The sequence below is a fragment of the Euphorbia lathyris genome, chromosome 1 (genome assembly GCF_963576675.1).
Source record: "Euphorbia lathyris chromosome 1, ddEupLath1.1, whole genome shotgun sequence".
Lineage (NCBI taxonomy): Eukaryota > Viridiplantae > Streptophyta > Magnoliopsida > Malpighiales > Euphorbiaceae > Euphorbia > Euphorbia lathyris.
The window spans coordinates 81,283,852-81,355,940 of record NC_088910.1 but is presented as its reverse complement, the minus strand read 5'-3'; the positions used below and the strand labels follow the sequence as shown (position 1 = coordinate 81,355,940).

The following is a 72,089-nucleotide window of genomic DNA, read 5'->3' as shown; positions in this document are numbered from 1 at the left end:
AGGACTGACTATTGAATAGAATAAAATTCAATGACCTTGTAATGTATTATAAAAAAATACAAGAACTAAACATTGTATTAAGTAACAATGTAAAGACTAATAAATTATTTACCTTTATTTTTACATAGTACAATTCATATTTTAATTATATTTATATAATAAAATTATTTAGTTTTAAAAATAATATAACAATAAAAGTTCAATTAATCTCCGAGGCCTATCTGCCCGAATAATGCTTAGCATTTTTTACAATTTTGGTGATAATACTAAAAATGTTTTTTTTTTTATCGAAACCCTAATACTAAAAATATTAAAGACAAAAAAAAGTCATACTATTGGAAACCATAACAAAATTTATAAAGGTAAAAGCCAAAATTGATTTACTATTAAGAGTTATGGATCTGTCTGAAACTAGAACAATAAAAGTGTACTTAAGCTATAGCTAATTGAGTGGCAACAAAAACACATCTTTAAATTCGAAATTCATATCCCTCCTGGATTTCTATTCCAAGACAAATAGGTAGGATCACCAAGAGGCCTGCAAACATATTTAAACTCAGATGAAATGGAATGGAAGTATAGAACAAATTGATAATATTATTAGTCCAATATTGTTAACTTGAGGTTTGGATCGATTTAATTGGAAAAGTAGTATGGATATAGAAATATACCTTGGCTTGATGACATAAACAATTATGAAGCTTATTGCAAGGAACAAGCAGAATCCACCAACAGTAATATATGCTCGGCCCAAGAAATCATTTTTGCCTCCTATCCAACTTGTAGTTGACAGAACAAGCTTCTTTTTCCCTCCAAAACTATATGTATTGTAGTTATTTTCTATATTCACTGTAATTACATCATCTGCTTGAAGGTCTAGCTCTATCCTTCCATAAAGTTTTCTAAAGTTTGGCAATGCTGCTGTTCTCATCCAAATTATAAGATCTACTTGTTCACTCAGCTTTTTTCATGCAAAACCAATACTTCAATTTATCACAAATACAACTAAAGTGAATAATATAAACTCAATTTGGCCTTTCAACTTGGCTTGCAGGACACACTTATCCACAACTTGGCAGTTTTATTCAACTTAGTCCAAACGTAACACATATCAGCATATGGTTGCTTTGGTTTTAACACATGTTGGCACCTTCATTTTGGACATATTTGGCTAAAAATGCCAAGTTGAAACTCGAGCAAATTGATCCTACAAGCCAGTTGAAAGCTAAATTAACCCTTATATTCTATAGGAAGCATATTAGACAAAAATATTAGAACAAGAAACTTAAAAAAGAAAATGGGGATAATGGTTAAATTTGTCCCTAAAATTATTAGAGACCATCAATTTTACTCCAGTGCTACGACACCGCCCAACGTTGCCCGTTGGTAAAAAAACATTAGCTCATTTTTACCCTTTTTCAATGGATTACATCAGTAATATTCATTAGAATTTACTTAGAGAAAGGGTAAACTTGAGCTATAATTTCTATCATAGAATAAAATTAAACTAGAGTTCCTTTTATAGAGGCATCACAAGGCCATTTCGTATGATAGGATAAAACTGATCTTCACCAATAATCTTAGGTGCAAATTTAACCCTTATCCCAATGAAAATGAACGGATAAAGAGATAGAGAAGCATACAGGGATGGTTGAATTAAGTTTTCCACCTCCAATTAAGCCTCCATTTTGAAAATTTTTAGGATAAACATCAGAAGCAAATTTATAATCTTGGTCACTTTTCCATGCTATGTTTTTTTTATTGACTTGTAAATCCTGGTCCTTAACTGAAAATCCATATGTATCATTGAACAAACTCCATGCAACAAGTCCACAAGGAACAATTGGAGCATTACTTGATGTTACAGCTTCAGGTTTACAATGAGATGTATCAGTCTCGCTTGCTTTGCTCCTTAGTTGTTGGTCGCTACGACTTTTTACATATCTGAAAAACATATTTTACATGTCACTACATGATAATAATAGAATAGAAGTGTTTAGTTAGAATTGAAAAACAAATCATTATAACTATTTATTTTAGAAGCAAGATCGGTTAATTTCTACCAGCTACCAGTAATAGTAAATAGTAAACAGCTAGTAGATACGAACAATTGAATCAAATAATGCTAAAAAACATATGAGAAAGAGGTAGTAAACACTGCTCCTACTTACCGACGATGGTTCTGGTAGAAGTTATCTAGCTCATAATAGATAAAAATAGGACCTTTCATTAGTTTTGGAACCTGAAAAACAGCTTTCATCAATTTCTTTTTTTGTATAGTGAAAGAAAGACAAGAGTACATCAAGTTATAGGAAATTTGTCTAACTTTTAAAGTCTTGGTACAAGTCTTGTTGGTGTTACTGCTCTGAATGTATTGAAGAGCTTCATTTGTGTACTTAGGAGGAATGCAATCTTTGTCATAACGATCCACAATTTCCACTACCTAATTGTTGCCAAAATAACAAGTTACTTACAATAACAAAGGGCATAGATCATATAAGAAACTTGGAATTGACTGAAAAAGAAGTTAAGTTACATGTTGTGATGCAAACAAGGACACAAGACCAATAGGGATGAAGATTATGGCAACACAAACAAATGTTGTGATTACCTGAAACCAAAGCTGAATTATATAACAAATAAATAGAATAAGCACAATAAGAAAACTCATAAAATTTTGGTATAAGGGCCAATATTTACCCCCGAGGGTTATTGAAGAAGACCAATTTTATCCATATCCAGTGTTGCTCCCATGATAGAAATCTAGCCATTAAAGGGGTAAATTTGAGTTGGGATTTCTAACAGGGAAGCAACATTTCGCCGCTTTGTACAATGAAGATAAATTTTGATATGCCCCAGTAACCTTAGGGGTAAAATTCGCCCTTGTCCTGATAGTTTATAGGTGTTATACCCATCCTGGAGTAAGAATGGGTTTACATGCAGGAAGATCTTGCTGCGTGAACCTAGAATCTGCACCCAAGAAGAACAAAAATGATCAAATCCTTCATTCCAAAAGAATTTAAAGAAAAAAGGAGCTCAAAATATATAGAAGTTGTTTCGATTCTGGAAAAATAATATTAAATTCGGTAAGACCTACATTTCAACAGGTGAAACCATCAAATTCCAAGCCAAACAAGCAATGCACACAGCATATTTCAGAAAAAAAAGGTTTGTGATCCAGAAGATATGATACAAGGCATTAACATATAAAGGGCAAATGAATGATTAAAGATATAGGAAAATAGAATGCGAAAGACAAAGAGAACAAAATACATTTAGGTTTCTTAGAATTCTTTTTCGTAGGAGTGGCTTCATTGGCGTCACCACTGGAGTTTGTTTCTCCTACCATTTTTTTCACCACCGTCTATTCCGATGAAGGAAAGGAATATTTCTCTTTTTTAATTATTATTTTGATTTGATGTCAGTTATATTCCTTTTTTTCTTTTAGTTATTTATTGGCTTTTGCTTTTCAGTTATCTTGTGTTCTTTGGATGAAAATTTTATTTTGTTTTGGCTGACATGGCTGAGCATTCCGTCAATTTTCATAAATTTTCTCTAATTTACTAAATTTAAAATCTATTAATTATTAAAAAAATTAACTCTTCTCCTTATTTCCATGGTATCCCTTATTTCTCTCCTCCATGTTTACCAAAACCATACCGTTCTCTGTTGGTTTTTTTAGGCCCCTTCCAAACCACTTCCTCTGATCCAATCTCTGTAAAAACACATCTATCTTTGTTTTATTTTCGGGTAATTTAGCATCGGTGAGTTTTCTTTTCATCTTTTATTTTGCATCAATTAGATAAGCATGAATTTCTTATTTTTAGTAGTTGAATCTGATTAGGTTTGTCTTGATCCATGCTTGCACGCAACAATTTAAATTTACAACAACTATATCTAATTCTACACAAATCCTTATTAACTTAAAGTAAACTTCCCACCTTCTCTTTACTAATCCTTTTGCGCTACTTTTTGTGTTTTGCATTATTTACGGCGACTCTCAGTCTCTCACCGTGGGTCTTTGATGAATTTTCTTCACGGGGATGAAGATTTGCGTCTGCAACTGCTCTCTTTCTATACTAATCCATATCTCTGGTCAGATGGAATTCAATTATTGGGTTCAATCAGCTATTTCAAAAACGATTTTTTTATCTAGCCATTGAATACTGATTCTATTGATATTTCATCCAGCTGTGATATGTCCGTTCTCTATCAGAAAGTTAACTCTACCATCTAAGTGGTAATGTTTTTAAACCTTATGCTATTTTGTGTGTGAAGAGGATGAGCTCTCGATGCCACCTGTTGGAGAATGTTGGGACTTTGATGATGGAGGAGATCGATGGGTTCTGATGCAGAATCAGTGGAGGAAGAAAATGGAGCAGGTTTGCTACTTTTCTACTTTCTCTTTACTGTGAATGAGAAATTGCATGTTTTTCCTGAAAAATCTCAAATTATTATGAGGATATAAATCACAAGTTGCAAACATGAACTTTGATTTCCTATAAAGCAATCTTTATCGAGGCAATAGAAAGTATTAGTTATATTTGATTGAACTGGAACTGGACCCCAATTGCTAGAGCTGCTCATCCTGGTTTGATGATGAAGTTTGTTCATAGTGTTGTACATTCTACTATTTCTCTTCTAAAAAAATAAAGATGAATGTGGAATTCTTATGTGTTTTTGTACATCTACGTAACTTACGTATAAAGTTAATGTCACCAACTGTATAAAGTTAAAGTTAATGTACCTTCTTCCTTTTTCTTTTTGAGTTCCTCTGTTTTTGCTGCCCTACTGATTAGGGCTGCACAAAACTAACCGGAAAATCGAAAAATCGATTTCCAAAACCTAAATCAAACCGAAAAATAGGTTAACCGTAACCGATGGACTAGTTTACGATTTTTATTTCAAAAACCGATGGTTAACCGAAACCGAAAAATAAACCGATTATGTATTAATACACATAAAACTAGTATAAATATATGTAGAAATTTAATTATCAATCTATAAATATACATATTTATATTTAATTTTTAAGTTAAAAATATCAAAATAACTTAAAATTTATTTGTTTTGGCAATTTTTTTAATTAAATTTGAAGTTACATATTTTTATTTAATATTTAGATAATTATATATTTATTTTAAAATGAATAATTAAAGATGTAAAGCGATATTTGCTACGAAACGTTACTAATGGTTAACCGACCGAAATATAGGTTAACCGACCGAAGTTTATATTAACCGAAATATGGTTAACCGAATTAAATGGACTGATTAATGGTTTTTGTTAATGGGACTGGTTAACCGACCATGTGCACCCCTACTACTGATGAGTTTTCTTATTAATTTGCTTTTAAATTTGAGGTTTTTTCTTTATCTGCCTACGCGTCGGTTTTTCTTCAATTCTTTCGGTGGAGATAATACAAATGGATTGATTCCATTGTAAATTATTTACTCTTTCTTAGAAGAAGAAAAAAAACTTTTTCTGAATGTTAATTTGCATTCTATGGTCCGTTTACTGGTGCAGGATTACAAATTCACGGTTGGGTATCATGCATTGATAGGCTCTTAAAGAAGCCATTATGGATGTTGAGGAAAGTGAAGCATGCGGATGTAGATGAGGATTGTGGCAAAAACTTAGTGATGGTTGAAATGGATGTGATTGGTATAACTCGCCACAAGATTTGTTCAATAACAGACCCACGATCTTAATATAAAGTTAGTTTTTTTTGGATAAGGTACCAAAATAGGTCTAAGATTTTTGGAGAAGTACCAATTTAGGCTCAACGTTTACAACATAATAAAAAAAAGATTAAATTTAATTGTTTCATAAACGTTGAACCTAAATTGGCACTTCCTCAAAAACCTTAGACTTATTTTGGTACCTTATCCTTAAGGTTTTTTTTTTTTATTTACTTTTGGTCCTATTATCTCGATTATATTGAGACTGATTTTTCTTTTTTCTTTTTCAATTTGTGATTGCTTAGTGATAGATTATACAACTACAACCACTTTCTCTGTTATGTTTGGATTTTGTGTAAACTAATTCTTATCTCCTATTTTCTCGCCCTAATCGCATCCCCACTTTTCATCATTGTCTCTTCTTCTTCTTCCTTGCATGAGTTGAATTCTATGCTTATCTCATATTTTATTTGTTTTTCCTCTTTTCTACATTCAATTTCTATTCATTTCTTAGTTTGTTGGGTTCTATTTTTTATTGTGCAGGGTTTCTATGTTATACGTGTAAGATGAATATTTAATATATTTTTTTTGTAAGAAATGTATATTTAATATTTAAATTGTATTGAAATCTTTTACCTTATTTTCTTTTCTAATCTTTAATTCTTACTGTTGTTATTGCATTAATTATTATTTGTATAAAACATATATTAGTTGTATGTTACCTATGATTCAAAGAAAGTTATTGAAGAAAAACTTCTAATAGAATTGATAAAGTATTTTTTTTTATGATAATTCATAAATAGATTATTGATTTTTTTTCAAGCATTATAATTAAAATAAATCATTTTATTATTTATTTGAAATAAATATATTGAGAAATATATAAATATTACTTCGCTTAAATTAGAATGCTAATATAAGTTTTTTTATGCATTAATGTATAAAATTATTGGACATGCCGTGTGTTGCACGGCCCTATAACTAGTTTATAAATTCAAATTTTCAACAAGGGACACTAACAGTTAGTTCTATACGAATTAAGAATCAATCACAAACTTTTCAAAAAAAAAAATCAATCACAATCAAATTAAATTCGGTCTAAATTTTACACAAAAATAAAAAAAAAAAGAAAAAATTGAAAACAATTTGACAAATTTTTAAATATTGATTTTTTTTAGAAATTAAATATTGACATTTTTAAATATGGAAATGATTGTATTTAAATGGATAAGATGTAAAAATACCCCTAATGTTTACAACCAATAGCAATTTTGCCCTTATTGTCTAAAATGATGCAATTTTACCCCTAACGTTAGCAGCCAAGAGCAATTTTACCCATATAGGGTTATATTTATGATTAGGAATCACTAAGGGGTTAATTAGATATTAACCACAATTAACCTAAACCTAGTTAGGAAATGTATTTAAGGACCTGGTTAATATAATTAAAACCCTAGCCTCCTCTTCACTGAGAATTTTAGCCCCTATAATCCAGTGTTCTTGAGTTCTTCGTTTTCCAATCCTTGATTCTGGCTAGCACCTATTCTGTTTCTATACGGTTGGTGTACGAGCTATTTGGAGATTCTATTGACTTATGGAATTTTTCAGCTGTCTCTACAACATACTTAACCCGTAAGTTCCTAATCTTTGTTTTAGAATTGTTTTGAGGTTCAACCCATGGTAGTCTAACACGGTTCTATTTAGATTATAGAAAATTTTAACGGTAGCATTCCGCTGCGCTTCGTTGATTTTCGATGATTAATCCCGAACAGTGATATCAGAGCATAGGCTCATTAGACTGGATGTATTTGCCTCTAATAAATGTTTTAAGACTTTGATTAATTATATATATGTTTGTGTTTTGATGTTTTGATTTTCTGTTTTGAAAATAGTTATTAAGATAAAAAAATATATATGTTTTTCATTGGTTAAATTTTCAAGGCTGAACTGATTTTATTCGGGATGGGGACTGATTAGGTTTTAAAAGTTTTAAAAGGTTTAGTTTTACTCGGGATCAAATCTGCACCAAATTAAAAGTTTATAGACTGAAAATGTTTTGCACAAGTTTTTAATTAAAATTCATAGATTACAAATTATTTAGGTTGAATCGTTTTTTTAATACAATGAATTTTGATTGACATGTATTTTATTTATTTCGGTTATAATACATAGTTTTATTTTATACGATATTAAATAAAATAGTGTTAATTGTGAAATTAGTTCAATGGATCGTGGTACCGGACATTGAACGTGCTTAAATTTAGAATTGATGATGACCCAATTATCAATTCTATGGGAGCAGAATTGATAATTCTGCATAATTTGGTCTTTATAGGCCTTAGTTATTAATTGGTAAAATTAAAGCGGTTTCATCGAATTCGGTTTAACTAAAAGGTTAAGTATATATGGATTTGTCACGATCATGCATTTTATTTATTTGGTAACTCTGCAACAATGTGTTTTAATTGGGGAAATTTATATATAAATTCACTTTTAAAAAACGGTCTACAATTATATAGTAATGCTTTTGAATTATGTCAAACTAGTAAAATCAGTACTTTTAAAATATTTTAAGGATTAGAATTTATAAATTAGTTGTTTAGAATATATTTTCTAGTATTTATGATTTATAAATTGGGATCTAGATTTTTTAAATTATGGTGTAAAATCATAATATATAGAAAATAATAACATATTAAGAATTAAGTTTGGTGATATGATTTAGTTGTAATTTTGTATTTAATTATGATATTCATGTATTTGACCTTTTTAATTCATAGAATTCTATGGCCCAATTTGGAGTTCGATTGTAATTTAATTTCATTTGTTAAATATGGCTTGCGTGCAATTATTATTTTGTAAATTAGATTATGCTTTTTGTTTTAATTGAAATTGTAATCTGAAGCCCATGAAGGAACTCCAGATGAACCAATGCCTATGGTGGAAGCCCAGAAACAACCAGATAAGCCCAAAATGATTTAGATCATTTAGGTTGTATTAGTTGGTACATATGATTTCTATTGCTTTATTTACTTTCTGTAAGATATCCAGTTTAAGTAGTTATGCAATAAGATCACCAGATCATCTCACTAGGGGTGGCAACAGTGCGGGACAGAGATGATTATGCATTTACCACTCCGTCCCCAAATGTTTACGGGACGGTTTTGGGAACTCCCCATTAAATGATTCATGGATTTTTTCATCCCCATCCCCCTCCCCATACGGTTTTGGGGAATCCTCATGACCAATAAATGAATAATATTTATTTTTATATATACAAAAATTTAATTATAATACTTAAAAAAAATAACAAAAAATATTTAATATTGTATTAGTTACATTACAAAGTAACCAATCTGTAACCAGTTTGCTGGTTACAAATAATGTAACTAGCAGCAATTGTTGGTTATATTATTTTTTTTTTTTTGGGATCCCCGCGAGAATTTATACAGTAACAGTGTGGGGATCCCCACAGAGTGGATATAGCAATCTCCATCCCCATTTAGGTTTCGGGGAAAAAAGTTCCCCGTCCCCATCCCCATCCCCAATTTTTACGATTATTACCTATCCCCGTCGGTTCGAATATCCGCAGTTTTCGAATAATCCCCTGCCCATTTCCACCCTTACATCTCATGTCTTTACATGTTAATCCAATCACCTAATTTAATCTGGAAATTAAAATATTGAGTCGATTAAAAGTGCTATCCTAATTCACAACTCTTCCTCCCAAGCAATGATGCAATGTGCATCATGCCTTAGCTAAGTACATTGTAGTAATTGGTGGGCCGTCGAGTGTTAAGGCACTTTGGTGTGGTTAACGGTTAACATGTGAATGGAGGTGTGACTCCATGTGTGGTAGTCATTTCGCTCAGAGCAGACCCTTAAGCACGATGGGTTAAGTGCCAATACGCTCATCAAACCAAGAGTTCTCTAGGTAGAAGAATTGGATAGGTTGTCATACCAAATCTTTCAATGGTCAGTTGGCGAGCCCTAGCTCGGCCGGACATTGACAGGTTGTGGATCTTAGTATAAATATCCCAATCATATCATAAAAAATGAATTAGTAACAGATTAATAATTTGAGTATGTGGCTAAAGACCTTAATTCTAACTCTCTAATTTTTCATGTGTAGAATCAATTTTCAAATAATTCAAACAAAGTCTTAATGGCAACAACAAGTAATTCACTCAGACCATTCCTGGAAATGGAGAAGCTTTCAGGCACCAACTTCCTTGATTGGGCCAGGAACATGCTTATTGTTCTTAGGCACGAGGTAATGGAGTCTGCGCTGAATGCTCCACTTCCAAGAGCTCGTTCGATGGGTTGAGGCGCAACAAAGGAAGCTCTAGCACAGTACGAACATCACATCAAGGATGATAGAGAGGTGACCTGCATCATGCTTGGAACTATGATCACTATTGTGCAAAACTAGTTCATGGATATACGTGCTTATGAAATGATGGACTCCTTGAAGAGGATATTCTAGGATCAAGCATGTTAGGAACACTACCTAACAATTAAGGCATTAACGACCACAATAATGCAAGTTGGTACTTCTGTTAGCATGCATGTGATAAAGATGAAAGGCTACATTGATAGTTTATCGAGGTTGGGCACATCAGTCACTGAAGAGACACATGTGGACATCATTCTAGACTCACCCCTAGAGTCCTACAATAACTTCATTCTGAACTACAATATGTAGGGTCAGAATGGAACTATTATGGAGTTGCACGGCATGCTGAAGCAAGTTGAGCAGTCCATGAAAAGGACTCTGGAAGTGCTGCTGGTAAGTAAGGGCACCGGGGAAAAATGTGGCAAGAATGGGAACTCTAAGTTTAAGGCCAAAGCCCAAAAGCCAAAGCCTAAGGTGAAGAAGGCTTTCAAGCCACACCCCAACAACCTCTGCCATGAGTGTATGGAGAAAGGGCACTGGAAAAGTGCATGCCCAAAGCTAAGGGAGAAACATAAGGGCAAGATTGTAGCCTCGACTTCAGGTATTTATGTTATCAAAATAAACCTAGCTATTTTAATATCTTTGGTCTTAGATACTGGATGTGGATCTCACAGTTTTTCAAATATGTAGGGGCTTAGAAATAGAAGGTTGATGGGATCTGGCGAGGTAGGTCTTCGAGTCGGCAATGATGCTCACTTAGAGGCATTGGAGATCGGGGACTATGCATTGGAGATGCCTACTAGACTCGTGTTGGAGCTCAAGAATTGTTATTTTGTACTGCCATGCGCAAGAATATTATTTTGATATTTAAATTGGATAATTCTGGATTTTCATTTGATATTGGACATGAAATTCTTTCTGTTAGATATGGCAATATTGTGTATGAAAATGGTGTTCTTGAGAACAGGCTTTATATCCTTGATCTAAAGTGTGAAACACAAATTTACAACAGAAATACTAAAAGGATCAAACATAATGATTTGAATCCTACTTTCGTTTGGTACTATCATCTCGGGCACAAATGAGAAACGCATAGCTAGGCTTCACTCTAGTGGAGTGCTAGGGTCATTTGACTTAAAGTCATATGACATATGCGAATCTTGTTTACGTGGAAAGATGACAAAGGCACCTTTCAGTGAGACTGGTGAAAGGGCCACTGAGTTATTGGGGCTAATACATTCAGACGTATGTGGGCCAATGAGCTCAAGTGCTAGAACGGGTTATCTCTATTTCGTCACCTTCACAGATGACTATAGCCGATACAGTTATGTTTATCTGATGAAGCACAAGTCTGAAACCCTCCAAAGGTTTAAGGACTTTAAAAACGAAGTGGAAAACCAACTTGGCAAGAAAGATAAAATCACTCCGGTCAGATAGAGGGGGTGAGTACCTAAGCCAGGAGTTTGACGCATATTTGAGAGAATGTGGGATAGTATCCCAACTCACTCCTCCCAGAACTCCACAATGGAATGGAGTGTCCGAAAGGAGAAATAGAACCATGTTCGGCATAGTTCACTCAATAATGATTCAAGCATCTCTCTGAATCTCCTTCTGCTGATATACTTTAGAAATAGCTGCTTTCATTATAAATAATACACCTAGCAAGGCAGTTGAAAGTACGCCATATGAATTGTAGACCGGGTGAAAGCCCAATGTATCTTTCATGAAGATTTGGGGCTATCAGGCACACATCAAGAAATTGATGGGTGGCAAGCTAGAGTCCATATCTATAAAATGCCATTTTATGGGCTACCTTAAGGAAACTAAGGGTTATTACTTCTACAACCCGGTTGAGAATAAAATATTCGTAGCCAGAGGGTTTTTTTTTTGGAGAAGGAATTCCTTTCCAAAGAAGACAGTAGGAACAATTTTGAACTCGCAGAAGTTCAAAGCTCACAGACTCCTGCAGTTGAAGCTGGTGAGGCTACGAAAATCGAACCAAATCCATAAGAAATTGAGAAGGTTAATCCAATTGCGCAGGACCTTAGAAGGTCCAATAAGAGGCGCCAGTTACTTGAGAGGTATTGATGACTTGTAGAGAATTTCCGATTAGCTTTCGTCCCTGTGGGGGGCGTCGTTGGGTTCGACGGGGGGAAGCTTCGATGCCAAAGTTAGTATAAGGTATGAAAGAGTAAACTGAATTGACAAAGTAGGGTTTCTAAGATTGCGTGAATGTGTACCTTGATAGCTTGAGATGCCCGCTATATATAGTAGTGAAGTTGTAACCATTAGTAACTAGAAAGTCCCCATTAATGCTTCTTTAATGGCGGTTACAGGTTTCCTTTAAGTATGCCCGTTAGCTTATTAATAGCTTATTAATAGTCTTTATTGCGAGATCGGCTCAGCTGTTCCGCTGGCGGATTGAGAGGTTATGGCGATTCGCCACATAGGTTTGCCTGCGGATCCCTTGTGGTGAGGTCTTGGTGATCCGCTTGTCGAATCCCCTTGCTTGATATGCCGTAACTTTCCAGTATCAGGCGTTTAATACGTGGCCATTCCAGGCGAATATCTCCTTTGATCCTTTGGATAATATCCCAATGTTATCAGAAGCCCCCCTAAAGTTCCTTTAAAGTCCTTTAGGGCTTTTGAGCTTTTTTGCACGCCGTCATGATGACTTGCATTAATGGTCACTCTGTTCGATGCCAATCGATGGGTGACACGTGTCATGGGCGCGTCGCCCGAGGGGAGAGAAATCATCTTCTTCCTTCCTCTCCCTCTCTTTCCATTGCATTTGCATTCTTCCCCCATTTTCGTTGAGTTCTTTTGCTCAGAGCCTTTCCAGAATCCGAAATCTTTCAAAGCTTTTACTCCCATGTAAGTGAATTTTTGCTTTGATTGCTGAATGTTTAGGAGTTCTTCTTCATTTTCTGGGTCTACTTGTGAACTTTTTAATTTGACCACTTCTTCCGAAATCGTAGTTAGTTGGACTTCCTCCTCTTTGGAGAATTCTGATTCTTCCGAAGGTACTGTCAGTTGTGATTTAGCTGAGTTGCATAACTCGGCGTGTAATCGAGGTCGAACTCGTTCCGGTAGGATTCAGAACCGTCCCATCGCCGTTGCTTGTCTTGCTCCGGCGATAGCTTCTAGGTGGTTTTCGGGGATGGAGGCATCTTCTTCAGCCCCGTCTAGGAAAAAGGCGCCTCGTGCGGAGTCCACTTCCTCCCGTATGAGCGCCGCGGATCTAGCATGTCTGGCGGATCGTTTTCCTTGGATAAAGGAATATGAGACTATGTTGGCGGAAGCTCATCAGCGACCCGCCTGTCCGCCAACGGGGTATTTATCTGTATATAGTTGTCACGTAGAAAGAGGGTTCCGGCTTCCTCTTCCTAAGATGATGGCGGACATCTTAGCTTACTTTGACATCACTATCAGCCAGCTGCATCCAAATGGCTGGTTGGATGTAGCTCTGGATTGTTACTTGGCTTCAAATTTAGGGGTAGTTTGTAACCCTCGTGTCTTCCGAACTCTTCACAAATCGACGAAACGAAAACCCGAGTCTTTTTACACCTTTGCTAAGTTTGGAACCTATTCGCCGTTTAGTGGCAAGATGTCCAATGTCCATCTTTGGGATGAAAAGTTCTTTCTATGTAAAGATAAAGGAGGGCGAATCTCTAGGCTTTCCGTCGGTTTGGGGTGCCAGGCCCTTGCATATGGCTGGAGACATGCGAATATTGACAGACAGTGATGAGCAAGTGGCGAATGTCATGAAAAGTGTCAAGGCGGAGGCTTGGACATACGCCGATGCCTTGGACTTCATGATGAATGGCATCCCTTTGATCCGCCGGGAAGGGAACGAGATCACTTATGTGCAGTTTACACAACTTGAGGAAGGTAACCTTGTTTTTCCTTGAACCTTGATTATTTTATGGTTCTTTTGTCAGGGGTTTGTCTAAGGCCAGTCACGCTCTTGTAGAGATATGCAAGAAACAAAAGGAGGAGGCGGCTCGAAAGAAGGAGCAGGCAGCGGATCCCCAAAAGGGCGCAGGAAAGCGTCCCGCTGATACAATAGCTGATCTTCCTCTGTAGAAGAAGAAGAAGCCTGCAGTATCTGGCGGATGCCATGAGAGCCGCGATACCCACTGTGGAGAAGGAACAAGTAAGTTACTGTAGTGTTTCTTTTTCCCGTTTTGCGAATCTAAGTTTTGACCCTCCAATCTTTGTGTAGATGGCGAAGCCTGACCTGGGCGGTTATTGGTCCGCCAAATATGGTGATGAGGGATCCTTGAGGAATGAATCCGTCATCAATGACCTGGATGAAGCTCTTGGTCAATTGGGCGAGGTGCGAAGGAGTCAAAACCTGATCTCGGGATCTGCCCATGTTCAGTTGGGAAAAACTGAGCTTCTCACTGTAAGTTCCTTTTTGTATTTTTTGATGAAAGAATGATCTTCCTTTGAAGGGAGTTTTTGCTGTGGTTCTTTCGCTTAAATGGGCCTTTGTATTAATAGGTATACACCTGTATGCGTGCTATGGAAGCGGAGCTCCTTCAGGGAGTGGCGAATAAGGCCACTATTGAAAGGTTGGAGAAGGAGGTTGCCGCGGCCAAGGCGGACGCTGCGTCCGCCCTTGCCCTAAAGGATGAGGAGATCCTCAATTTGAAGAAGCAAATTGATACGGATGCGAAAGAACATGAAGCTGTTTTAGATGAAACGGAGATACTGGCTGGGGAGCGAGCTTACTACTATGGCGAGTGGATCATGGCGTACGTCCAACTGGTGTATCCCGAGATCAATTTTACAGATCCAGAGTTCGTGGTTCCTGACGTGGATGTGGTCCTCAAGTATCGTAAAATCCTGGAGGTCAAGGACTACATCCGTGATTACATTCGTAAGGTGATGAATGGATCTGTCGAGGAAAGCAAACCCCTTATTGATCTTGAGCCAGAGGTCCTCGATAAAGTGCCTCCGAAGGCGGATGACCAGAATGTGGAGCTAATAACCGATGGTACCACTCCTCAAGGAGAAGTTATTTCTGTAGAGAAGGAAGCCCCTTTGGAGGGCGCATCTAATGTAAACGATGCTAAGGAGGATTCTCCTGTTAATGTTTAGTTTTGTAAAACTAAGTACAATTTTTAATCCTTGCTATAACTTTATTTGTGTTTACTTTATGCTTTGTGCAAGTAAATTTATAGGCTTTAGGATTGGTTTGAAATAGGTGGCCAGCCATACTTCATTGTGTGAACCTTTGTGAAGGTTGAAAGCTGTTTTATTCCTTTAGAGGAAGTTAAGCTGCCTTAGGGGATCGATTTGCTTCCTATCTTTGAGGTGAATCGATCCGCCCTTAGGACTTATGAATCCTTCTTTGGGAAGGATGTAAGAGAGTGTAAAGATCTCGCGTACGAGAAATGTTTTAACTCTATCTCTAATGGTGATCATTTAAGGATTGATCCGCCCACGAGAGTGTTCTCCTATCTTTGAGGAGAAAAAGTAACTGTGTCATGATAGCAGTACTTTTTGTGTGGGAAGCGTTGGTTGCCCCCCTTCTTTTTTAGGCTGGAATATTTATATTGCTGCAAGAAAATACTTAAAAAAGAATATTGATAAGAGAACAATTGCCTTTTATTGATTGGTGATACACTTTATTACAGCAAGCGGGTCTTATATGTGAGCCTCATTAAAACCTTTAATAAGAAAAACCTCATGGGAAAAAAGCTTACTAAAGGAAAAAGAGTACTCAAGACCTTGTTTACATTCTATTTTCTGGCGAAATATTTGCGGAGATTTTGGACATTCCATGTTCGTGGCAGTGTATTTCCTTCCATGTCTTGAATTTTAAATGTGGCGAACCCAATTTTGTCTATAATTCTGTATGGACCTGTCCAGGTGAGTCCCAGCTTTCCTCTCCCTTCCTTGGATTGGATTTTGTCTGCTTTGCGGAGTACGAGGTCTCCCACATTTAAGTTTACAAGTTTGGCATTTTTGTCATGGTAAGCTGCGATCCGCTGCTTGTAAGCCGCCATGCGTACGTATGCCTTTTCTCGCCTTTCCTCCACTTGATCAAGACTTTCTTTCAACCTTTGGCTGTTTTCATCCTCACAATAGAATGCAACTCTGTCACTTGGGACCTGTATTTCAACTGGGATTACAGCTTCGACACCGTGACAAAGGGCGAACGACGTCTCGCCCGTGGCTGTTCTGGAGGTAGATGACATCCGCAGAGAGTCATTGTCTCCGCCCAAGAAGGACATAGGCGAATCTCGTCATCGAGATAGGGAGAAAGACAAGCACCAGGATTCATCCTCTAGAGGTCGGCGAAGGGGCTCTAAGAACAAATCGGCATTTGTGTCGTCATTTACGCCGCTCAATACCTCTAAAAGTGAAGTGCTCATGTGGATTGAGAATAGTCAGCACAAGCGGAGCATTTCATACCCCGAACCAAAAGGGGGGAGTACACCAACACTAGGAAAAATCCCAAAAATTATTGCAAATACCACAGGAAGAATGGCCATAACATGGACGCATACTGGGAGTTAGCCAGAGAGATAGAAAGGCTTATCGAAAGAGGAAAGTTGGACAGGTTCGTCCAAAATGATAGCAAGAAGGAAGATGGTGATAGATCCAGGGGTGATCAAAAGAAGAAGGCAAAAGGGACCATCAACGTCATAGCAGGCGGACCTGGCTACCAACCTGTGTTGAAAAAAGCAAAAACTACTGCACTGGATAGGGCATCACTTAATCGCCCTTTTGCAGATGTCGGCCCGAAGATCACTCCTCATGCGGACGCCTTGGTCATCACAATGATGGTGGAAGGCTGGGAGATGAAAAGAGTGATGATTGATACCGGAAGTTCATGCAATGTCATCACAAGAGGAGCATTCGCCAAGCTCATGGTCGACCCAATCCAAGTGGAAACCACCATAGTGGACATTCTGGGAGTTACAGAGGAAGCACCATTCTAGTGTTACAGAGGAAACCACCATCCAAACAAAGGGCCAGGTAATATTAGATTGCGAGTTAGCGGATGAAGATCAAATTTGGAAAGGAGATCTGGAGTTTTCCATCATAGATGGCCAGTTAGCTTACAATATCATCCTTGGGTGACCCTTTATCTCTGAAGCTGCAGCCCTTATCTCCATACGCCACTTAACTCTTTACATCCCCACGGCCAAGGGAGGTGTAATGATCAGAGGAAGCCAAAAAGTGGCTCAGGAGACGTATTCGGCATCGTTAATGATTCGCCCACAGTCTAAAGATGAGGACGAGGAAGAACTTGTCACAATGGCCTTGGGTGAAACGGAGATGTACCTCATGGCGGATGAAAAGCAGGTATGGATGGCTAAAGGGAGAAATTAAGAAAGCTATCACCAAGGTCCTCCGTGAGTCAGAAGATGTCTTTGCATGGAAAGATGAGATTCTCCCCGGGATTAGTCCAGATGTGATCACTCACAAACTCAACATCGACAAGGACGCGGTACCGGTGGTACAAAAATGGAGAAACCATGGCCTTGAGAGGCAGAAGGTGATAGAAGAAGAGATCACCAAGCTCAAACGGGCAGATGCCATCGAAGAGGTACTTTATACACAGTGGCTGGCGAATGTAGTTCTGGTCAAGAAAGCAGGCGGATCATACCGCATGTGTATTGACTTCACAGATCTCAACAAAGCTTGTCCCAAAGGCAACTACCCCCTGCTGTGTATTGATATCCTAGTAGATGGGACCGTGGGACATGCCATGTACTCCTTCACCGATGTGAAGTCGAGTTATCACCAGATCCCAATGGAGCCTTCGGATAGAATCAAAACTTCATTCGTGACTCACCAAGCCACCTATTGCTTCAAAGTCATGCCCTTTGGGCTTAAGAACGCAGGTGCAACCTATCAACGGATGATGAACAAAATATTCGACAAAAGCAAATGTGATAACTTTTCTGTCTATGTGGACGATATGATCATCAAAAGTACCACTGTAGAGAATTTCCGATTAGCTTCCATCCCTGTGGGGGGTGTCGTTGGGTTCGACGGGGGGAAGCTCCGATGCCAAAGTCAGTATAAGGTATGAAAGAGTAAACTGAATTGACAAAGTAGGGTTTCTAAGATTGCGTGAATGTGTACCTTGATAGCTTGAGATGCCAGCTATATATAGTAGTGAAGTTGTAACCATTAGTAACTAGAAAGTCCCCATTAATGCTTCTTTAATGGCGGTTATAGGTTTCCTTTAAGTATGCCCGTTAGCTTATTAATAGCTTATTAATAGTCTTTATTGCGGGATCGGCTCAGCTGTTCCGATGGCGGATTGAGAGGTTATGGCGATTCGCCACATAGGTTTGCCTGCGGATCCCTTGTGGTGAGGTCTTGGTGATCCACCTGTCGAATCCCCTTGCTTGATACGCCGTAACTTTCCAGTATCAGGCGTTTAATACGTGGCCGTTCCAGGCGAATATCTCCTTTGATCCTTTGGATAATATCCCAATGTTATCAGGTATGGATTCCTCGTCAGTGGCTAAGGTGATAAGTTGCAAGTGGTGCTTCAAGTTAAAACCTGACAACACTTTTAAGGGGTGACTGCTTGTGAAGGGTTACATGTAGATTCAATGAAATGATTATGATGAAACCTTCTCGCCAGTGGCAATGCTCAAATCCATAAGGATTGTTTTGGCCATAATGGAATGGTACGACTATGAGATATGGAAGATGGATGTCAAAACCGCTTTCTTGAATAGAAAGTTACTCTAGGATGTACACAACTAAAGGGTTTTGTCGACCCGAAATATCCCGACCGAGTATGCAAGCTTTAAAGATCCATTTATGGGTTAAAGCAAGCATCTCAATCTTGGAATCAAAGATTCAACAAAGCCATTAAAGAGTATGGATGCGTGTAGAATCTCGATGAGCCCTGCGTGTATATGAAAGTTAATGGCAGCGTATGAATGTTCCTAGTGTTGTATGTTAATGACATACTCCCTATTGGAGGCGATGTTACAACACTGCAATGTGTCAAGCAGTGGTTGAACAAGTGTTTTGCAATGAAGGACATAGGAGAAGCCAAAACAATACTCAGGATCAGAACTTACAGAGATAGATCCCGAAGACTTCTAGGCTTAAGTCAAGCCTCGTACATAGACAAAGTTCTTAAGCAGTTCAACATACATCAAGCAAAGAAAGGGTTCCTTCCTATGCCCCATGGGTTGTTACTAACTAAGAAGCAATGTCCTAAAACCAGAGAGGACAGAGAACATATGGAGAAGATTCTTTACGCTTCGGCTATAGGATCTATCATGCATTCGATGTTATGTACGAGACTAGATGTTGCGCATGCATTAACCATGACGAGTCGATTCCAGTTAGATCCCGGCGAGGAGCACTGGATGGTGGTTAAGGCAATCTCGAAGTACTTTAATCGAACAAAGGATGCATTCCTAGTGTTCGGGGGATAAGAGAAGATGACAATAACGAGCTACACCAATGCGAGTTTCCAGACTGATAAGGATGGATTCCAATTACAATCTTGATACGTCTTTCTCCTGAATGGTGGCGCTGTTAGTTGAAGATCATCTAAGCATCCAACTATTGTATATTCTACAATAAAAGCTAAGTACATTGCTGCAGGCAATGCTGCAAAGGAAGTTGTCTGAATCAAGAAGTTCATCACTGAGCTAGGAGTAGTACCCTCTATCCTAGGTCCAGTCGTGGTATTCTGTGACAAAAATAGGGCCATCGTACAAGCTAAGGAGCCTCGGTCACACCAATGATCCAAACACGTTCTTAGGAAATTTCACTACATTCGAGAAATCATAGCTAGAGGTGAAATAACATTAGAGAGAGTAGACATAGAGGACAATGTCGTCGATCCTTTGACCAAGGCGTTGCGACAGACAACATGACAGTCACACTAGATCTATAGGAATTAGGGCAATGCCTGCTTGGACCTAGGTCAGTGGCAGACTGTTGGCGTGCCCTAGTTCATAAGCATTGGTTCTAGAGTATGTATTAGACATTTTGTATATTGTTTGAATACATTTTATAAGTGTTATATGAATACAAACATTAATTCATATTGTTTATATCTTGTGCTATGAAATACGTATGAAGTATCCATTAATTGATAATCATAAACTGTCTGAGACTTGTTCTATTCATGAGAATGAATATAAATAAAGGTCCTTGCATCCATTATCTATGTAGTGGTGTAGGAAGCACCACTGCAACACTTGTACAGTCAGATATGGATACAGGTACGCATTGATGTAACTCAATATGGGACATGACCGATCCACTCTAGAAAGATTCATTGGATATGTCATTAATCATTCTAAGTGTAGAACTCTATTATCTCCAGACATGATTTCATTATAGTAAATGATGTGGAATCCCGTTCACTTTGATATACACCTAACAGGTCCGTAATAGGATGCCAAATATGGTTATGTTGGGTGAATCATTGAACACCTTGTTGCAGATAGATGAAGTGAAGGAATTACCACTCACCTGGCGGTAAGCTGATATCACCGACCACTTGATAAGTGAAAGTGAAGAAGTTTATGGCCATACCCTAATAAGTAGTTTACTTATCTGATTCATCAGTTCACTTTCAATCAAGAAATATAATAAATCGTACAGAGAATGACAACCACCATATCTCTGGTTTATAATATAGATATGCAATCGGTAAGAGATAATGAGAGATCATCTACTGGGTTTCATGTGTCTTCTAAAGATGGCTGAAATAATTCGTATCAGTTCGGGGCCATAATGATTTGCTAGAACCCATTTACAGTCATTGGGCTTTAGGTCTATGACTGGCTGAGGACGGGCCCTTAGGATCGTGCACACACAGCTGGTGGAATAGAACATAATCATAAATACATATACTGTATTTAATTGGAATGGAACAAGTTTATTAATCGTCAATTAATTAATAGAAGGGACTAATTGATTATTTGTTGAATAACAAGTTAAATCAATTTAGTATTTTTTGTTTAATTTCAATTTAGTATTTAATTTGGTTATGGTCAATTAATTGATTTTCCAAATGTAATTAATTAACTAGTTGATTAATTAGATTGCATAGGATAAATTATTAATTGAACCGTAATGCAATTTAATTCTTTTGGGCCTTAATAATAATCGTGGGCTAATTGAATTAAATATAACCTATAGGGTTATATTTATGATTAGAGATCACTAAGGGGCTAATTAGATATTAATCACACTTAACCTAAACCTACTTAGAAAAGGTATTTAATGTCCTAGTTAATAGAATTAAAACCCTAGTTTCCTCCAACACTGAGAATTTCAGCCCCTATTCTAGTGTTCTTGAGTTCTTCGTTTTCCAATCCTTGATTCTGGCTAGCACCTATTCTATTCCTATACAGTTGGTGCACGAGCTCTTTGGAGATTCTATCGACTTTTGGAATTCTTCAGCCGTCTCCAGAAGAGACTTAACCTGTAAGTTTCTAATCTTTGTTTTAGAATTGTTTTGAGGTTCAATCCATTGTTTTCTAACATGGTTCTATTTGGATTATTACTGTGAAAAATGTGAATACAAAAGACAACCGAATTAGTACATAGGAAGAGTGCAAACTAGTTAATAAGATAAAAAGGGGAGAAAAATCAACCCTTAGAACTAGCTAACAGGACTCAAAGCCGTCGCTTCGGATTCGGAGGTGGAACTCTTGAGCTTGGTGAACGAGGGTGGAACATAACTTCATCGAAGAAGCGGGAGGATTACAACAAGCTCTTAAGGTGGAAGAGTTTTATTACACAAAAACTGAATATAAACTAGAGAAAAATACAAAAATAAACCTTGTGGTTACATCTATTTTCGATTGACACTCTTGTGGTTTAAAAATTTAAAAATTTACAAACTGATACCTTGAGGTTCATTCCGTTAGCAAACACAAGCCAAATTGACTAACAGTGTTAAAAGTCAAAGGGAAAAGAGATACTTTTATCCTTATATTTATTTATTTTATAAATTAATCCCCTTATTATTTAATTATTACAAACAAACCCAAAAATAAAAAATAAAAAATAAAAATCAATTATACCATCCTCTCTATCTCTTTTTAATTTCTTTTTTTTTCTTTCTCCTTTCTCTCTCATCTTTGTTAATTTTTCTCTCTAAAATCAATTAAACATTTCATTGTTTCATCCTCTCTTTTTTTCATCGTGAAGAAGCAAAATCTCTCATTTTCTACCTTCTTCTCCAACTCATCCGCTCATATTACCGGAATGACCGTATTGGAGCGAATTTTGCACACATCATACTGAACCAGAGCTCTACAGAGCGGACAATTGGAGTGAGAATGAAACCACATGTCAATACATCAACCATATACAGCATGAAACGTATGATTACACGCCGGCAACACTCTCCCTATCTCACCGTCTTCGAATTTCGATAAGCACACGACATATTCCAGCACAGGCTCGTGAGTTTCCGAGTTGTAAAGTAATACATGAAGAGGCTTTAAAATGGACGGGTCAAGACCTTGGGATTTGGCAGCAGTAGCGACAACAACATTGGAAAGGGACAGTGAGAGGATATGGTGGTGAAGACGGTGGAGATTGAAAATCCAGCGAGCGTAAGCGTGGAAACAGAGGATGAGAAGTATTGCTATGAAAAGGATAATTCCAGAAAAAAGCATGATTTTGCCATTACTAGCGTAAGCATGAATTGGATTTTATTTTTCTTTCTAGTTTCTTATTGGAGAGTGATGAAAAGGAAAGAGGAAGGTTCCTTCTTTTATATGGGCTATGGTGTGCAAAATTTAACGAAAGATAAACAAAAAAGAACAAATGAACAATCGAAACACAGATTTACGTTGTTCACCAACGTTGTGTTGGCTAATCCACGAGCATAAGGAGAATAGTATTTTATTAGGATGCAGAAGAACTGAATACAAATTAGGTTTACATAATAGAGTATTTATAGTACTCAAAATAACCTATGAATGTTATGACTGTTTAATAGTGTATTAAAAAGTCTTTGAATGCTCAAGTGAGAGTTACGCTACTTAATGTCTTCTTAATACCCTCTTTAATTGTGTTAAAGGTAAGAAGTTACAAAGAAGACTTTCATCATCCATTAATCTTCTCTTTAACTGCATTAAAGCGAAACCCCCGTGTGTTATACCGATGATCAAGGCATTATGACAAATCTCCACCTTGACTTGAATCCTCCTAGCAAACATAACAGATGCACCAATAACAGTGCTAGATGAACAGTCTTCTCCCTCTGCCTCAAAGTTGTCCACTGGGCAACTAGTAATCTCTGATATTTAGCAAGTCCAAACAGTGTTGAAACTTGCTCTGTAGAACAGACTTGGTAAACATGTTAGCAGGATTGTCAGCAGTGTCTACCTTCTTCACCTTGACCCTCTTTTCGTTTCTCAGAAAATGATACCTCACATCTATATGCTTCGTCCTCTCATGATGAACCTGATCATTGGCTAAACAGATTGCACTCAAACTGTCACAATACACTATAGCCTGATCATGATGTAGACCAAGATCACTAACCAGTCCTTTAAGCCAAATCCCTCTTTAGCAGCTTTAGTTAGTGCCATATACTCTGCTTCCGTAGTAGACAAAGTCACTGTAGGCTGCAAAGTAGCTTTCCAACTGACAACTGAACCACCAAGAGTGAAAACATAACCAGTCATAGATCTTCTACTATCAACATCTCCAGCATAATCAGAGTCTGAAAAACCTATCACTAAACACTCAGTGTCACCTCCATAAATGAGACTAATATCAGATGTACCTTTTAGGTACCGAAAGATCCTCTTCAAAGCTTGGCAATGCTCCTTTCCAGGTTCACCCATAAACCTACTAACAACACTAGCAGACTGTGCAAGATCTTATTTAGTGCAGACCATTGCATACATCAAGCTTCCTACTGCACTAGCATAGGAAACTCGAGACATGTACTCCTTCTCTTCAGCAGACTTAGGTACAAAAGCAATAGACATATGTGCATTTGCAGCACTAGGAGTATCTATAGACTTTGCAGTAGACATGCCAAATCTTGACAAAATCTTCTGAATATATCCCTTCTGTGACAGAAAGAGCTTCCTTTTGCTTCTATCCTGATAGATCTTTATTCCTAGAATTTCTTGAGTTGCACCCAAATCTTTCATCTCAAACTCAGCATTGAGAAGATCCTTCAACTTTGAACGTCGTGCTTCTTCCTTGCAGTTATCAGCATGTATCTACATACAACACCAGATAGATAAAAGACCCATCTTCCAGCTTATTGTAATAGACACAATAATCATATGGGCTTCTGGTATAGCTTAGCTTTATCATGTAGCTGTCAAACCTCTTATACCACTGCCTAGGAGACTGCTTAAGTCCATACAAGGACTTCTTCAACTTGCAAACATAATTCTCCTTTCCAGGAACCTGGAAACCACCTGGTTGGGCCATGTATATCTCTTCCTCAAATCTCCATGCAGAAAAGCCATCTGACATCAAGTTGCTCAAGCTCCAAATCCTGATGTGTCACTATAGCTAGCAACACTCTAATAGAGGTGTGCCTGACTACTGGTGAGAATATCTTATTATAATCCACTCATTCTCTCTGATTGAAACCTTCAGCAACAGCTCTAGCTTTATACTTGAATCCCTCTGCAGGTGATATCCCTTCTTTTATCTTGAGAACCCACTTGCAAGTAATAATCTTTCTGCCTGGAGGTGGTATGACTAAATCCCATGTCTGATTCTTATGAAGAGTCTCCATCTCATCTCCCATAGCCGCAAGCTATTTCTCAGCGTCGATGCTTGAAACAACTTCTTGGTAAGTTGATGGTTCACGAGTATCCACCTCTCTAGCAACCTGTAGTGCATAACCCACCATGTCCTCAAACCCATACCTCTTAGGTGGCCCAACTCCAACCCTCATTGGTCGATCTTGGGCTATACTACGATGTGTAACTTCAGATGGTTAAGTATCTGACGGTGTAGATTCTGGTAGCTCAATTTCCGCTTCTAGCTCTTGATTCTCACTCTGTATAGCCTGAAGCTCCACCTGTTTACCAATGCTATCAGTTTCTGTTGCAAATGTAGGCTTCACAATGGTTCTAAGCACAAGATTTTCATCAAAGACCACGTTTCTGCTTAGAATAACCATTTTCTCTGATGGAGACCAGGCCTTGAAGCCTTTAACTCCATCTTCATAGCCCACGAATACTCCCTTCTTGGCTCTTGGCTCTAGCTTACCCTCATTGATGTGATAATAAACTGTGCACCCAAAAGCTTTCAGATTTGAGTAATCAGCAACCTTTCTTGACCATATGTCTGTAGGTGTCTTGAACTGTATGCATGTGTGTGGTCCGTGGTTAATCAAATAGCATGTTATGTTCACTACTTCAGCCTAGAATCTTCTATCTAACCCAACATTAGAGAGCATGCACCTCGCTCTCTCTAGTAGTGTATGGTTCATTCGCTCAGCTACGCCATTCTGTTATGGTGTATTCCTTACTGTGTGATGCCGAGCAATCCCCTCATCCTTACAGAACTGATCAAACTCGGACGAGAAGAATTCCAGACCATTATCAGTTCGCAACCTCTTTATCTTTTTTCTTGTTTGGTTTTCCACCAATGCTTTCCACTGCTTGAAATTCTTGAAGGCTTCATTTTTATGCTTCATCATGATGACCCAAGTCATCCTTGAATAATCATCAATCATGGACATAAAATACTTGTGACCTCCTAAAGACTCAACTTGAGATGGACCCCAACAATCAGAGTGAATATAATCAAATGTGCCTTTTGTTCTGTGAATAGACTTGGGAAACTTGTTGCGATGTAGTTTCCCAAAGACACAGTGTTCGTAAAACTCCAGATTCTTGACCTTATGACCACCAAGAAGATCATCCTTTGACAGAATTTGCATCCCTCTTTCACCCATATGACCAAGTCTCATGTGCCATAGTTTTGTCATATCTTCCTGGTGGACCTCTAACGATGCAACATCAGCTGAACCTGTAATAGTGGAACCTTGCAGGAAATACAAAGTACCATGCTTGAGACCTTTCAGTATCACATCACAACCTTTACAAACATGTAGAACTCCATCTCTTCCTGACCAACTGAGACCCTACTGTCTAGCAGCCTCAGGGATATCAGATTCTTTATCATCAACGGAACATGTCTGACTTCATTCAACGTGCAGAACTTACCATCATGTGTCCTTAACTTGATTGAGCCTATTCCAACTGCTTTGCAGATATGACTGTTAGCCATTGAAATATTACCTCCATCTACCTTCTTATAAGTTGAAAAACACTCTCTCTTTGGACAGATATGATAAGATGCTCCCAAATCAAGAACCCACACATCAGAGTGATGAGTGTGTCCATCAGCAACTAGAATAATGTCATCTTCAGAGTTGGTGTCACCATCTGCTACAGCAGCAGAACCTGGTTCACTTTCTGATTTAATCTTCTTCTTTAGACAATCAGTTTTCCAATGTCCTTTCTCTTTATAGTAGTTACAGGTGTTGTCTGGCTTGGGACCCTTTGAGAACGACTTCTTATACTTCTTCTTTCCACCGTTTCCCTTTCCCTTACTGTCGCTAGCAAACAGTCTAAATGCCTGATTATCTGTACCTGTATTGTTCGCCTTATGACGTAACTCCCTGCTATGAAGAGACGACCTAACTTCTTCCAGAGTCACAATATCTTTACCAACAATAAATGATTGAACAAAATTCTTATATGAAAGCGGTAAAGATACCAACAAAATTAAAGCAACATCTTCATCTTCAATGTTCACATCAATATTACGTAATTCTAATAATAATGTGTTCAATTGATCTAAATGATCCCTAAGTTGCATACCTTCATGCATTCGCAGGCCCAACAACTGTTGTTTTGGAAAAAGTTTGTTTGTTAGAGATTTCTTCATGTATAAACTCTCTAACTTCATCCACAGACCAGCAACAGTCTCTTCGTTTAAGATCTCAGTGATGACGTCATCTGCGAGGCACAACATAATTGTCGAATGTGCCTTTTCTTCCAAAATCGCAATTTCAGCAATGACATCCCCCATTGCCTTGTTCAACGGCATCTAGAGACCTTGTTGTTTCAACAAAGCCCGCATCTTGATCTTCCATAGACTAAAACTATTTCTCCCAGTAAACTTTTCGATTTTTACGTTCATAGCAAACATCTTGCTCTCTAGAAAACAGAACACCGATCTAAAACCAAAAGCTCTGATACTAGTTTGTTGTGCGAAATTTAATAAAAGATAAATAAAAGAACAAATAAACAATCGAAACACAGATTTACGTGGTTCACCAACGTTGTGTTGGCTAATCCATGGGCAGAAGGAGAATAGTATTTTATTAGGAGGCAGAAGAACTGGATACAAATTAGGTTTACATAATAGAGTATTTATAGTACTCAAAATAACCTATGAATGTTATGACTATTTAATTATGTATTAAAAGGTCTTTGAATGCTCAAGTGAGAGTTATGCTACTTAATTCCTTCTTAATACCCTCTTTAATTGTGTTAAAGTTAAGAAGTTACAAAGAAGACTTTCATCATCCATTAATCTTCTCTCTAATTGCATTAAAGTGAAACCCCCGTATGGTATACTGATTCAAGGCATTATGACAGGCTCACTTGATTTGGATTTTATTTTTCTTTCTAGTTTCTTAGAGAAGATGATAGAAAATGAGAGATTTTGCTCTGCTTCTTAAATTCAGGATGTCACTCTTCAGATTTTGGACTAAAGTCCAACAAACATCCAAGTTAACTGAATATTCAGTAAAGTCTTTCGTATGTAGAGCAACCTCCTCTTGTCTGAATTTTAAAAATGATTCATCCTTTATTGTAGATTGATTTGTGGTTTCGTCTGTATGAAGTGCTTCCAATGTCATTATTGATGGAACAAGTAGGTGGCCATGCTTTGTATGGGGAAGCAACGAAGAGAGGATGAAACAATCTTATCTTCAATTGATTTTAAAGAGAGAAAAATTAATAAAGATGAGAGAGAAGAGAGAGAAAAAAAAAAAAAAGAAATCAAAGTGAGATAGAGAAGATGGTGTAATTGATTTTTATTTTTTATTTTGGGGTTTGTTTGTGATAATTAGATAATAAGGGAGGTTAATTTGTAAAATAAATAAATATAAGGATAAAATTAACTCTTTTCCCTTTGACTTTTAACACCGTTAGTCAATTTGACATGTGTTTACTAACGAAATGAATCTTAAGGTACCCGTTTATAAATTTTTAAACCACAAGAGTGCGATCGAAAACAGATACAACCACAAAGTTTATTTTTGTACTTTTCCCTATAAACTAATTAAAACTCTATATAAACTGCATGGTAAACTATTCTAAAAAACTCTCTTCTCTATCTATCTTCCTTAAAGTTGGATTCTAAGCTAGTTTATATAGAGAAAATTACAAGCCATAATGGCAAAATTGAAATTACATAAAGTAAGAAGACTTTAAATGTTGAAAAAAGACTTTGAATTTGCATGTTGAAGGAAGACTTTGAATGCGTATAAAGGTTGTAAGAAGACTTTGAATTTGATGTAGAAGATGAGCCCCACACGAAATACGGAAGCACATGATTCTTGTAGAAAAATATGCATTTTTCTTAAATTCGGGTCTAGCATAATGTGTTGACCTTAGTGTTAGGCTTTTGTGTCTCTTTTCACCCTTTCACACATTGCTTGGCTTTTCATTTTACTATAATATCAAACATTAAAAGGCTCAAATTAGACATTTCAAAAGGGTTGAGTTTCATTTCCACACATATAAATTTTTATTCCAAAAATTACAACTTAATTAAATTCTAATAAAATTGTTAACATTATTGAAAAGATAAAAGAAATTAAAAATCTAGAAATATAGAATTAAAATAACTCAAATTAATCCTTTTAACTAAGAAGAAGTGAAATTGGATAAAAGTGAGTGAACGCGGGTGAAACTACGAACTAAGAAAAAGTGAAAGTGAGTGAAAGTGAACGAAATTAACTGAAAAAATAACGAAAACCAACTAACATTGACTCAAACTCACTAAACAATTTCAAAAAAAGTACTTTAACTAGAAATATAATGAAAAATGACTTAAATTAACCCAAATGACTCTAAAAATCGTACATAAAGATAGGGATAAAACGTCCATATCAATGCTCACATGCAATGGTTCGACAATACGCTTCAGTTCGGGAGGGGGGGACTACTTGATGAGGGATATATGCCATACCCAATCCAACTCAAACCCCTTTTCAACGGGACCTAGCCCGAAGCTTCACCTAAGACCAAAGCCTATAAGAAGACATCTCTCCCATCTACAAAAGGAGCCCCATCACCACCAATAAGAGGTCGACCCACTTTCTCTCTCTTACTTAATTGCTTTATCTCTCTTTCTATCTGATACTAACTTGAGCGTCGGAGTGTCTCCATAGATCGATCCCCGCACAAAGATGTCGTCCGAGCCCCCAGGTAAAGCTACTCCAACTCCACATTATCTTTTACGTAGTAATGATGCAATGCAATATTTAAAATTATGATAGAAGTTCATAAAGAAAAAAAGAATACTTATGATGGAAGGGTAATAATGATTTTGTCCACAAGGATCCAATTGACTTGTTTGAGCCTTTGTTTGAGAGAGGGTTAATGTAAATGAGAGTAATGTAAGGTTAAATATTAAGTTAACCTTATTTGTGAGTTGTTTTTTTGAAAGTAAATAGATGTTAATGGAGTTAAATGTTTACTTCCTCTAACCTCCAAATTAAGAGTTAATGGAAGTAACGTAAAGATTTTTAATTTTTTTTTTGTCTCTGCACGTTAAATTTAACTTTTATTCTCTTTCATATTTAAACTCATAAATAAAATTAAGCATTTAATCTCATTTACCTTCTGTAAACTACCAAACAAAATTAATTTTTAACTTTCGTTTTTATCACTTGAATCGCGTTTTTCATTATCCCCTTTTAACTCATGTTACCACCAAACTACAAACAAAGGCTAAATAAGTCACGATGCGATAATAATAGTACAGTATTTGAAAAATAGTATCCTCACTTGTAATACATTTTAAACTGTGGGAGAGTAGAGAATTCATCTATCAGCTCTGCTATCGTCGAAGAGTTTACTCCGACATCTATTCGCCGAGAAGTTAGGGTTTATTCGCGACTGTGATTTCGCTGCTCCTTTGCTGCGTTACACGAGATTTGGCTTGATCCTCAATTCTTACTCAGCTTCCGCCACCTCGTCAATTTTTCGCCTTGATTTGGATATGCAAGGGCAACACCATTAGAATCCAAAGGTAGAGGAATGGAGGCGCAAAAGTACGTCTGGCAAGGTGCAATTCCGTTGCAGATACATCTAGACGAGTCCGAAGTGACCACTCTTCCTCCGCCTCCACCAGCTTTCATCTTGGCCCCGCGGATAGGATACTTGCCTTTGCTTATTCCTCTTATAAAGCCTTACTTCGCTACTGCGCTTCCTCCAGGGGTCGACACTGTCTGGTTTGACTATAAAGGCTTGCCACTCAAATGGTAACTCCTGCATTTCTTTTTATCCATTTAAAATAGAATGAATTTTCATTTTCTTTTCTTTTTGGATTAAATTTGGTTGATTAACTGTTGGTTACAGGCACATACCCACAGGAGTTCTCTATGACGTTCTTTGCGCTGAACCGGAAAGGCCTTGGAATTTGACGGTATGCTTTCTTTATGTTTTCTGCTAGAGTTAGTAACATATTTCAGGCTGTAGGTTTTTGACTCTCGCAACTATTTGGGGTTGGTCATTTATCTGAGAATATGCTATTTAATTTTTGAAGCTTCATGCATGGAAGATAATTGTTGATAATTCCCATTCTAATTAGGATATTGAACATTCACCTTAAGATGGTAGTAATTTTTTGTTTTGAACGGAAATTAGAAGATTGTAAGTTGGAACTCTTTGGAAATTTCAAATATTGAAGATAGCATGCGGCATTAAAATACAAGAGTTAATTTATGCATTTATGAACCTCCAGAAGTAGAGAAGTAGAGAGTAGAACTTATTAGAAGTAGAATGGAGATCATACAAACTACCCATCTTCTTTTTGCTTTTGCATCTGTTGGATTTTGTCCATGAATAGCAGTGGACATTTGCAGTTAGAGAACTTGGTCACATGATATGCAGTATGGAAACAATGTAGATCATATGTTAATTAAGTCGGGGTGACATTTCTTAATGTGCAAAATATTTTTCATTATATTGTTCAGAAGTCCTTTGTGTCTCTTCAAGGAAGTGAGAAATAATCTATTGATTGACATGCTCTTATTATCTAGGCATATCTATCTCGTTACCTTTCCATTCATTCTGTAGCTTCTTTTGCTGAATTTAGGCTTTCATTCTTCTAAATGGAGAATCACTCAATATATTTGCAATAGAACATTAAGAGGACTGCATGCTTGATTTTTTTTTTAAATGGTTTTTAGATACTAACATAGCTAGGCCAGTTTTTCTTAACCTAAATGTAAGAGTACCTCCTGTGAAGATAGCTTATTTACTTATTGAACTCCATTACCTCACTGTTGAGAAGATTAGTTAAAAAGCTGTTTGAGAACCACTATAAATCGGAATCCATAAGTAATTTGGTGCATAATTTGAAGATGGGTCTGGAAACAATTTAGTCAGGTAAATCTACTGATTCTCCAGTGACATGCTTGTCTTTACTCCCTACCTCTCCTTAATTGATGCATATGGGGTCTTCAAAAGAATTACATATATTTAGTGTTGAAGTGATTGGCTCTTCTTTTCTGTTATTAAATAAGTTTTTCAATTTAGAGGTCAATAAATTTTATTTGCAGGTACACTTCAGAGGATATCCAAGTAACTTGTTGATCCCTTGTGAAGGTGAAGAGACTGTAAAATGGAGCTTTATCAATTCATTGAAAGAGGTTTGTGCATCTATCTTTGCATGTTTATCAATTGAAATTAGTGGATGGATGGCATAATGTTTGATGTAGCAGTATATTTGTTATCAACAAATGCAAGTTGCAATGCAGTAATGTTAACTTACGTATTTGGAGTTTACTTGTTATCCTGGCTGTTTTCTCTCCCTGAAAGATGTTAGTTTTTTTTTTGGTGCATATGGAAGTTCTAAACATGTCCATATGAAGTTATTAAGAATTCTCAGCATGAAATCCACAAAATATTGATGCACTCCCTGTCGTATTTACTGTATTTGGAGGAGATGCTGATCTTATTAGATGTTTAGCTGATTCATTCTTTTTCTGATATACTGTCTTCCATATTTACTTTTATTGCTTATTAACTGTTATCATTTCCAGTGAAGTTTATAGGATGATAACCCTATGCTAAATTGATTTCTTTGTGGCATTAACTTTTCCTACAGGCAGATTATATAGTTAATGGTAACTGCAAGAATGTCATGAACATGTCTCAATCTGATCAGGTGGAACTCTGGCACTCGGTGATGAATGGTATGCCGTTACTGTGATTTGCATTTGATACAAATTACTACTGTTCTTTCTGTTTCATATTTTTCGTTTGTGGTTTGAATTGACAACTGCATCCACTATCCAATAGAACAAGGACAGATATAATCTATTACTGCAATATAGATAATTTCTTTCCATGATTAAAACATCATCAAGTGGGAAGCTAAAAAATACTACCATTTTATGATTCCAATTAGAGTGAAAACATCATATTATAGAACTGAGGATGATAATGTCGATGTTAATATCTAATAACCTTTTTGGAACTTAGTATTATTGTCATGAGATGATTTAATTCAAGTTCAACAAGTGGAGAACTCCTTGCTCACTAGGCAGTCTATTCTCTCACATTTTCTGAACGTATATTATATGAGAAATCCTTTGAAGAATGACGCGAACCCACTAGAAATAGGAACAAAGCCTTGAAAACCCACAACAAGATTTGAATCCCCAAGAAGGCTTATTAACCAAGGTCAGACAGACAAGAACCGTTGCAAAACAAAGTTGTAAAGACCCAAATTCAGTCTCAAACAATCAAGAAATAAATCCGACTGTTCATTTGAAGTTCCCCAAAGAACATAAGAAAAGCTCTCGCAAAGAAATCCTCATAAGAAATTGATAAAATGTCATAAACTTAATACAAAAATTGGTTTTGGGTTTACATACCCAAGAAAACTAAACTGAACACTGACTTAATTGCCCAGGAAGAATAACGAGAGAACAAATAAAAAACATGCCGCAGCAAGACAAATCGCTCTCCGCAATTCTTGCCACGACTGGACGACTGGGGCCGGAGATAAGAATGAACATAAACATAGTGATATTATCAATTGAACTTTAGCCAATCAAATACACAAATAAGAATGGCCATGCTAGCTATTGAACACGACCCACTTTCAATTATAATTTCAAGATCATTGGCCCACTTCGTCATGCATTTGACACATTAATTCATGCATCGATTTTGTTGAAAAATTGAAAAATATCCATTCGATCCTGATGTAGTTTCATGTCCTCCATTTGGATCCATCCTTTCATTTTAAACTTGGCTTGTTTCTAGGATAACAAAGGGAATAAGTTTGGCATTGCAAGCCCATTCTCATCAATGAAGATATGAATTTATTGAGATTCATAGGTACAAGAACTGTTGTCATTAAGTGAAAATCAATCAAGTTCTAGGATTTCTGTTGTTATTATAGTCTTCAATCTATGTGTATTTAGTTTCAAACAGAGCTTTGAATAAATTTGTGTGGATGCATTTTGTAGAACAACTATTGGATATGAGTACAAAAGCTCAAACTTTTACACCTATTGGATATGATATGAATCAAAATTACCTATTGGATATGAATCAAAATTACCTGAAGGATTATGATGTGATTTTTATTTTACATTCTTCAACCATAAGCTGGTTTATTTGAATAATTGAATTCATGAGTGTGGTTGAGAAGTTATTTCACATGGATTTGGAGTTTTGGATTTTAGATTTTAATTTGAATCCAAAGATTAAGTTCTATCCACATTTGAGAACCTACATAACATTGTCTTCATAGTTGACTTGATGAAAACTCAAGTGCTATCAAATTTTGATCTCATAGTTTGAAACTCGTTTGCCCAAATGCAAGTTAATAGTAATTGGAATCTAGATGACTTCCCTCAACAATATTCTATTTCTGTACATTATTACAGATTGGTCAATTTCTTTATTTGCAATTGAAAGAAGGTAAATTATGGTGCAAACAGAAGGTAATAGAGATTTAAGTTCAAAAAATATTGTAAAGAGGGTTTTGCTATGTTGGCAACAATGTTGTTAAAAAGCGCCAGAGGAGCTCTGGAGAGGTGTGGCCTGTGTGGCAAGGCATCAATGCCTCACAATTTCCTGGGCAAGGCGCCTCTGGTGAGATGCTGTCTGTAAGGGGGGAGTTTGGCCATAGGCAAACTCAACCCCAAGTAGTGGCAAAGCTACGAGAAGGCTTCGGCATGGAGAGGCAGAAGAGACATATCAACGTACACTGAAGGAAGAGGCGGAGTTGGTATAAGGAACACTATAGGGGACAAGGACTACACTGGCGTTGGATCTCCGCCACCCCTGGGTCAGTAGTCGGAACTGGCTTAAGCGATCCACCCTCGTCCACTAGGGACAGGAGAGTCGGGCATACATCCTTCGTGAAGGGAGGCGGATGTCTCCATCGAGGGGAACTCTATGGACACTGTGGGCGCACCGAGCCCACAGTGCGTGCCCATTCTAGGGCGAGGTTTAACCACAGGGAGACCCTCCGGGACAGAATACTGACAGATGCATTGACGGGACCCTTCGGTAGGAGTTGGCTGGCCGAGACTTGGGGAATGTCGAGGCCCCACACGGGGTTTTGGCCTGGCTTAGACTTGGTCCCGTGACACTGTCCAAACAAGCAGCTTATCCCAGTTGCTAGGGAAAGAATGCACTTAGTATATTCTGACTTGTTTTTAGACATCAGCAATTAAAGGGGTTTTGGAAATGGAATATATAATTTAACATCATAACTACAGTTTGGTTTTAAAAAAAAAATACTTAAGTTTCTGGAAACAAACTAAGCTTTTTAAAGAGAAAAGGAGGCATATGAAGAGTCAAAAAATTGCAGAATTTTTATTGGGGAAAACATAGATGCTGTCTCTTTAAGAGAAAAAGAGATTGCAGACAGCTCTGCCCCTTGTGTTTCAGATAGACTTAGATACAAGGGTAAAAAAAAAAGAACAACCAACCAACTTTTTTAAGCAAAAAGTGAGAGATTGATGCGAAAAGAATACTACTTGGAGAAGATATTTCATAGAAAAAGAATATTACAAGGGTGCCTAGCATTTCTAATTACACTGGTTGGCATGATATTTCACAGGTTACTTGAAGCGTCCAATATCTGTAATGCAACCTTGTCTGGACAGGCTTGTGCCTTGTGCGTACAGCATCACTGACTTATGAAGATAGAATTGATATCTGTTGGCTTTCAATTCCAGCATTTGTGTTTGGACCAATTCTATCAAGTAGTTGAATTATCTTGCTTTGTTTCATTGTCTGTTGTAAGAGCTGAATTTCAAGTATGTAGCTTAACTTTTTTTGTGCTCTAACTTGAAAAATGTTTTGTGGCAGGTAACATGGAAGCCTATGTACGTGCATCATCCAAGCTTAGACTTGGAACAATTGAGGATGAGTTTGCACTGGAAACGGATACAAGTTCACAAAAACGTAGAAAAAACTTTGGCGAGGCTGATATGGCTGGGCAAATCAAGACAGGTTAGCATATTAAAGTAATGGTAACCGTCAAACTGATTCAAGTTGAATACGGCTAGCATGTTCCTACTTGATCCTCATACTAAGGTGGTAAGTAGAAGCAGATAATGAAATTGGGGGTACAAGATTGCCATACTCAACCTAACCAAGCACTTCCTGATGATTAATTCTCTGACAACAATCAAAGTGAGAGATGCCCACATTGTATATCATCACTCTTGCTGAAAAGCCTATGAAAATGAGCAGATAACTTTAGATTTAGTTTTATTTATTTATTTTACTTTTTTGCGCGTGTGCTCAATTTAAGGTGATAAAGCAAGCAAAATTTTTGGTTCTTTGATGGACCCTTATGATTATTAGCCTAGTGAGGGGATGATGTGAATACAATCACTTTGAAACTAATTTTTTTTTCAATGAATACTTATGTGTGAAGATCACCTGTTGAACATATAATTTACTGATTTTGTCAAATGCTTGTTGTTTGATATTTATCAGGTAAAATTCCAGTTCGATTGTATGTTTGGACTGTTAGTGAGGATTTTGAAGAGTTGGAAGATATACCTATAATTGATAGTTGGGACAAGATTTCCTATATAAATCATCCAGTTGAAGTTCATAGAGAAGAAGGTAAGATATGTCTTATGAATTTGGACTTTTGCTATATAAAGTTAATTCAAATTTATTCCATCCACTCCAAGTTTGTCGATTTGTTCAGATTGAGTACAATATTTAAAATAATAAATGGGTGTTAATATAATAGAAGAAGCCTATGACTCCATGATAGCAACCTGATAATTTAACAAATACTTTTAATGTTGTAATGGAAACAAGTAAAATGAGAACAATAAGATTCGGTTATTTTTGGTTGTTGCTGATGTTGTGGTAATGCTAATCTTTACTCTGAAAGTATTATCTTGTTGTGTCTGCTTTTATAAATAGCATGTGACTTGCATTTTCTTAAGAACTGGAGGGGTTCAATAGAATACAAGTTTAATGAGGGGTTCAATATCGATTAATCAAGTACTTGAGGGGCTTTTCAATGGTTTCGTCTCTTAATTAACAGTTCACATTAAGTTATTCTTACTAGGGAGATTATGGTCATGGAATACAAGTCAAACTTCTATATTATCTTGATGGATATGTGTTGGCTTTTACTCAATCAGGATATTGATTAGTTGGAGGACTTGATGATTCCAAGTCTCAAGTAGGACTTGATTACAAACTTGAAAAATTAAGGGGTTTTAATGGTTTTCCTCCAGAACAGTTCTACATGTCAGAATTGGTTGGCTTCTGCTAGTTAGTATCTTGCAAGGCATGATCTGATCTGAAATATTGTGCTTGTTTGTTTGTGTAGGTGAGTAAAATTGAAGTCTTTAGATCATCTGTTTCCATGCACTATTGTTACCAATTGGTGCAACTCACCAATTTTAACATTTGAAATCCTGAACAGGGTAAAGACGCAATTCTATTTTGCAATTTTTACTATTTCAAGGCGTTGTACACATAACAACCTATTGAAAATGTGATTTTAGGCTAGATCACCCATTTTATATTATGTGAAGCGTGGATAACCTGCTGAAGTTGGTTTAAGATTTTATGTTACCTGATCTTCTTTTGGTGCAGGTAAATTTTTTAGTCTTCACGATGCACTGAAAAATCTTTTGCCGGAATTTTTGGGGGATAATGAGTCGGTTGGAGTAGAAGGTGAAGATGAAGAAAAGGAATCATCGGAGGAGGTAAATGGTAGCAAAAGAGAGGAAGGGAGGAGAGCGGGCATTTCCAGTGGCTCTGCTGAAATAAAACTTGTCCGCATCCATGGAATTGAACCAAAACTGGAGATACCATTTTCTTGGGTAGTCAACAACTTGAAGAACCCTGAACACTTTCTTCATATATGCGCGTGCCTGAAAATTCCACACATAAATTCTTTTGACAGTTAGCATTTAAGTGTTTTTTTTTTTTTTCCTTTTCGCCTCGTGATTCTTATTTGTGATCTCAAGAATACATTTACTGTATAGAAATAGAATTGTACAGAAATTGTGAAAGTTATGTTGCAACCCTGGATTACAAAATCTGGTCTGTTGAACTAACACCTCACAAGTCTTTTTGCCTACTTCCTTTACACACGCAGATTGTTTATATTGCCAGAATTCATATATACAGGTTTTATGTGGATGCACAAAATTGAGACATCCTTACATGAAAAACAGCATAGCTATTTATTTCTTACAAGATCTACAGGTTAAATACGCTGTCCAATTCAGTTCCAAAAAACTTGTTGAATAAACTGAGTGCAGAAATTGCAGTAAATTTCAACAATTCATATAGCATATTGGAAGCAAAGCAAATTTGGCTAATAAAATGAACTTATCAAACAAATATATGAATTCAAAAAGCTGCTATAGTTCAACGAGCCCTTCTTTTTTCCGGAAAAGAAGGGTGTTGTTAAATATAGCCTAGTTTTCCTATCCTTAGCCACCTGAAAGGACGAAAATGCCCTTTCAGGTGTTGGGGTGGGAAAACTAATGTCTTTTTTCCTCTACCGACACTCGGGCGTGTGGACATCACACCTCACCAAGTGGTGAGGTGTGTGTATTATGCCTTACCACAAGGTGAGGCGTGATAGCCACACGCCTCACCAAGTGGTGAGGTATGATGTCCTCACGCCCGCGTGTCGGGAGAGGAAAAAATTAAGTTTTCCGACCTTATAGTTTATTGCGGCTTAGTGGTTTATTGCGGATTCTAATTTGGATTAGGGTTAATGTGCAAAAATACCCCTAATGTTTTGGGTCAGGAGCAATTTTACCCCTAACGTCTAAAATGGTGCAATTTTTCCCCTAATGTTTGTAGCCAAGAGCAATTTTACCCCTAACGTTGGTAATTTAGGTCAATTTCGGACACTATTATAAAAAACATATATTTTTGTTCATTATTTTGCACCAATTGCATATCAATTCATTCTAAAAAAAGGATTTCATGTTTTTTTGTAATTTAATAATAGAATTTGAGATTAATATTTATAAATTCGGTGAATTTTTTGGATTTTTTTGTCTAATTCGTACAAAAGACGGTATATTTTTTCACATCCCAACATATATTTATGATTTGTTACTGATAAAATGACGCACATGTGAAGTGTAGATGATAAGATTCATGACCGAGAAGACAGTTTGATGAATTATTTCTGAAATTGACCCAAATTACTAACGTTAGGGGTAAAATTGCTCTTGGCTACAAACGTTAGAGGCAAAATTGCACCATTTTAGACGTTAAGGGTAAAATTGCTCCTGACCCAAAACGTTAGGGGGATTTTTGCACCTTAACCCTTTGGATTATTAACCCTTTAGTTTTAAATATAAATAATTAACATTACAATTAATTAATATACACGCAGTATTACATATGTTTTCAAATGTGTTAAAATGTGTTAAAAACAATAAGTTCTACTATATTACAACAGATATCAGTTCGCCCGGTGCCATTCCTCCATACCAGTCCTAATTGGTGGAGCCTCTTCATCCTCATCGGGTAGGCGTGAGATCGCCCGCTCAGCGATGCCTGCCAAACGGCTAACCCACCGCAGAAAATTAAATATTAGAAAACAAACATATGTAAAACAATAATAAATAAAAATAATAATAAAAAACCTACATATTCGCTGTTGGAGCGAGAATGGTGGACCGGCGCATCCTGAGAGGTACAAAGCAGACGAGGATGTGAATATCGTTTGTACCACTCCATGTACCCGGCATCACAAGCAGTGGGATCGGCTCCAATTGGCTGGCATCTCCTCCGATCAACGCCACGAGTCAATGGAAATCTCCGCCAAGTATCATCAACTGTAACAGATGAATGCGCGAGTCTGTACGATATAGACTTCCATGGCCGGAATGTAGTATTAGGTCTAATATGCTCAGCCGGGATATGCTGAACATAACCGACTTGACGTAGGACTCGATCAGGCATATATGGCTCAACAATGTCTCTACACCGTATCCAACCGGCGTAGGACACTCATAGCTGATCGTCATCGACAATTGGACCATAAGGCAACCACGTCACTTGCAAAAAAATATATAATAACATGAAAATAAGAAATTACATTTTTTTAAGTAAATTATTGCAAGTTATAAAATATTATTTACCTCGGCTGTCGTAATCTGGTCCAACTATGCACGAAAGGTCTCGAGTCGGGCGGCCTTCCTGCCTGGAGTCCCGACCTCCCATCTGCACGCCCGGGGAGCATCATCTGGAGTGGTAGTCGATGGGGAAAGAACACCAGAAAGTACTCATATATCCATGTCTCGAGGAGGGTTAAACATCCACATATGCCCGAGCACTCTCCTCTACTCGCTATCCCCAGTTGCCGATATAAGGTGGCAAGTGTAGCAGACCCCCAAGAACGTCCAACTACCCCTCTAACACCGGCGTGAACCTCACGGAGATGGGACGGCCTGATCCTATCGCCACTATTGTCGACAAACAAGGTGGATCCTAACAGAAGCCATATCCACGCTGTGGCTCGAATCCCGTCCTCCCGACCCCCCGGCTAGGTAAGTCTCTCTACAGTATCAACATAAACACCTCCACCACTCCAGTAATGCGCCGCCAGTGATAACAACTCCTGCTGAGTGACCCTGAACATCATCATACACATGGCCTGCAGCCGCTCAGTAGTGCATGTATCGGAGCTCATCTGACCATGCACCGGAATACGTAGAATTTGCCATACATCGTGCAGAAGAATAGTCATCTCCCCGAACAACATGTGAAAGGAGTTCGTATCAGGCTGCCACCGCTCCACGAACGCAGATATCAGAGGCGTATCCAAGTTCTTGAACATGGTGGATGAGAGGTGAGACAACAGAGTCCCCTCTACCATAGCCCTCAGCTGTAAACATGACACATATGCATTTACTGAATGTTTTTGAGGGTTTGGGTTAAAAATAATAAGTAAAATAATTTATTGAGCAAATTATTCTTACCTTGGGTGTCGTACCCTGATACCATCGCTCCAATGTGCCACATGCTAATGATCTGTTGTAGCACGTAAGATAAGATTGATGTTGCTCTCCCAACATCTATGAGGCAACATGTCCTACAAAACTAGGAATCACGGAACCATCACTAGGGCCACCCTCCACCGGCCCCGAAACAATCCAGCCACGGTCCTCAGTAGCTTTGGACCGTTTTCTGGTCCCTAAAATAAATAACATTAAATTTAAAACAATATTATACTATGAATAATACTAAATTATAAATAATATTAAACTATAAATAATATTAAAATTTAAATAATACTAAACTAAACTAAAAATAATACTCAATTTTAAATAATACTAAACTATAAATAATACTAAACTAAAAATAATACTCAATTTTAAATAATACTAAACTAAACTAAAAATAATACTAAACTAAAAATAATACTTAATTTTAAATAATACTAAACTAAACTAAAAATAATACTCAATTTTAAATAATACTAAACTATAAATAATACTAAACTAAACTAAAAATAATACTCAAATTTAAATAATACTAAATTATAAATAATATTAAACTAAACTAAAAATAATACTCAATTTTAAATAATACTAAACTATAAATAATACTAAATTTTAAATAATACTAAACTAAACTAAACATAATACTAAATTATAAATAATACTAAACTATAAATAATACTAAATTTTAAATAATACTAAACCAAACTAAAAAATAATACTCAATTTTAAATAATATTATACTATAAATAATACTAAATTATAAATAATACTAAACTATAATTAATACTAAAATTTAAATAATATTAAACTATAAATAATACATGTACTAGCAAATCGACCACCCATGCGCTGTTTGTTCGAGCATTGGGTCGGCTGCACATCATCATCACCATCAGATCCCTATCTTCGCTGTGTCTCGGCTAACTCCTGAAAATACTCATCGACAACGTCAAGACCACGATCTCGGTCTCCAGAATCATCCACCTTCTCTCCACCCAACTCGGGTTGATCCAACACAAGCTGATCTATCTGAGCCATCCGCAACTGATGCGTCTCAGCCGCTCTCTGTCTACGGCCTGATATATCTACACCATGCCTTCTCGTATGACGTGGTGTATCCTCGGCATCCATATCTAGCTGCCTCGCTACTGACGGGATAGATTTCTCGGCTACACACTCTCTCTCTATCTACATGTATTGACCACATTATTTAACTAAATTTAACTAAAATTAACAAAATAAAAATTTAACTAAACTAAATTAAAAAAAATAAAAATTTAACTAAAATTAACAAAATAAAAATTTAGTTAAACTAAATTAAACAAAATAAAATTTACAACATAAAAATTTAACTGAACTAAATTAAACAAAATAAAAATTTAACTAAAATTAACAAAATAAAAATTTAGTGAAACTAAATTAAACAAAATAAAAATTATACTAAAATTAATAAAATAAAAATACCACAAATTTAACTAAATTAAATTAACTAAAAAAAATAATAATTCGAAATTCACCACACGGGTGTATGGGCATCACGCACTCATACAGGTGAGGGCGTGATGCTATCACGCCTCACCACAGGTGACGGCGTATGAACATCACGCCGTCGCTTGTGGTGAGCCGCACGTCTATGACGCCCTAACTTGTGGTGCATGGTGATGTTCATACGCCGCACCACAGATGACGACGTGATAGCCGTGTGTTCCGGTGCCGCGAAACCTGAATTCAAAACAAAGAAAAACGATTAAAAAAATGTATAAAATCATCCAAATCAAACGAAATTACGTACCATAAGTCCATTTCCTTTGCCGCTCCTCCCCCGATCCATGTTTTTCGTTAATAATTAGTCTGGATTAGATTAAAGAAAGTTTAGGTTGTTTGAGAATTTTGAAATTTGATAAAAGGGTATTTCAGTCTTTTTTCGAGACCAAGTGTGGGAAATTGTGGCTGGGTAAAGTAATCCACGAAAAGAATGAAGGACTCTAAAAAGTGAGTATAATGAATAACTAAAGGGTGTTGTTATATTCAGCCCCAAATTCCGACCCCCAACCCCATGAAAGGACGAAAAAGCCCTTTCATGGGTTTTGGGGGGTGAAAAGCTATTTTTTTGTCTTTCCATCACGCGGGCGTGTGGCTATCACGTCTCACCGCGTGGTCGGGCGTGATAGCCACACGCCCTACCATGTGGTCGGGCATGATAGACACACGCCCGACCACACGGTAGGGCGTGTGGCTATCACGCCCGATCACGTGGTGAGACGTGATAGCCACACGTCCGACCGCACGGTGAGGCGTGATGGCCACACGCCCGCGTGACGGAAAGGCAAAAAAAATAGTCTGTTAAACTCGTAACCAGCTCAAACTACACAATTGTACTTAAAACCTATAAATACCATGCAATTTTAACTAAAATCATTAACAATAATATAAGTTCATGAATAAATATTATTAATTACAACACATAAACTAATATAATCTAGTCCAAGCCGCTCTCCTTTCAGCGTATATATTGTCCAAGTGACGAACACTCGGTTCACGAAATGTATGCCATTGGGTGGCAATGGGAGGCACTGGAAATCCAGGTCTTAAATAAAGACGTATGTAGTGATGATAACTCCCCAAATGACAAATCACAATCTCTCACTCTGGTGGTCTTCCATCGTCCGAATGCATCGACAGTATAGTGCAACATCCTAACTGTGATGTAGTAAAAAGGAATATTACTGCATTCAATACAGATGCAGCAGTATATAAGTCATCCGGACTCACCATCCAGTGGGACTCACCACACCCCGCTCCTCCCATCTAATACGCGTGAGGGCAACATCGAATTCGTTCTAGAACACTGGCGCATACAGATCACGGTGTGCTCGCATCTCATTCTCTATAAGCACTCTAATCAGAGTCCACTCCTCCTGATTATTTGTGATGGCATCGGCTAAAACACGAAATTCACAGTTACCATCTGCTACAACATCATGGTATCTAGTAATAAATGGTACGATGAGCCCTTGAACCCTATGTAAATGGTGGTAACCGGCGATATCCGCATCAAATCCGGCTGAAAATATTAATATATGAAATCCGTGAGCGATAATATATTTACTTTAACATCAACATATATATTGCTAAAATAAAATATACCCGGCATCTCGTTGTTATGCACAGATGAGGATGAGGATCGACCTCGACTATGACTACTCCTCGAAGGAGAGGACCGTGCACGACCTCGTGGTCCTTGACTGTACTCCCATGCACTCGGATTCCGATTCATTGATGAATTCCCCTTTGGTCTACCCCTAACAGTGTCTTTGACCTCAGGTTCTTTGTAGCTACTTTGATCCGGGTTTATCTGATCATGAATGTACATCGATATGCTACACACCATTGAAGGATCTAATTTTTCAACCTTTTCCACAAGAGAGTGAAAAAACCGGTGATCCTCAGACCCGTCAGCATATACGGGAGCAGTAACTGGTATGTCACTCAAACCTTCAAACGCAAGAGATCTCCAAAAAGGATGGATGCGGTCCACACGGACCGATGTGTCCGTGTCAATATACTTTTTAGGCTCACATGCACAAGGAATGCCATGAGTCATGGGCAACACGCATCCGCATTCACTTACCACATCCATACTCAATCCGTGTATACGCCCTATCTCATCATTCAGTACACGCAAACAGTAATGTGAAACATGTAAGTCGAGGTACTTGAAAGGATCTTTATTGTGAGCCACCGGAGATCTTCTTCTCGAGTCCTCAAGTGAATATCTGGTTATATACAGTAAAGGATTCTATAACTAATATATTACAATTTAAAAGATTATATTAAATAAAAAAAATAATTGTCTTACTTGATCGCATCGATCAGAGCTTTAATGTCCTTGTGCACCTTCGCCCACACTGTATCGAGTGCACCAGTAGATGAATTCAACCGCTGTTTCAATTGTGCGTGTGAACTCTCCACTCGACAGGTTGTGGTGTTTCCTAAGTGCAACAACTTGTTCGTCCATGCTCGACAGAACTTCTCTTTATACACTAGCCATGTGGTCTCCACGTACTCTATCACACGAGGCCATTTGGCAGAAGTATTTTTCATGCTTATCACTGCCTCCTCATATTCGGCTACTGTCGGGGCTACAATTATACTTTTCCATTTGGAATTTTTAAAAATTTCACCAAAAACCTTCAATCCACACAACTTGCCTACTCTATCCTCCACATCTTTATTAATATGCAATGTGCACAACAAATGATGACTATGAGGAAATACCTCACGAACCGGTCTCATCAGTCCCAACTCCCGTTCTGTAGCAATGGCTGTCGGATGCATATCAGGTTGGAGCACAAGCTTCAATTTTTGTAACACCCACATATAACTTCCTTCAGTTTCATCCTTCATGATTGCATAGGCAATCAAGAAGTTTTTGTTTGAAGGTATCATTCCAATGATCTCAAAGAATGGCATTTTATACTTGTTTGTTTTATATGTTGAATCCATACCAACAAACAAGTAATAAGATCAGAACAGTGTGATCAATGTAGGATGTTCCATAAATAGGCGAGTCACAACATTGCTGCTCGGCGCCGCTTGCGTCCAATGTATGTATTCCTTATCTATAGCAAGCCGATAAAACTGACCGATTACATCCCGACCCTCAAAGCTCTCAGTCCTGATTTTTTTTCCCTGTAGTTATAAACATGTCTTTGTGTCGGGCAATCCTCCGGATGTTTTTCTTTAATTGCAGCAAAAATAGCACAAGGCTTAGCTTGAGCTGCACTCATTTGACGAACAATTTTTTTTGGAATCGAGGCTTAGTCCGCTCATCTGTCTGTAGCCCTGATGATATACAGCCAACTGATGACTGTACTGTCCTCTATCTCCAGCAATCCCATTCACCACCAAACCACCTAATTCAGCGATTTCCAGAACCTTTATCTGGAATTTACAACCATAGTACTTTGTTTTTGTATTCCTCCGTACTACTTCCTCCATATCCATATCCTTTTTCCTTCGAGTATTCTTAATACCACGGGCACATTTAACCAATATCCATCTTGACTTGCCCCCTCTCTTGTGCGACGTTGTGGTTAACTCGAAGCCGATCTCAATTGCTGTCTATTTTTCCCAGTTAACAGCTTCATGATATGTTTGAAACGTTTGTTCGGGAAAAAACTGCACACTATAATCAATGTCGTTCCCGCCAAAATCTTCTAACGGAACCTCCTGCAAATGATAAATAACGAACATTAGAATCCAATACTCGACATTTCTACAATGTTTCAGTGTCAAAACCCGAAAATTCGCCAAAAATAAGCTCGGGCGTGTGAAAATCACGCCCCACCAAATGGTGGGGCGTATGAACATCACGTCCCACCTTATGGTGGGGCGTATGAACATCACGCCCCACCATGTGGTGAGGCGTAATAGCCATACGCCCCACCACATGGTGAGGCGTGATGTTCACACGCCCGCAGTCCGAATTTGCGATTTTTTTGAAAAAAATTTACAGAAATCATTGGAAGTTCAATCGGAAAAATACCTCGACTTCAGGGACAGCGTCATTCTCGTCTCTTTCCGGTGATAACAGATTGCTCGTCATGAAACGTATTGTCTTTGATTTCGGAACCAAATGTGTGAAGGGAGAGTTTGAGAGGGTTGTGAATTTTCAATTTTTGGCTAAAGGGCGGTAACGTCTTTTTTCGGGGCCGGAAGTGTGAAATTGGGGCTGGGTATAGTAATTCACTAACTAAAACATAAAAGTGGGTGATTGCATATAAAACCTAAAATTTTCCATAAATTCTCCCGTGAGGTATCGACTTTTGCTTATGTGTCAAATTATAAAATTCCCCATTTTATTAAAAATTCAATTATCTGTTAGAATTTTTTTTTACCTATTTTATTGCAAAATAATTATAGGGACAAGGTGAAAAAATGTAATTTTACTTCTAACGTCTAAAAATGTACAATTTTACTCATAACATTAGTAATCAAGAGCAATTTACCCCTAACGTTGACAAGTTGTCAATTTTAGACATCATTATAAAACACATATAGTTTATTCCTCATTTTGCATTTCTTTTATTCAACTCATACAAAATACAGTATATTTTTAAATTTTTTCACATTAATCATATGTTTGTGATGCATTACTCCTTCCATGTCATATTATTTTTTAGAGCGAGAAATTTTTCTTGTTTCATATTATTTGTCACATTAGGTTTTCTATGTAAATTTCTCATATTTTATCTCTGTTTTTTTATAAAAGAAAGGCAGCATCAACTGCTACACGGTACAAACTCTGGGGAAGGAAACCCCAATAATATCTTGCTCTAGGAGCTCTAAAAGCCCACCTGAGCAATTGTAAAAAGTATAAAGATTTAAAGAAAGGCTATCAGCATAAGTTGCCAGCCAGTCTGCACATCTATTGCCTTCCCGGTAAACATGGCAGATTGACACGACCCAGCTTCGGTTAATCAGCTCTCCAATGGCGTGTATCAGGGAGGTGTATTCATTCACGTTATCCTTCGGTTGGGTAATCAGTTCCACGCAAAGACGGCTGTCCACCTTGGCAATTACTTGTCGAATGCCTAACATCCAAGCCAACTTAAGCCCCTCATAGAGACCCCAAAGCTCCACCTTCAGGACTGAGCAGAATCCCAGTTTCTTTGCAAACCCCCGGACCCATCTGCCATTGTTGTCCCTGATGATGCCGCCAGCAGAAGCGCGGAAGAGATTTCCCTTAACTACACCATCAGTGTTAAGCTTATGCCAATGGCGGGGGTGGGGGGGGGGGGGGGGTGGGGGTGGAAACCAAACAATAAGGCGTTGTTCACGCCTCGGTTTACTGATAGTGGCATTTTGGTGCTCATTGCTCTCCATAATGCTTCTGACCGTAAAAGGAGGGCAAGCCAGACCGACCTGGAAAAGGGGCAGTCGCGGAGGACATGGAGGATTGACTCCGGGTGAATCTTACAAATTTGGCAACAATCCTCCTCTAGAAGATGTCTGCGTTTCCTTTCAGAGTTGGTGAGCAGTTTGCCCTTTACGGTGAGCCAAAGGAAGCTACGAATTCTATGAGGTCCTGGCCACTTCCAGATAATGTTCCAGAGCCTATCCCTGGTGCTTCACCAAGTTTCCTCAATAATGTCATAAACTGACTTCACAGAAAAGATTCCATTGCTGGTTCCCATCCAAAAACACTTGCCCACTTGATCAGTAACACCCCTCGGAAGCGAGGCCGCCAGAACGTTTAAACAATAGTCCGGAAGCAAGTGTTGAAAGAGATGCCAATTCCAAACTCCCATGTCGTTCACCATATCAATCACTCGATACTTATCAAGAGGATCAGTGATCGGGCCCGTCGCCAGATTTATCAAAGGTCCCAAGTCACCGCTCCAGTTATCCTGCCAAAATAGGACTTCAGAGCCATTTCCAATAGCCCATTTAAGGCCCACGGCCACCTCAAGTTGTAAACGGACAATTGCTTTCCAAAGAGGGGAGGCGGTTCCATTGCTCGAGAGAAGGCCAAGATGGGGATGGGAAACATGATACTTTGCCATAAGGATGCGGACCCATAAGCTCTCAGGCTTAGCGAAAAGGTTGTACCCAAGCTTAGATAAGAAGGCCTTGTTCATGGACCTGGATGTCCTAAGACCCAGCCCCCACATTTCACCGGAGAGCAGACATCGCTCCACTTGACCAGGCTAATTTTTCGCTTCTCTCCTGTGGAGCCCCAAATGAAACCACGGATTCGTTCATCAATCTTGTCACAGATGGTGGCAGGCGAGGGGTGGCTTGCATTGAATAGTACGGGATGGTGGAGAGGACCGCCTTTGCCAAGGTAATTCTACCGTCGTTTGGGCGTGGAAAATGATGAATGGAGAAATGTTGTTGATGAGTATGTTAATAATCAAATGCTGTTTTATAATGTATTTGATTTATTGAATGCAATAGCTTGACATATATATGATATTGTTTTGCAGATCTATTGTTTCTTTTTATCATGAGAAGTTTTTGGTAAAGTGGATTATCCCTATGGTACGTGTTTAATTTGTATGTATATTTGTGTAATTTTGTTTTTTATTGTTTTTAAGTTGTTTGTATTTTATTTTGCAGAATATTCCAACTCAGAAAGATACAAAAAGCTGTGGGTATTATGTAATGAAGTATATGTATGATATAGTGTCTGAGAAAGTGTTGACAATTGACAAAATTGTAAGTGTTTATTTTTGGAACAATTGGTGTTTATTTTTGGAACAATTGGTTTTTATTTTTGGAACAATTGATTTTTATTTTTTGGAACAATTAGTTTTGATGGATTATGTTAATTGTGTGTTATCGAGGATATATCGGTAGGTACCACGGTGAATTCTGGAGTGGAGGAGGGGCACCCCTAAGTACTTCCCAAGATCAGAGGTAGGCATGAAACCGAGAATATCCACAATCTCCTTGCGAGAAGCAGGCGCCAGGTTATCAGAGAAGAAAATATTGGATTTTGTTTGGTAACCTTGTGGCCTGAGATGACACAATAATCATTAAGGACCTTCTGAATGACCTGTGCTTGCATCCGGTTGGCCCTTCGCAAAAAGGAGGAGGTCATCAGCAAAGAAAAGGTGGCTAAGGCACGGGCTGTTGATACTGAATTTCAGGGGCTGCTAGACTCCGCTCTCACACATCCTGGTCACGCTATGAGCCAAGCGATCCATATATAAAATGAATAAGAAGGGGGATAAGGGATCCCCTTGGCGTATTCCACGAGAAGGAAAGATAGGAGCAGAGGTGCTACCATTCCAAAGAATCCTTAGGGAGCTGGTGGAAATGCAGGCCATGATTAGCTTGATAAGCCCAGACGGTAGCTTAATCTCCTAAAGAGTGTCTTCGATGAAATCCCAACACAGACGATCATATGCTTTCTCAAGGTCCACCTTGATTGCCATCCACCCAGATGTACCACATTTCCGTCTCATGGAGTGGATTGCCTCCTGGGCAATGATGATGTTTTAAGTGATATTCCTCCCAGCCACAAAGCTCGTTTGATGAGGCAACACCCAGGACGCCATCCAAGGCTTGAGCCGGTTGGCGATTAGTTTGGTGATGATTTTATAAGAAACGTTGCACAAGCCGATGGGACAAAGGTCACTGAAGGTCTCAGGGGGGTTCTTTTTAGGAATCAACACAATAAGAGTCTCGGTAATATCAGAGTTGAACTGACCCTTAGCAAAGGCATGCTTCACTAGTTTACAGACTGTCGGCCCTAGAGTAACCCAGTGCTTCTGATAGAAACCCGTTTGGAATCCGTCCGGGCCCGGTGCTTTCCAAGGTTGCATCTCAAAGAGAGCTCTACGGATTTCAGAATCAGATGGTCCATCGCCCATTGCCTTTAGAGCAACATCATCCACTGACGAAAAGGCCCCTCGACAATGGTAACGAGGAATGAGTCGTCTATCATCCATAAATAGAATTTTATAGAAGGTAACAGTAGCCTCTTTAAGCGCATGGATAGCAGTACACCATGAAGACCCGTCTAATTTGAGGCCAGTGATAGAGTTGCGTCTTCGTCTATCAAATGTAGAATTATGGAAGAAAGTTATGTTTGTATCCCCCTCCTGAATCCATTGGCATCGTGATTTTTGGTGCCAAAGGTCCTCTTCCTGTTTAAGAGTGTTTTCGAGCTCATGGAGAAGCCTTTGTTCAGTCTCAATCAAGGTTGGATTCGAGCCCCTCTCCAAAGCACATTGGGTAGAATCAATCTGAGTTAGCAGTTGTCTCTTTCTCTTTTGGATGTATCCAAAAACGTTCCGGTTCCATAAATTTAGGGCCTGAGAGAGGTGTTTCATGTTTTCCTCTAGGGAGGCATCATGGTTCTAATTCTGGTCGATACACTGTTGGTAAGCTGGGTGGTTCATCCAGGCTCGAATGAAACGGAAGGGTCTTTCGCCCTGTTGATCAGGGATCCGCATATTAATGCTGATCAAGAGCGGTCTATGATCCGATTTAATATGAGGGAGGTGGTGGACCGTGGTTGCAGTGAATTTTGTAACCCAGTCATCGTTCCCCAGAGCTCTATCCAGACATTTAAAAAGAAGCCCCCTCTTCCAGGTGTATCTGGGACCAATGAAACCAAGGTCGTGAAGGGCAGATCTATTAAAAGAAATCCATGAAAACAGGATAGCTTCCACCCCTATGGCTGGATCCCCCCTCTTCTCATCGGCTAAAAGCATAGCGTTAAAGTCTCCTGTAAGGATCCACGGGCCATTGATAATATCAGTGAGGCTGAGTAAGCCCTCCCACAGTTTCCTACGTCGAACATGGTTAGGGCTTCCATAAATGGTTGTTAAAAAGAAGTGTGATTCCCCTTGAGGGGTGACAGCCATGTGGATGAATTGCCAACTACTCGCTAGGATGGAAATGTTTAGGGGGCTATTCCAGAGAACCCAAATCCCACCAGCATACCCTCTAGCTTCAACCTTGTGAGAATAATCAAAACCAATTTTTTTGATAATTTGGTTAGCCACGGTCCCATGGGCTCTGGTTTCAACCAGGATAAGAATATCAGGAGAGTGTTTCTGCAGAAAGAGGCGAACCGTACGCAGAAAACGACCGCTAACCGTTCCTTGGGTGTTCCAGGCAAAAATCCTTACATCCATTGGGGAGGAGGAAAGACGACAAAGAGAGGGTCCCCGAGGACTCATTCAGCAGGGGACCGTTCGGGGACCAAAGGTTCCAATTGTATCTGTCTGACCCCATCCTCTAATGATTCCAGAATAGCTTTCTTGACCTCGTTAGAGTGGGGTGAAAGAGAACTGTTCTTTGGTTTCTTGACTTTGAGGGATTTCTAGAGATTTGGGCAAGAGGGATGCCCCTCACTTTCGCTTTATCTGGTCCGCGTGGTTGAGAGGGGGTATTTTCCTTGCTTAGCCGTGGAGGCCCATTTTCCCCAAGCGTAGAAACTGAAGGGCAGCCCACTTGTATCTAGTCTTCAACTGTAATTGTTACGGAGTGCTTATTTGGGTCCAGTTGTCTAGCATTGAGGGAAATAGAGCCCAAAGGTGCCCTTAGGGCCCATTTTTTTGGCTTATCTAGGGACATTTTTGAGCCCGACGTTTCAATTACGGGCGGGTCAAGATGCGGTGTCAGGCCTTTACCTTTTAGAATGTTCTTTTTCCTCTTTTTATTGTCTTTCACCCGAATGTCCCCATCATTCTCCTCCATATGTGTCCTTACATTCGGCTCATTAATGCTGTCATCCTCCTTTCCATGGATACCCTCCTCCGATGCTAGGGATGTGAAGCGTGAGCCCTATTGGCCTCGAGCCTTGCTCCTTTGATTATCATTCCTAGGCACCTTACCCTGACCCTCTTTAGTTGGTTTTCTGTTCCGTCTATCAATGATCATCCATGGCCCATATCCTGTCACTACCCCTGATATCGATGCGGACTGATCAACAGCCAAGGCAGGAGAGACGGGCGGTGAGGTCGCCGAGTTTTGTTGCTCACCATTCACAATAGGAGCGGTTCCCGCCAGGACGACACGGTGTCTAGGGCAAACAACTTGGAGGTGGCCATAGTTTCCACAATGAAAGCAAATCGTCGGAAGTCCCTAATATTCAATCCGTTGTCTGCTTCCTTCAATTTCAATATGAGTGAGTAAAGGATGAGTGAGATCAAGGCCAACAGCAAATCTGGCATATTTCCCGTGCTCGAAGGAGGAAGTATTGTGGTCGACTTTGTAAACAGTTTCAATTGCACCGGCGATTTTCTTCAAGACACCCCGGTGGTACAGATGGTAAGGAAGATTTGGTAGGCATATCCAGGCCACGATGGATTCAATGGTGCTTGATTTCGGTGTGAAAGAGGGATACCATGGTTGAACCGTGAGGTAAGCTCTAAAGATCATCCATGGGCCTTGTGTTAATGCATTTATGTAATCCTCCAAGAGGGCAAATCTGACCATAAAGTAATTATTTCCCAAATCGATAAGATGGAATGTACCTGAGGGTTTCTAGAGTCTGAGAATTTGAGTGAGGAGACTATGGTACCCAATGTTTCTTCCCATGAGCCTTAGGATGGCCGTTGTTTTCATATTATCCGCCATTAGGTCGTGAGCCCTAGCAGAGAAGGAGACTTTGGGGATAGTCCCTGAGGTATCCACCATCACATCTTCTTCTTCCAGAGGCCATTCAGTTGCTAGTGGAATTCTTGATGAAGACCCCGAGTTGTTCTCGAGCGAAGCCTTATAGGATGTCCACTTTGGTTTAACAGGACTTACCGGCAGGGAATCCCCAACAGGGAAAATTGATTTGCAGTTTAAGTCTAAATCCATGCCGTCACCAGCACCGCTAGGAGGGGGCTCATTTACTGCCATCATCTCAGGAGGGTTGTGGGCTAAGGGGCAAGCTCTCTCCAGGTTCCGTTCTCGCGCCACCATCGTCAAAGCTCTCCTTCTGTAGTTGGTGTTCGCAAATTTTGATTTAATGGAAAACATATTTTATCTCTGTTAATGAATGAAGAGTGGTGTAGTTTAATGAATATTATGGAAAATGAGGATTATTAATTAAGGGAGATAAAATGTATTTTAATCTATGCATTATAAATTTAATACAAATTAATCATTTCTTTAATATGTGTGATTTAGTCAAATGTGACAATTATGTTGAACCGGATGGAGTACTAATTAGTGATAAAATGACTCAAATGTGAAGTGTAAATGACAAGATTCATCATCGAAAAGATTTATTTGATGAATTATTTCTCAAATTTATCCAACTTTTCAACATTAAAGGTAAAATTGCTCGACTGTCAACAATATAAACAAAATGGTATCATTTTAGACTTCATGGGTAGAGTTATACCATTTTAGATGTTATGGGGTGACTATAAATATTAAGGGCAGTTTTGCCCCTTATTCCATAATTGTAATTTACCACTTATAAAAGACAAAAGACGATTGAATTGAATGTGGTATTGCATTGATAATAAATATAGAAGGGATAATTTTCAGTTTCTCAATTGAAGATTAAAGGTTGTATTCATCTCTCTTTCTTGAATTAAATCCTCTTTAAAGAAATCACATTCTCAAAATAAATAAAAATTTGTTATGAATAAATTGATGTATGTCCATAAGTATAACTATTGTAACTCTTCATTCATTAAGGTTGTAACTCTGTATCCCTTAATGTTTGTAACTGTATAATTTATGTTCTTATGTAACCTATATATTTATAAGCCTATAAATATAGGTTTCTTTCATGTAATAGAGTACAAACAAAAAGACAAGTGAAATACAAGAATACACTTACTCTCTTCATGATATTGCATATTATCTTCCTTGTTTTATAACAAAATTAACATTCAACGAAAAAACTCTTACTCCATATAGCACTAACATCCTATAAAGAGTTTTGACTCTGTAATTAATGTGTGGCTGCTCATTAATAAATATTGAAGCACCAATTACAAGAAAAAAAATATGGTAAGCATACATTTCCACTTCAGAATTTCATTATTCTCCATTATTAAGGCTACTCTGTTGCACTTGCACATGCTACCATATATGCTTATATCAAGCTTCAAGTTGCTCATCTGCATTTCATGGAATATGTCCAAGATGTCCACATTTACGAAGGCCGTTCACCGAAGCTGAATAAGTTACTTCATAAGCACTTGTACATAAATTCCTTAAAAGCTTTAGGCTTTCCGAACGCCTTCTTACATGACATAAGCTATATTTAAGAGAACTATAAGTATAGTTGAACCAAGAAGTTGCTTTGCCTCGTCTAAATTTAGTTTTGACTAGTCAAACCATTAACAGTCGTATTTGGTGAATAGTGGTTTGAAAAAACTTATTGAGTCCAAAAAACTAATTTTGAAAAAGCTGTTGGTTTCAGGAGTTTTTTCAATTAGCTTATTGCTCATTCTCTTTTGAAGAACATCTTTAACCCTAATTATTATCGTTTAACCCTAAATAAAGATTTTACTATGTCCTTATTTTGTCATTTTACACAATTATCTGCTAGCAATCAGCTAAGTTTTAGCGAACAAGCTAACCAAACCAGCTAACCAAAAAGTCAATTGGATAATCGTTAATGTAACGAGCTAACAACTATCTGACAAACAGGGATAAAATGACTACTTTTGGTACTAAATTTATATCCAACATTTCATTAAAATGTACACAAAGCTTCATTCCTTCCACCATGAATTAGAGAACTATAGTGATAATGTCAGGCAAAACTCATTCACTCTTAATCCTTTGTGGAAAAGGTCGAAAACTTTGGTTTCTATCTTATCAAACAAATCTGTCGCATCCATAATCATAGTATAAGTATACACATCAGGTTTTAGATCTATTTCAAGTATCATGTCTATGAAAGTTTGTCCTTGGAATATGAAAAAAGGGGAAAAACAACAAATAAATATGTAATGCAATTATGTTAGAAAATTATATTTAACTTGATTACAATAACAAATAATGCAAATTAAAATTTTAGAAAGCATACGGTGGTTAGAGCTTTTGCTACACAAGCTATAGGCAAAATAAACAAAGCAATGTTAGAAAGAAATACCAAAACAATGTTGACACATCATGAATATCTTGAATTTGTAAGGAGAAAAAAAAGTCATAATGATATCGTTCATAAAAAAAATAATGCAAAAAATATAAATCAATAAAAATTATTGAGATGTGTCAACAAAACACATGTACAAGTATGCCATACACTCAAATGTTTGGACCAACCTAAAGTACAAACAAAAAGAAGAGAGTAAAAATTTCGAAACCAAACTTAGATCAATTCTAAATAGAATTAGGCATCTTTTAAGTGCATGCTTGCTAACTCTACTTTTGGTTAAAAGTAAAGAGTAGTGTGTATATATAGGGTGGAAAGTGAATATAAAAGTGAAGGTGAGAAATTTTAAAATTAAATTGATAAGAAAAGTTGAAAAGTAGAAAATGAAAATTTAAGGAAAAAACAGAGGGAGTTTGTGGAGGGAATTAATGGTAAGCTAAAAATAAATTTCTAAGGTAAAAAGATAGAGAAAGATGAAAAAGCATGTAATTAAATGTTAAATGTGAATTACAATGGATTAAAGGGTAAATTAGTCATTGTTAGTTTCATTAAATGAATTTCTTAATTCTTGTAAAATCCTTTAAAATGTCTAATAATATGGGTATTGCTATATACCGCAAAGGTTATACTTTCCACCGCACCCTTTTGACATTTATGCCCTCCTCACAATTTCAAACCAATAACAAAAAACTCTCAAATCCTCTAGCTTTTAAAGCTTTTCATAAAACCCGACCTAAAACGACATGCCGCCAAAGGAAGGAAGGGGAAAAGGCTTAATGAATCTTCCGATAAGTTTTTTTTTAAAAAAATATGTCCGAAATCGGAGGCAGAACCCTTTTTATTTTTTGCCTAAACGGAACTCCGACGCCGTTGCCACCACGGGCGGAGCGGACGAACTGTTCGTTCCGTCCGTGGTGGCAACGGCGTCGGCCATACTTTCCACCGTAAGGTGGAACGAGTGGCGCACCCGTTCCACCGTAAGGTGGAACTGGGTTCCGCGCTCGTTCCACCTGATGGTGGAAAGTATGGCGCATCAGTTTAGGCTTATTCCTTAAAAAAAAAATCAAAATTTAAAAAATGAATTTTTAATTTAAATTTATATCGTAAGATTACTTCGTGTTCGAAATCATGGTCTTCGGGAATACTCGGGTCCATTTTCATCAAATTCGGGTTTTTAGGCTTGGGAGAGAAAGAGAGAAAAAAAAAATTTGAGTTTTTGAAAAAAATAAAATGAGAAGGGCATAAATGTCAAAAGGGTGTGGTGGATGAAAAAAAGTTGCGGTATATAGCAGCTCACATGGAACGAGTGGAGTAACTTCATGTCATTCTCAGTATTTAGGTTGACGTCATCTTTTCCCACAACTTTGGAGAAGTTGTCATTTCCCATCCTTAAAACGCTGAAATCTCGTGGTGTATAAGATGAGAAAAATTCACTTCGAGGTGTGGCATGAATAGTAGCACCATTATCAATCACCTAACTAGTCTCTTGGGTTACATGATTAATAATATCAGAATCGTAGACAATATTTAATTCACCAGCAACATTTGCTTGTTCGCTATCGGTACTGTCATCACACTTGTCTTCTTTGCCTTTGCTTTTCTCTTGCTTGAGCTTCCTGCTGAATCTTCCGATGTGGCGTTTTTTCTTGCAGTGATGGCACTCAATGTTGGCATACTTGTTGGATTTTTCTTTGCTCTTGCCTCTGTCTTTGGATCGTCTAGCTTCGCTCATTCCTTTAGAATTCACAATCAGATAATTTGATTGTGATGTAGAAGCTCCTTGCATCATGCGCCTCGTCACTTCATTTAAAATTCCACTTTTAACAAAAACTCCATGGTAATTTTACCATTTGGTGCTGAGTTTGAAAGTTAAATTCTTAGAGTCTCCCACAACTCCGGTAAGGAAGCCAACATCAATAAAGTAGTGAGCTCATTTTCAAATTTCAGTCCCATACTGGAAAGTTGATCCATGGTCCAAGTGATATGCGAGAGAAGTACCATCTCAATATTTTATTTGAACTAATTTAGTCAAATAAAATAATTCATTATTGCCAGTTTTTTAGACATAGAATTCCTCGAGCTTATTCCATAAAGTTCATGCATGAGTTTCGTCAGCAATATGATTATACATGTTGTCTTCGATAAATTATCGGATAAAGCCGCAGACTTGATCATGCTTGAAACCCCAATCTGCATCCGTCTTCCCATTAGGTTTATCTGTTCCGAACACCGTTGGATGCATCTTCGTCACATATAAAAGATCCTTCATTTTGTTTCTCCATATGTGGTAGTTTGAGCCATTTAGATTGACTATTCTGCTTATCAATTTTGCCTCCATATTGACTAGGCTATGATACTAGCTGTTGGGAATAAAGCAAAGATGAGAAAAATAATCAATAAAAATGAGACCGATAATTTAACATGGTTCACCCTTATAGGCTACTTCCACGATCAAACTCGAGATTAAATTCTTCCACTATAAAATAATAGGGGTACAAAGAGGGCGTTCTCTAAACAATTTTTTAGAATCATAAAATATGAGCTAAAATAGTAGCACTCAGATATTTTTTAAAAATACCCAAAAATAATTAACTTAATATTTTATCGTTCCGCGAAATAATTAGAATACCCTCTTAAAAACTTAAATCTCCTCACCGGAGAAATCACTCCACTCAAAGACTCCCAATATTATCTCAAAATTTGCTTGATACATGGAGCTTCACCCTTTGCCTATAATAGGCATAGAGAGCTCCATTCCACCGAGAGAATTAAATTCTCTATCTAGAAAATTAATTGGGTTGACACCTCATATATATATATATATATATATATATATATATATATATATATATATATATATATAAAACAAATGGTGGGGTTCTCATTAATTGGGTCGTCCACACCTAATATTATATTTTTTGAGAATATCCCTGATAAGTGGATCTACGTCCTTCATCTGATCCAGATAAGTCACAAATGAATAAGGAAGATCGTCCGATTCCAACAAAAAAAAAAATATCTCCTAAAAATGCTTAGGTACCATCCAGCCACATGGATTAATATCTAACGTTCAACCCAGAATTAGTACAATGAAGAAAGAAGAGCTCTTGGATCTTGTGAGGCAGTTAGACAAATGACACTTGTTATATGGCAAGGGCGCACCATCCCACATTATAACAGTTAGGGGTCTCCACGATCAATCGGAGGACGATATCTGTTTGATGAGTCACTAGGGCACACATTTTTCAACATTACAACAACTATCATTGACTTCACTATATATATAGAAACGTGAGGCGTCCTAAAGAGGTATGTTCTATTATAGCCACCTATATTATTATTCTCTTCAACCCTCCTAAAACCCTTGCTGACTTATGCATCAGAACGGGTTCGTCTGACTTCATCCCCTCACTGACCTACTGTTCATCTCATGCAGGTCATCCATGAGGTTACCAGAAAACGACACATATTGACGGACATCAAAAGGTAATTAAATTAATTCATGTATTTGTATTGAACTATATTTAAACTTATTTCGAGTTACTTTCACTGAATTCCAATTTGTTTTCAATCAATTTCAGTGACTTTTAGTTACTTTCTGTTACTTTCAATTTTGTTGAAAAACCTTAATCATTTGATTTAGTTTTATGAAATTCTTTTTAATTAGCTCTACTTTATTTTTCTTGTTGAGTTCGAAGAAAATTTAGTTATTTGTACATGATGTAAAAGATGTTGAAAGTCATGTTTAATTTTGTTTAAGCTTGTTTTGTTTTAATTTTAGTCACTTCCATTCACTTGCAGTCATGTTCTTTTACTTTTAGTTACTGTTAGTTACTTTTTATCACTTAGAGTCACATTGAGATCAAGTAAAAGTGTTTGTAGTTTATTTGCAATTGTGTTTAAAGTGTGATTTTGTGTGATATTATGGTGTTACCTTTTGGATTTTTTTTTAAAAAGAAAATTGTATTAGACAATGATTTTATGCTTTATTAATTGCATCAATGCTTTAAAATAGGACTATAGCTGATTTTTCATTTGATTTCATTGACTTTCATTAGATTTATGAAATGCTGAAATTGAATGAAAGTGGTTGAAATTTGATGTTTTAGTTGTTTTATTTATTCGATTATTGAGGTTATTTTGTTGTTAATTATTTGAAGATATTTTGACATGGTTTTTAGAGGACGTTTTTTTTAGCTGAAATCCGCTGAAGTATAGCGCTTGCTGTTGTTGTGTTATTAAGTGGCTGTTTTTGTTATTGTACCTTTATTTTGTTATTGATTTGTAAATTATGTTTGTTTGTTTTTTTAGAAGTTTTTGAATTTACGGTTTCTTTATATGAATTTCAGGGATGTTGTAATAGATGAAAATAGCGATTTGTTGTATTGTTTATATATCTTTTATGTTTGTGAGGTTTTTGAACTGAATTTTTTTTGTTTGAAATTGTGTTGAATTTATGTTTCGAAATCGAAGCAGGTTGAAAAAGTTATATTATTAGTGAATTACTATACTTAGTCTAGAAAAATGACAAAACTGCCCTTTCAACAAATTCACTAATCCTCTCAAATTCCCAAATCCTCTCAAAAACCGAAAACTCTCTAAAATCTAATCTTGACTAATTTGGTAAAGAAAAACATGGGTCAGGGGAGGAGGGGCCGCGAAAAATGACTAATAGTACGTAATTTGGTTTTATTTACGGTTGTTTATAGTAAAATCGAATGTTTTTTAAAAAATCGATTTTTCGGTGTCGAGGCATATGAACATCACGCCCCACCACAGGTAGAGGCGTATTGTTCATCCGCCGCACCTGTGGTGGTGGCGGCTAATATGCCTCACCACATGGTGAGGCGTGTTGCTTATATGTCTCACCATATGGTGAGGCGTATCAGCCATACACCTCACCACGTGGCGAGGCATATAAGCCATACGCCTCACCACGTGGCGAGGCATATTAGCCATACGCCCACATTCCATAGAGAGAGAAAAAAATCAATTTTGCTCCCCAAAACAATAAAGGGAAGTTTCGTCATTTCCCTAGGCTAAATGTGGGAAACCTAGGCTAAGTATAACAACACCCTATTAGTATCAAACTATAAATGTTGTTCGAGTTTTTTCATGTTTTATCGAGAGTTTGGATGAAAACTACAATTTTGTTATTTGGAAGGAATGTAAGATCAATTTTCTTAATAACCATTTATATATGATTTGGTGTTTTTAGAAAATGGCGGAAAGCAGTATTTTATGAATCTTGGTTTTTATTTTATCATATTTAAAATATAATTCGCGTAATTAGCGTTTTTGAAATAAAAATACAATTTTGATTCAAAAAAAAAAAAAAGAAATAAAAATACAATTTATAAATTCCCCTATAAAATTTGTTACGTAAGAAATGGAATCTAATGACAAAAGATAAAACAAAAGCCGATTAGCATAGAGTGCAGGCATATGGTAACCATGGATCCATTGATATGAATACAAAGTTGGTTTTGGGTACTAACAAACTACCAATCACATCACATAGTGTTGTCCTAGTAACTAAAATATCCAAGGAGGCAATGATAATAACAAGGTAATAAATAATACTTAGAAAACAAACTTTGGAACAATCACCCCTTATTGGTGATACATGTATATAAACTCATATATCTTATACATTCTACTAAACAGAAAAAGGAAAATGGCAAATAAGGAAGAGGTGCTACTTCTAGATTTCTGGGTGAGTCCCTTCTCTATGAAGGTTAAAATTGCATTGGGTGAGAAAGGAGTGAGTTATGTTGCAAATGAGGAGGATTTATTTGGTGGAAAGAGTGAATTATTGCTTAAATCAAACCCAATTTACCAAAAAGTTCCAGTACTTTTGCACAATGAAAAGCCAGTGTTGGAATCAAGTCTAATTGTTGGATACATTGATGAGACATGGCCAACTCCTGCATTGCTTCCACCTTGTGCTTATGGACGTGCTCAAGCTCGTTTCTTGGCCGATTACGTCGACAAAAAGGTGCTATTTCTCTCTGTCTCTTTTTCAATGCATGTCCCTTTTTTACTTTTTTGTAGTACTATAATGTATGTTTATGGTTGAATGAGCAGCTATTTGATGGCATTGCTGGGATATGGAAGAACAAAGGGGAGGCTCAAGAGGCAGGTAAGAAGGAGTTGATAGAGATATTGAAGGTGATAGAGGGAGGGCTCGGAGAGAATAATTTCTATGGAGGGGAAACATTTGGATATGTTGACATTATAACAATTCCTTTATTTTGTTGGCTTTTGGCTGCTGAAAAATTCAGTGACTTCACTCTTGAAGCTGAGTTCCCTAAGCTATCAGGTTGGGTTAAGAGGTGCATGGAAAGAGAGAGTGTGGCTAAGAACATTCCTGACACAGATAAGGTTTATGAGTTTCTTGTTATGATGAGGAAGATGCATGGAATCGAATAGTTCCTTGCTTGCTTACTTCCTACTTGTTTTCTCAATAAGAAAGGAATCATCTTATGTGTTTTCAATAATCAATTGAAAGACCTACCTGTCATTTTGTCAATGGAGATTATACTCATACTGTCTTTCTATCTTATGTAATAATCATCTTCCCCATGAAAGACCTAATTCTAATTCTAATTCTAATTCAATAACTTTGATTATCTAGGAAATGATTGTTATGAATGCATAACAAGGTAGAAGATATATAGTAACAATAATCATCATCATCAAAGCAGCCCTGCTTGCATTATGCATTGAATATTCATTAATCACTTAAATAAGCAAAATTTTAACTCATAAACTCATAAGCAGATGGCACGTCATGTAACGGGTGACCTTTCTGGTTTCTATCTACAATCTTTTGTGCAAGGGATACTTGCTTTCCAACCACAAGGATAAATGCCTTACCCTTTCCTAGAGCACCTCTTGCTGTTCTTCCAACACGACGCACGTATTCACTTGGATCACGTGGAAAGTCGAAGAGTACGACATGATTCACACCACTAAAATCGATGCCGCGTGATGCTCTGCCATAAAGTATGAAACATACATTACTATTTTATGTTAAGCCTTTGCTATATGGATGGGGGCTCTGTTTGACAGTCAGCAATCCGCAAAATCAGGATAAGGAAAATAAATGTACAAGGACTACAATACCTATCAGTGCAAACCAAAAAAGAAGAGCACTCTCCAGGTTGAAATTGCATGAAATCCTTCATGTTTGCAACCCTTGCTTCTTGTGCTAGAGCCGAATGAAATGGTAGAACTCGAACTCTGTTTCCTTTTCTGTCAAAACGTTTTAATGCATTCTCCACTTTTCTACATGTCTCAATCTGTAAATTCAAGATTACCATTGTGTGCGTGTAAGTATATATATAATTCTACTAATAAGGAGTTGAATATACCTTATTACAAAAAACAATTGTCTTCGAAACAGGACTTTGCTCCACGAGCTGCAGAAGAGCGTATTTCTTATTTGCAAATGCCGTGTCTGGGGTTCTATCTGCCCCAATTTCCCCACTGCAATCTACAATAACCTACACATGCAAAATGGCAGTTAATTTGTAATGTATATTAAAATTTCCGGCTTCAAAGTTATAAAAAATCAATAACTTAGCACATGGTCTCTCTCTCTCTCTCTCTTTCATTCACACACACTCTGATGGAAACACTCAGAAAAGAGATTAAAATGATAGGAACAGAGCAATGTTTAACAAACAGAAATAAAGAAAGTAACCAAGGGAAAATGGATTGTATTAATATTGAAATAGACTAAAAACAGATAGAAAAGAAAAGGCACTAAACCAGCACCCTCCATCCAGGGAACTCTCCCTCCCTCACTAGGAGCCACAACAGAAGAATTAACAACTTGACCTCTCACCCCTCACATAATGACTTATAACTAACCAGCCCTACTCCCTAGATTTGTAACTATCTAATCCCACCTCACACTTTACCAGCTGTCTTCTTCCTTCTAGAGTAAACATGGTAAATCTTTGGGCTCTGGGAAACATGGGCTAAAGCCTGGTTGATTGGCAGATCTCTATCACATTCTTAACATTCCCTTTTTGTTTTGTTTTTTTGTCTCTGTGCAGGGAGGGTGTATAAGTAAATATAAAATTGACAACTCACCTCTTCAAGTCGATCACTTGTGCGATGCATACCAGGTCCCATGACCACTTCACAATCTGGAAAGATCTCAATAAGCTTGTTGTACACAGGTACTGGTAAAGTAGCTGTTACAAACAGATACTGTGCTTCAAAAGGTGAAGAATTCATCAAGCTTTGAAATGCAGCCTCAAATTCCTCATCCTTAAACAATATATCTACCTCATCCAACACAATACTGCAAAGTTTATGGCAATTGTTTAGATAAAGAAGTCTACTGTCACACAACATTTATCAAGAACATAATTCATCATGTTGGTCAAGCTATCATTGAACTAACAAATTTGATGGAAACGTGTCAAAGTCATTATCTCGAATATCAATGGACCAGAAATACAAAGGCGAGTTAAGCGACCACTCCATGGGTCACAATCACATTTTAAGTGTTTTACAGCTAGGTTCAATGTGGATTGAATATGGTTGGTGCAAGTTGTAATCCTTTTGTGTGTCATGTTTGTATGGATTAATTTTCAAATCAAGAAAACAGAATATGACATTTCCTTATTATTTATTTAGCATTATTATTTTTTTCAAAATGAGGAAAGCCATGTGCAATGAAAAATGCAAGCACGGCTTGGAGAGGGATTTTTTTTTACCTATTGTAAACTTAGTGAATAAAGATCAGAAAAAAGGATAGCCATGTATTCATGGTGGAAATCTAAGGTAATTTTGGGAGAAAATTACTCCAATGTGTATTGAAAAGTAAAGAGTTTATATACAAGAATGGGCATCTGAAGTGAACCAATGTACTAATTTCTATCATTACTCCTTTGATTGCTCCCTAAAAGTCTTCTATTACACTTAGCTATATTCACATATGATCATACAATAACACTCCCATTCAAGCTGAAGCATTGATAACAATCATGCCCAACTTGTTATAGAAATAGGTAACATAACAAGCTTTACGAAAGACATTAACTAGTTGTTAGGTAAGATGAGACTAAATGAAGTGACTGGAGATTATAACTGGAAATGCAGAGATGAGACCTGAGTTACTATAGTCTGAGATGTGGTGAGACAAAACACCAACTCCATAGAAGTTAGAGTTAGGGTGGCCGCTCTCTAGGGCAGACCAAAACTGGCTGCTCCCTGGGCAGCCCCAATTTGGTTGCTTTCTGTAGCAAACCCAAATGTGGCTGCTTTGATACCATGTTATTATGGGAGAAAACTATCCATTTCATACAATGAAATTTGAAAACCAGAGTTTATATACAATAATGAGGATATGGATATCAATTGAACAAATATATTAGTCCCTCAAATTACTCCTTTTGATTGCTCCCAAAAAGTTTTGTATTACAGGCTATGTTCACATAGGTTCATACTATAACAGTAAGGATGACTCATATGGCACCATCTCCAAATTCAGGTTTGAAAATTAGCATGTCTATTTCTCAAGCTTCTTGGGCAAACATTTTCCTTCCCTTTTTAAGAGAAATGTCCACCACATAAAAAAGAAAAAATAATCAAAGAAATGAGACTACATGTGTGTGTGGTGTGGTGTGGTGTGGTGTTCAGTAATTTGTTTATATAAAATTGCATGCCTTTCTCCAAAACAAGAACAAGGAAGAAAGTGAAAAGAGATGCTGAAGGAATTAGACAGGAATTTAATTTAATTAGCACATTTTGATTTTAACACCATAATATGAAATATAAGCAATATAAAATGAGGTTACCATTTCAGATTTGATAGGTTCAGGAGTCCTTCTTTAACTAAGAAGGTGAATCGACCAGGTGTGACAATTAAAACATCAGTTCCTTGCTCTAAATTTTCCAGCTGAGTTCTCTGAGAAAATCCCCCGGTTGCAGCCATAGACCGAAATGGAGTCCCAAATTTTGACAGTGATCGGCAGTTATTTAAAACCTAAAAAACGTCACCTACTTTATGCAATTGCTAAAAGGCCCAAAAGAGGGACACAAGTGACGAAATATCTATCTAATGCAATACAACACACATAGGAAACATACATATTTATAAGTGTAGTCATCTTTGTGAATCTAGTTTTTATTATTGGGTAATTAGCAACTCTTCTGAATACAAGAATATTGTTCCACAAAACGCATGCCTTACGCAAGTTATAGGCAAACACAAACAACACCAACAAACAGATGGATTTATAATGGTTGATTAATGGAGTTCTGGATGAAGAACTAAAGGAAAAACAAGTAACGACTGGTATAGATAGATATGGAGTGAGACTTATCTCAAATCCCAACTGGAATATCAGATTCCCTCTCCAACTCTCTAAGAGCAGAGAGCAGTAACAAAATAGCTAGCTTAAATTCTTCCCACCCCTCAAACATGATCTGACCACTTAGAAATACCTCCCACATAACATAATTCCAACTCTACCTTCCAGCTCCCCAATAAGTTTGCTAAGAATAACTAACTATAAGACAACAGCCCAACACTTCAAGCTTACAATATGTTTGTTAAGGGGATTGCTGAGATGCACAAATTGCAAGGCATGTATCTAGATATCTAGACATATATTATATATGCGCCATACATGTATCTAGATATCTAGATACATGTTGAAATTTGTGCATCCGTACCTTTCATCCCTCTCGCCAATCCCCCCAAACAAACACTACCTTATGGTTTGGCCTTTCCTAATTTTGTTTTGTTAAAAAGGTGTCTACAGTAGCAACTCAAGAACTACTATATTTCCTTTTCAAGCTCCTCACTGATTAACTCGTGCCACTAAACTTCCTTTTATTCCGGAATTTCTCACTCATTTCAATCTATTTTAGTTTTACAGTTAGCAGTCTTATATGAAGTGACAGCTCTTAGGACTAGAACATTTATCCTCATTGGATATAATCGAAACATTTAGCCATAGAAGTTTAACGTTACATGCAATTGCCTCTAATTAGTTTCATTGTCTATCATATACAAAATAACCAGATTGTTTCAATAATGAAAAGAACCTTATCTAAGGAGTTAAGAACCTGGAACACAGCAAAGCTCTTCCTGGTTGACTGCTTTGTAATGTCTTAACTATTCCAGAATGTATTAACTCAATTTGTCAAATATTAACGATATTTGTCCTAAAAGCTATTTAGTGTACTTTCCCTAGCAGCATGATCTTAACTGGTCTTTACTTAATCTATCAGAAAACACAAGTCCTGATCGCTCCAATAGGGCATAAAGAATGTTTTCAATGTTTAAACTAAGCATAACAGATTTGGTCATGCATATCATTGCCAAAATAAACAATTTACAGTCAGTGTCATGCAAATTTGCACTTTATAGGTCTGTAAATAATAATGGAAGTATGACCATGTAAAGTCTATTAACTTGCATATAAAATCAGGCATCAATAGTTTTTTCTACGAATTAAGGTAATGGAAATTGGAAATATGGTGGAAGACATTGCACAGTTCTTCATAGAATATATATATATAAAGGTGGACAGAGAAAGAGAGAGATACAGCAGATGAATTTGTATTCGCTTAAGTTCAAAATAGCTACCTGAGAAGCCAGCTCAGCCGTTGGCACCATTACAAGTACTTGAGGACTTTGTGAAAAGGACTTACCAAGTCCTTCGAGTTCTTCTATCCTGAGTCTCTGAATTACAGGTATAAGATATGCCATTGTCTTCCCTGATCCACTTTGATCTGCTATAATACAGCTCTTCCCCTCATTCACAGGTGTAAATGCCATGGCCTGCAATTAAACAGATGCAAAGCACAGAATAAACACTATGCAACGACGATAGTCTTATCCCAGCTGTAATGCAACACCTCACAAATTCATCACTCGGTGCAGTAGGCAGAATAAATTAAAAGGTCAATTCTGGAGTAAACCTTTCCAGAAAGTGACTTCTCATAAAATTTATAATTACTCTACTGCACGAATATAAAACTGGATCAACTCAAAATTGACATATGGTACTATTAAGAAACAAAAAATTTAATATTTTAAGATAGCCACATCTGAGTAACTAAAGTTCCATTTCTTTAATCTAAACCAGAAAGTTGCAATTTAATTACAGTAGAAAGAGTTTCCTATTACGATTGGAGTGCATCAAGGTTCCGCACTAAGCCCATTTCTTTTTGCCATCGTTATGGATGAACTAACAAGTTCACTTCAAGATGGTATACCATGGTGCATGCTGTTTGCAGATGATATTGTGTTGGTTGATGAGACGAAAGAAGGAGTGGAGAGGAAGTTGGAACTATGGAGACAAACTCTAGAATCTAGAGGCTTTAAGTTGAGTCGAAGTAAGACAGAATATTTGGAGTGTAAGTTTAGCGGCCATAGGAGTAGGGAGGCAGGGACAATCACCCTAGATGGGAGAGTTGTTCAGGCCTCGGATTGCTTCCGGTATTTAGGATCTATTATCCAAACGGATGGAGAAGTAGATGGAGATGTTGCTCATAGGGTTAAAGCTGGTTGGTCAAAGTGGAAGAGTGCTACGGGTTTCCTTTGTGATCCCGGCATGCCTAATAGTTTGAAGGGAAAATTCTACCGGACGGCAATTAGACCAGCATTGTTATATGGTACGGAGTGTTGGGCAGTGAAACACTGCCACATCCATAAGATGTCGGTGGCGGAGATGCGTATGTTGAGATGGATGTGTGGTCATACGAGAAAGGACCGGGTGCGTAATGAAATAATTAGGACCAAAGTAGGGGTCACATCTATTGAGAATAAAATGAGAGAAAACCGACTAAGGTGGTTTGGCCATGTGAGACGTAGAGCGCTTGATGCGCCGGTTAGGAGAACCGAAGAGTGGCAAAGGGATGTAGTGGTGAGGGGTAGGGGAAGACCTAAACAAACTTGGAGGAGGGTGATCGAGAGTGATATGAGTTTACTGGGAATTGAGGAAAATATGGTAGTGGATAGGACGGAGTGGAGGGAGCGAATTTGTGTCGCTGACACGACTTGATTTCACGGTTTTATATGATGGTTCATGTTAGCCGACCCCGAATCATTTCGGGACTAAGGCTTTGTTGTTGTTGTAGAAAGAGAAGATATAGAATTATCAGAAAAGACAGAAGTTATTAAACAAATGGACTATAAGAACTTATAATGCATTTTTCTCTTTTAGTCATTTCTTGTTTTCATTTTTCTTCTCGATTTTGATATTTTTTTCCATATAATTTGGGTCAGGAACAAGTGATTTTCTTATGCTACCAGCACAGCATCTAAAGGGTGGATGACATTCAATAATTATGAAATATGAACTAGATAAATAACATTTTCAGCTTGCAATGAAATGTGCCTTTGGTTCTTGATCAACAAGGAGTATTATACATGACATATGTACCTGAATAACTGCTGGGCGAAGTAAACCCAAACCCTTTAGAGATTGAACCATAAATTCACTGCATCCCAAATCTCTAAATGACTTTCTACTGAAAAAGCCATTCTCAGCAGAATTTTTTTGCTGTCGTGGGGAATATTTTGATTTGGGTCTGAAACTGTCAACTGAGCCAACATTACCCCATCCTCTTAAGTGGGAAGAGGCAGCAGGAGCTGAAGAGTCTGATCCAGCCCTTCTGGAAACAAATCTTTGAGACTTATCTGGCTTAATATCATGATCTGACATGTCATATTCTCCATGTTCTACATCCGGATTGTAACTCTTCATGTGCTTTCCTGTCCTGGTTTCTGTTGGCTCTCCGCAATCTTGTGTTGGTGAAGCTGCTGAAATTATTCGCTCAGATACAAAGGTAGGCAAAGTCTTTTCTTTTTGAGAAAACTCTGGTTCAGTATCTGAACTGATAGAACTATCAAAAGATTCATCTTCCACGGCTGGTCTATATGCATCTTTCGGAAACTTTTTCCTCGTCAATGCTCTATGCATGAGAACTTTCAATTTCTGTGCTTTCAGTTTCGTGAAACTTCCAGCCGAGCCCCTAGAATGTGGTGTTTGTGAACCAGTGCTTGTAATAGTAACTGTACTTGAAATGCCTGTGATGCCAAGATCAATGCATTAAGAAATTCAGTTTTAGCCATCTTAAATCTTTTAAATTTTTTTGGCTAAGCTGGCCTGCAAACTGCCAGCCTAAAATAATAGCAGACCCAAAAAAGAAAAAAGAAAAAAAAAACTACTTTACAGCATGTTTTCTAAATCAACAAAAGAGCAATCTTTATTCTGTGACAGAAAAAAAAATCCCAATAAAGAAAATGGCGTAGGTAGATTGGGCTAGTGAAAATTGAGAATTACTGACATGGCAGAGCATAAGAACTTCATTCGAGTTGAGTGGCAATATACTTGGTTATGGAGGATTCACTCTCCTGGAAGATGCACTAAATTTGGTGGAGTAAATGCAATATTCATAAATTTGTACAAATGAAATTTAGCATACAGGGTTAATTTGGCTCGCAATATCAATTTGCTCTGAAATGAACTTGGATATCCATTTAGCCTACAACTTGACATTTTTGGTCAATAAATATCAATATAATTCGTGTTTTCTTTATACAAGTCAACTTATGGTGCAGTCATTTTGGACTAGTTTAACTGAAAATGCCAAGTTGAAGGATAAAATTTATACCCAAAGTTCATTCTGAGAGAATTATCTTGAGAGTCAAGTTAAAAGGCCAAGTTGACCCTTTTATCCATCAAATTTGTGAAAGGAAGTGAACTATGTGAATTAGAAGGAGACAACTCAGAAAAACTAGAGAAAATTGGGAAAATTTCATACAAGAAAAGAGCACCTGTAGTAGCATCTTTGTCATTCTGGTTAGGTGGACCAACGTCAGTATTGGCGTCATAATCTTTATCATCATCATCATCATCATCATCATTAATGAGCTCAGAAACAGGTTCAACCGGAGTGTCTGAACGGGACCAACTTCGAACAGCCGTAACCAAAGCCCTTTTCCTCCTTTTCGAATCTAACTCTAATAGAAAGCTTTTCCCGTTTATCAAATCAAAATCCAACAGAAAGCATATGTGGCTGCGGCCCTGGCTGTGGGTATGGGAGCTGATGATTTGAGACCTCAAGCTTATTAGAGGATGAGGAGGGGCACCTATTGCCAGCATCTCTTTTTAGCAAGGCAGTGGCAGTTGTCTTTTCTCCTATTAAAGCTATCCAATGCCCAATCTGTTGTCTTTGATGAAAAGATTATGCCTACACAACTTCCTGAAAGAAGCAATACTTTTCCTTAGAGAAAATCGCTGAGATAATATCTGCTACATGCTTGAATTTTACATTAATTACCTTTCGCCACTAAGTGATAACTAAAACATTAGTCACTAGTTTTTATCCAAAAAAAAAAGTCACTAGCTATTACCAAGAAAATTAAAAAAGGTTACAACTCAAATGAAGTATAAGAAATAGCCTTAACAATGAAAACAACAGAATTTTCCAGGGTGATCTTTTAAAAGCTTAACAATAACCAGAGAAGCAACAACAATCAAGAAATCCATATACTGAACATTCAGTTTTGTAAAAAGCTAATCAATAGAAAACACAATGAGAGCATTTCACCAAACAGATTGTGGGCAGCAATCAACATTGCAAGAAAAATGAAAGCCTAACAAATTTCAAGAAATTAAGTAATCAACGCAAACACATGCACTAAACGATATAGATATAAATATATAAACCCCAGTTGAATTTAAAAGTGATTCGTTGGGATACCCATTTAGAGAAACTCAAACATTCCTTCCATTTTGAGTTTAGTTTCACGGGAACCAAACAGAAATGAAAGAAGAAAAAGTAGAGAATGAAAGTAAAAGCATGCCTGGGAACGTTGCAAGTGATAAGGTGAAGTTGAAACTTGGGACTAATGGCGCCTTCGCATAATTCTTTCTGGAAATTATTCGAACCCAGTAATTGATTATTGATAATTGATAATTGATAAGGGACCTTTTGGGTATTATGGAATATCCTTGGGAGTAATTTTGGGTGAAGAGTTACCCAAAATGTATTAGGGTAAACTTCAAAAATAAAGAAAATTGTAGATCCGCCTATTCATATATAAGTCTATGTTTTTCTAAAGGTACATGTATGGTAATTAAAGATGGACCTTGTTTTAAGAACACGGTCATTTCAAAGGTTTTAGGCCTACTTGTACCAGTGGCAACGTGTAAGCCACAACAAAAGTCTAGAAAAATTCATTGGTGTGAGTTTTAAGACTTGGCCATAAAAGAAAATATGTTTTCTTCAAAGATGATGATGATGATATGCGAAAATTCTATATTTTGACATTCTCACGTGTATGGGTTGATTTATATTAGAAATGTGAAATTTCACAAATTGAAAAATTTTAGAAATAATGTTATCTAGCTGAGCTAAACTCTGGTAGATGAAAATTAGTTGGCTAGAAACTTAATTTGTGAAAGTAGCAGAAAATGTAGAAATCAAATCACCTTAAAATGAGTACGCCATAATGATGGAAGTAAAGCAAAAATATCATATCAATTGGTGAATAAGCGGTATAAAAAGCTTCCAAATGATGAACTCGAGTAGAAAAGTTTCTGTGTGATAACACCGTTAGTTAATTGATCTCAAAGAGTGTCATCCTTATTGATTTTGTAGAATCAAAAGATAACACAGTGGATCCGCTAACCTAAAGGTTAA

At 37.4% G+C, this 72,089-nt stretch overlaps 4 protein-coding genes and 1 long non-coding RNA gene across 7 annotated transcripts; 2 read left to right on the top strand and 3 right to left on the bottom strand.

Annotated features, from left to right (window-relative positions):
• Positions 1–483: 483 nt before the first annotated feature.
• LOC136218505 (ALA-interacting subunit 3-like) lies at positions 484–3,349 on the bottom strand. The gene is made up of 8 exons (XM_066005410.1): positions 3,274–3,349; positions 2,912–2,970; positions 2,537–2,611; positions 2,327–2,443; positions 2,172–2,242; positions 1,644–1,944; positions 672–961; positions 484–538 (listed from the first exon to the last, which is right to left on the bottom strand). The coding sequence occupies exons 1-8, from the start codon at positions 3,347–3,349 to the stop codon at positions 484–486; spliced, it is 1,044 nt and encodes a 347-aa protein (XP_065861482.1).
• A 26,768-nt stretch (positions 3,350–30,117) lies between these two features.
• On the top strand, positions 30,118–37,909 carry LOC136203340 (autophagy protein 5). Its single transcript, XM_065994466.1, has 7 exons — positions 30,118–30,598; positions 30,696–30,762; positions 31,901–31,990; positions 32,449–32,536; positions 35,679–35,822; positions 36,315–36,446; positions 37,443–37,909. The coding sequence occupies exons 1-7, from the start codon at positions 30,375–30,377 to the stop codon at positions 37,757–37,759; spliced, it is 1,062 nt and encodes a 353-aa protein (XP_065850538.1). The 5' UTR covers positions 30,118–30,374; the 3' UTR covers positions 37,760–37,909.
• Positions 37,910–42,299: 4,390 nt separating this feature from the next.
• On the bottom strand, positions 42,300–53,284 carry LOC136210767 (uncharacterized). Its single transcript, XR_010678194.1, has 3 exons — positions 52,828–53,284; positions 42,621–42,679; positions 42,300–42,550 (listed from the first exon to the last, which is right to left on the bottom strand). It is a non-coding gene; the product is annotated as an uncharacterized lncRNA (long non-coding RNA).
• A 5,469-nt stretch (positions 53,285–58,753) lies between these two features.
• Positions 58,754–61,991, top strand: LOC136203332 (probable glutathione S-transferase parC). The gene is made up of 3 exons (XM_065994456.1): positions 58,754–58,889; positions 61,071–61,401; positions 61,491–61,991. The coding sequence occupies exons 1-3, from the start codon at positions 58,834–58,836 to the stop codon at positions 61,833–61,835; spliced, it is 732 nt and encodes a 243-aa protein (XP_065850528.1). The 5' UTR covers positions 58,754–58,833; the 3' UTR covers positions 61,836–61,991.
• Positions 61,992–62,095: 104 nt separating this feature from the next.
• Positions 62,096–71,406, bottom strand: LOC136203310 (DEAD-box ATP-dependent RNA helicase 50). Of its 3 annotated transcripts, none has more exons than XM_065994435.1 (9): positions 71,251–71,406; positions 70,219–70,646; positions 68,822–69,468; positions 67,021–67,215; positions 65,222–65,409; positions 63,507–63,720; positions 62,780–62,911; positions 62,532–62,707; positions 62,096–62,401 (listed from the first exon to the last, which is right to left on the bottom strand). In XM_065994435.1, the coding sequence occupies exons 2-9, from the start codon at positions 70,544–70,546 to the stop codon at positions 62,164–62,166; spliced, it is 2,118 nt and encodes a 705-aa protein (XP_065850507.1). In that variant the 5' UTR covers positions 70,547–70,646; positions 71,251–71,406; the 3' UTR covers positions 62,096–62,163. The 3 variants fall into 3 exon arrangements, with proteins under 3 accessions (XP_065850507.1, XP_065850513.1, XP_065850519.1); XM_065994441.1 differs by having other exon boundaries at positions 71,148–71,291; XM_065994447.1 differs by lacking the exons at positions 70,219–70,646; positions 71,251–71,406 and adding an exon at positions 69,729–69,876.
• Positions 71,407–72,089: the final 683 nt, after the last annotated feature.

Coding starts and splice junctions, on each gene's coding strand:
- LOC136218505 (XM_066005410.1), bottom strand. CDS start 3,349: ATGGTAGGAGAAACAAACTCCAGTGGTGACGCCAATGAAGCCACTCCT. Junction 2,444..2,536: donor CCTTGTTTGCATCACAACAT/GTAACTTAACTT, acceptor GGCAACAATTAG/GTAGTGGAAATTGTGGATCG. Junction 962..1,643: donor AACTTAATTCAACCATCCCT/GTATGCTTCTCT, acceptor GCATGAAAAAAG/CTGAGTGAACAAGTAGATCT.
- LOC136203340 (XM_065994466.1), top strand. CDS start 30,375: ATGGAGGCGCAAAAGTACGTCTGGCAAGGTGCAATTCCGTTGCAGATA. Junction 31,991..32,448: donor TTATCAATTCATTGAAAGAG/GTTTGTGCATCT, acceptor CTTTTCCTACAG/GCAGATTATATAGTTAATGG. Junction 32,537..35,678: donor CTGGCACTCGGTGATGAATG/GTATGCCGTTAC, acceptor GTTTTGTGGCAG/GTAACATGGAAGCCTATGTA.
- LOC136203332 (XM_065994456.1), top strand. CDS start 58,834: ATGCAGGTCATCCATGAGGTTACCAGAAAACGACACATATTGACGGAC. Junction 58,890..61,070: donor ATATTGACGGACATCAAAAG/GTAATTAAATTA, acceptor TCTACTAAACAG/AAAAAGGAAAATGGCAAATA. Junction 61,402..61,490: donor CCGATTACGTCGACAAAAAG/GTGCTATTTCTC, acceptor TTGAATGAGCAG/CTATTTGATGGCATTGCTGG.
- LOC136203310 (XM_065994435.1), bottom strand. CDS start 70,546: ATGCTGGCAATAGGTGCCCCTCCTCATCCTCTAATAAGCTTGAGGTCT. Junction 62,912..63,506: donor CAAGTGATCGACTTGAAGAG/GTGAGTTGTCAA, acceptor TTGCATGTGTAG/GTTATTGTAGATTGCAGTGG. Junction 62,708..62,779: donor CAATTGTTTTTTGTAATAAG/GTATATTCAACT, acceptor TTGAATTTACAG/ATTGAGACATGTAGAAAAGT.